The 72,089-nt window shown below is 46.7% G+C and overlaps 1 long non-coding RNA gene across 4 annotated transcripts; it reads right to left on the reverse strand.

The window, feature by feature from the left end:
* Positions 1-45,207: 45,207 nt before the first annotated feature.
* LOC123128405 (uncharacterized) lies at positions 45,208-51,554 on the reverse strand. 4 transcript variants are annotated; one of them, XR_006463109.1, is made up of 8 exons: positions 50,836-51,554; positions 50,639-50,738; positions 50,414-50,513; positions 48,829-50,222; positions 48,477-48,741; positions 48,314-48,395; positions 48,119-48,230; positions 45,208-48,021 (listed from the first exon to the last, which is right to left on the reverse strand). It is a non-coding gene; the product is annotated as an uncharacterized lncRNA (long non-coding RNA). The 4 variants fall into 4 exon arrangements; XR_006463108.1 differs by having other exon boundaries at positions 48,477-50,222; positions 51,227-51,554; XR_006463104.1 differs by having other exon boundaries at positions 48,477-50,222.
* Positions 51,555-72,089: the final 20,535 nt, after the last annotated feature.

Below are 72,089 nucleotides of genomic sequence, written 5' to 3' on the forward strand. Positions count from 1 at the left end.
TTTGATCACACTATCAAAACGTTTATTCCAACTCCGAGATGCTTGCACCAGTCCATAAATGGATCGCTGGAGCTTGCACACTTTGTTAGCACCTTTTGGATCAACAAAACCTTCTGGTTGCATCATATACAACTCTTCTTCCAGAAATCCATTCAAGAATGCAGTTTTGACATCCATTTGCCAAATTTCATAATCATGAAATGCAGCAATAGCTAACATGATTCGGACAGACTTAAGCATCGCTACGGGTGAGAAAGTCTCATCGTAGTCAACCCCTTGAACTTGTCGAAAACCTTTCGCAACAAGTCGAGCTTTATAGACAGTTACATTACCATCAGCGTCAATCTTCTTCTTAAAGATCCATTTATTCTCAATGGCTTGCCGATCATCGGGCAAGTCAACCAAAGTCCATACTTTGTTTTCATACATGGATCCCATCTCAGATTTCATGGCCTCTAGCCATTTTGCGGAATCTGGGCTAATCATCGCTTCATCATAGTTCGTAGGTTCATCATGGTCAAGTAACATGACTTCCAGAATAGGATTACCGTACCACTCTGGTGCGGATCTTACTCTGGTAGACCTACGAGGTTCAGTAGAAACTTGATCTGAAGTTTCATGATCAATATCATTAGCTTCCTCACTAGTTGGTGTAGTTGTCACAGGAATCGGTTCTTGTGATGAACTACTTTCCAACAAGGGAGTAGATACAGTTATCTCATCAAGTTCTACTTTCCTCCCACTCACTTCTTTCGAGAGAAACTCCTTCTCTAGAAAGGATCCGGTTTTAGCAACGAAAATCTTGCCCTCAGATCTGTGATAGAAGGTGTACCCAATAGTCTCTTTTGGGTATCCTATGAAGACACATTTCTCCGATTTGGGTTCGAGCATATCTGGTTGAAGTTTCTTCACATAAGCATCGCAGCCCAAAACTTTAAGAAACGACAACTTTGGTTTCTTGCCAAACCAAAGTTCATCAGGCGTCGTCTCAGCGGATTTTAATGGTGCCCTATTTAACGTGAATGCGGCCGTCTCTAAAGCATAACCCCAAAATGGTAGCGGTAAATCAGTAAGAGACATCATGGATCGCACCATATCTAGTAAAGTACGATTATGACGTTCGGACACACCATTTCGTTGTGGTGTTCTGGGTGGCGTGAGTTGCGAAAATATTCCGCATTGTTTCAAGTGTAGACTAAACTCATAACTCAAATATTCTCCTCCACGATCAGATCGTAGAAACTTTATTTTCTTGTTACGATGATTTTCCACTTCACTCTGAAATTCTTTGAACTTTTCAAATGTTTCGGACTTATGTTTCATTAAGTAGATATACCCATATCTGCTCAAATCATCTGTGAAGGTGAGAAAATAATGATACCCGCCGCAAGCCTCAACATTCATTGGACCACAAACATCAGTATGTATGATCGCCAACAAATCAGTTGCTTGCTCCATAGTTCCGGAGAACGATGTTTTAGTCATCTTGCCCATGAGGCACGGTTTGCAACTACCAAGTGATTCATAATCAAGTGATTCCAAAAGCCCATCAGTATGGAGTTTCTTCATGCGCTTTACACCGATATGACCTAAACGGCAGTGCCACAAATAAGTTGTACTATCGTTATCAATTCTGCATCTTTTGGTTTCAACACTATGAATATGTGTATCACTACTATCGAGATTCAATAAAAATAGACCACTCTTCAAGGGTGCATGACCATAAAAGATATTACTCATATAAATAGAACAACCATTATTCTCTGATTTAAATGAATAACCGTCTCGCATCAAACAAGATCCAGATATAATGTTCATGCTCAATGCTGGCACCAAATAACAATTATTTAGGTCTAAAACTAATCCCGATGGTAGATGTAGAGGTAGCGTGCCGACCGCGATCACATCAACTTTGGAACCATTTCCCACGCGCATCGTCACCTCGTCCTTAGCCAATCTCCGCTTAATTCCTAGTCCCTGTTTCGAGTTGCAAATATTAGCAACAGAACCAGTATCAAATACCCAGATGCTACTGCGAGCATTAGTAAGGTACACATCAATAACATGTATATCACATATACCTTTGTTCACTTTGCCATCCTTCTTATCCGCCAAATACTTGGGGCAGTTTCGCTTCCAGTGTCCAGTCTGCTTGCAGTAGAAACACTCAGTTTCAGGCTTAGGTCCAGGCTTGGGTTTCTTCTCTTGAGCAGCAACTTGCTTGTTGTTCTTTTTAAAGTTCCCCTTCTTCTTCCCTTTGCCCTTTTTCTTGAAACTGGTGGTCTTGTTAACCATCAACACTTGATGCTCCTTTTTGATTTCTACCTCCGCAGCCTTTAGCATTGCGAAGAGCTCGGGAATAGCCTTGTTCATCCCTTGCATATTATAGTTCATCACGAAGCTCTTGTAGCTTGGTGGCAGTGATTGGAGAATTCTGTCAATGACACTATCATCAGGAAGATTAACTCCCAGTTGAATCAAGTGATTATTATACCTAGACATTTTGAGTATGTGTTCACTGACAGAACTATTCTCCTCCATCTTGCAGCTATAGAACTTATTGGAGACTTCATATCTCTCAATCCAGGCATTTGCTTGAAATATTAACTTCAACTCCTGAAACATCTCATATGATCCATGACGTTCAAAACGTCGTTGAAGACCCGGTTCTATACCGTAAAGCATGGCACACTGAACTATCGAGTAGTCATCAGCTTTGCTCTGCCAGACGTTCTTAACGTCGTCAGTTGCATCAGTAGCAGGCCTGGCACCCAGCGGTGCTTCCAGGACGTAACTTTTTTGTGCAGCAATGAGGATAATCCTCAGGTTACGGACCCAGTCCGTGTAATTGCTACCATCATCTTTCAACTTTGCTTTCTCAAGGAACGCATTAAAATTTAACGGAACAACAGCACGAGCCATCTATCTACAAACAAACATAGACAAGCAAAATACTATTAGGTACTAAGTTCATGATAAATTTAAGTTCAATTAATCATATTACTTAAGAACTCCCATTTAGATAGACATCTCTCTAGTCATCTAAGTGATCACGTGATCCAAATCAACTAAACCATGTCCGATCATCACGTGAGATGGAGTAGTTTCAATGGTGAACATCACTATGTTGATCATATCTACTATATGATTCACGTTCGACCTTTCGGTCTCCGTGTTCCGAGGCCATATCTGTATATGCTAGGCTTGTCAAGTATGACCTAAGTATTCCGCGTGTGCAACTGTTTTGCACCCGTTGTATTTGAACGTAGAGCCTATCACACCCGATCATCACGTGGTGTCTCAGCACGAAGAACTTTCGCAACGGTGCATACTAAGTGAGAGATCATCTTAAAATGCTACCGTCAATCAAAGCAAGATAAGATGCATAAAGGATAAACATCACATGCAATCAATATAAGTGATATGATATGGCCATCATCATCTTGTGCCTGTGATCTCCATCTTCGAAGCACCGTCGTGATCACCATCATCACCAGCGCGACACCTTGATCTCCATCGTAGCATCGTTGTCGTTACGCCATCTATTGCTTCTACGACTATCGCTACCGCTTAGTGATAAAGTAAAGCAATTATAGGGCGTTTGCATTTCATACAATAAAGCGACAACCATATGGCTCCTGCCTGTTGCCGATAACTTCGGTTACAAAACATGATCATCTCATACAATAAAATATAGCATCACGTCTTGACCATATCACATCACAACATGCCCTGCAAAAACAAGTTAGACGTCCTCTACTTTGTTGTTGCAAATTTTACGTGGCTGCTACGGGCTTAGCAAGAACCGTTCTTACCTACGCATCAAAACCACAACGATAGTTTGTCAAGTTGGTGCTGTTTTAACCTTCGCAAGGACCGGGCGTAGCCACACTCGGTTCAACTAAAATGAGAGAGACAGACACCCGCCAGTCACCTTTAAGCAACGAGTGTCCGTAGCGGTGAAACCAGTCTCGCGTAAGCATACGCGTAATGTCGGTCCGGGCCGCTTCATCTCACAATGCCGGTGAACCAAAGTATGACATGCTGGTAAGCAGTATGACTTATATCGCCCACAACTCAGTTGTGTTCTACTCGTGCATATAACATCAACGCATAAAACCTAGGCTCGGATGCCACTGTTGGGGAACGTAGTAATTTCAAAAAAATTCCTACGTACACGCAAGATCATGGTGATGGCATAGCAACGAGAGGGGAGAGTGTTGTCGACGTACCCTCATAGACCGTAAGCGGAAGCGTTATGACAACACGGTTGGTGTAGTCGTACGTCTTCACGATCCGACCGATCCAAGCACCGAATGTACGGCACCTCCGAGTTCAGCACACGTTCAGCTCGATGACGATCCCCGGGCTCCGATCCAGCAAAGCTTTGGGGATGAGTTCCATCAGCACGACGGCGTGGTGATGATGATGATGCTCTACCGGGGCAGGGCTTCGCCTAAACTCCGCGACGATATGACCGAGGTCGAATATGGTGGAGGGGGGCACCGCACACGGCTAAGGAACGATCCGTAGATCAACTTGTGTGTCTATGGGGTGCCCCCTGCCCCCGTATATAAAGGAGGGAGGGGGGAGGCCGGCTGGCCCTTGTTGGGCGCGCCAGGAGGAGGAGTCCTCCTCCTAGTAGAAGTAGGACTCCTCCATTCCTACTCCTACTAGGAGGGGAAGGAAGGGGGAGAGGAGGGGAAGGAAAGAGGGGGGCGCCCCCCCCCCCCTCCTAGTCCAATTCGGACTAGAGCGAGAGGGGGCGCGCGGCCCTTCCTGGCCGCCCCTCTCTCTTCCCACCAAGGTTCATGTGGCCCATTAACTCTCCGGGGGGGTTCTGGTAACCCTCCGGCACTCTGGTTTTCTCTGAAATCACCCAGAACACTTCCGGTGTCCGAATATAGTCGTCCAATATATCAATCTTTATGTCTCGACCATTTCGAGACTCCTCGTCATGTCCGTGATCACATACGGGACTCCGAACAAACTTCGGTACATCAAAACTTATAAACTCATAATAAAACTGTCATCGTAATGTTAAGCGTGCAGACCCTACGGGTTTGAGAACTATGTAGACATGACCTAGATCCATTCTCGGTCAATAACCAATAGCGGGACCTGGATGCCCATACTGGTTCCTACATATTCTATGAAGATCTTTATCGGTCAAACCGCATAACAACATACGTTGTTCCCTCTGTCATCGGTATGTTACTTGCCCGAGATTTGATCGTCGGTATCCAATACCCAGTTCAATCTCGTTACCGGTTAGTCTCTTTACTCGTTCCGTAATGCATCATCCCGTAACCAACTCATTTGGTTACATTGCTTGCAAGGCTTATAATGATGTGCATTACCGAGAGGGCCCAGAGATACCTCTCCGACAATCGGAGTGACAAAACCTAATCTCGAAATACGCCAACTCAACATGTACCTTTGGAGACACCTGTAGTACTCCTTTATAATCACCCAGTTACGTTGTGACGTTTGGTAGTACCCACAGTGTTCCTCCGGTAAACGGGAGTTGCGTATTTCTCATAGTTACAGGAACATGTATGAGTCATGAAGAAAGCAATAGCAGCATACTAAACGATCATGTGCTAGGCTAACGAAATGGGTCATGTCAATCACATCATTCTTCTAATGATGTGATCCCATTAATCAAATGACAACACATGTCTATGGTTAGGAAACATAACCATCTTTGATTAATGAGCTAGTGAAGTAGAGGCATACTAATGACTATATGTTTGTCTATGTATTCACACATGTATCATGTTTCCGGTTAATACAATGCTAGCATGAATAATAAACATTTATCATGATATGAGGAAATTAATAATAACTTTATTATTGCCTCTAGGGCATATTTCCTTCAAGGGGTACCTCCTTTTTTTATTCTATAAACGACCACATGCAAATATCAAGGTGCTGGTTACGTAGAACAAATTTCCTGGAGTCCGTGCTCAGCCCTCCTCTATCTCTCTTCTTAGCCAGCCAGTGGACGCGCGGAGCCCATCGTGTGTTTACTCACGTGCGGTCCCACATATCAGTGAAAACGCAAGAGGACCCACTGAACCTGCACATCTTTCACCTCGATGTGCTGGTGATGAAAAACAAATCCAATAAAGATCTTTTTTTGTGGGAAGGACAGTAGGACAGGCTCCTACTATGTTTTCATATATAAAGAAGATACTTTACAGAGTTACATCATATGTGCAAGCAGCTCTACCCAAACCACACAAGGGTTTGTGGGTATGGCCAGAGGTGAGAGATAAGATTCAAGCCAAGTATGTATATGAAGAAACTACTAATGTGTCAAAGATCAGCTAAGAAGGAAGTTATGAGGGCAGAGTGAGCCCTCTTGGTTCTGTGTTGTAGTAGTCCAAAATCTTCCTTGAACCTCCGGAGCCAGGAGTTGATGGAAGGGTCCACCCTTCTAAAATGTTTGTTGTTTCTTTCCTTCCATAAGCTCCAAGCTGCCACGAGGAAAATGTCAAGGAACAAAGGGCCACTCCAGGAGTCCTTGGTGGTTTGCAATAGGTGTAGACAGCAGTCAAATCTCGGCCAGATGATCAACTCCAACAGGCTTGAATAAAAGGACACGTAAAAATCATGTGATCCACCGTTTCTTCATCTGGGCCCCCACAAAGGAGGCAACTGTGATCATCCCCGATGTCGTAGTGGCGTTGTTTCAGCATGTTACGTGTGTTGAGCCTGTCATGAAATAGGACCCAACCAAAGACCTTAATCCTCATGATACAGTGTGAACACCAAAGACTTTTGAAGATGGGATGGGCTTGTGCGTCTCTGAAGAAATACTGGTAGTAGTCTTTTGACATGAACTCCGTCTTGCCCCAAATATAGTGCCAAACATCATTAACGGAAGTGGTCGGGCTCAAGTGCATGGAGAGCATTTGGATATCTCGAACCTCGGATAAAGCCTGTGGTGACAGCAGTAGGTGAAAAGTCGCAGCCAGCGATGTGGTCTCCAAGAAACCCTTGATGGAAGTATCTTCATGCATGGTGAAAGAAAAAGCATGGGGGGTGCGTTTTGGAGTACATTTTGTCCCCATAGATCCTTCCAAAACACCGCAGATGTGCCAGATACCACCTGCACCTGTCAGATGCTGCGGAAGATTGGAGTGAGTTTCAAGATGTCTCGCCACCAGAAAGAGCCGACCGATGGCACAGCATGTGGTATCTTGTCGGTGTAGTAGGCGTCCCACACGAGTTGCACCCACGGAATATCCATCTTGTTGTAGAACTTATGGAGGAATTTCATTAACAAGGCTTCATTTTGCAGCTTGATGTTGATGACCCCGAGACCTCCATGCTTCTTGGGCTTACAAACCATCTCCCATGCGGCAAGAGAGTTGCATTTCTCACCTTGCTAATTTTTCTTGGCCCAAAGGCATCTCCTCCTGATCTTGTCGAGCATCTCAATCAGTGGCCACTTTTGGAGTTACTCAAGATTAGTATGATTCTATTTACAGTTTAACCCAAGATGCACATCACGTGTCTTCAACGACCACTCTATTTTCTTGCATGACACGACCTGGATGCTGGATGTCCCACGTGTCGGCAAAAGGAGGAAGAACCCGACCAAATCTTTGATTGTGCTCTTGGATTAGACTAGTTGTGCTAACTTAAAAAATTTATGGTGTACTCCCTCCGTTCCAAAATACTTGACTTCCATTTGTCCAAAAATGGATGTAGCTATATACTAAAACATGTCTAGATACATCTATATTCTGACAAATAGAAGGCATGTATTCTGGAACAGAGGGAGTAGAATGGATGCAAGTTTTGGTATTGGGAAGAAGAGTACATTGATATATTGATAGAGTGCAATTTAGTAGATGTTCTAGCACTTTTAGCTAGCATAGAGGCTAGAGAGGAGACTAGTGCACTTGTTGATACTCCTACTAGAATAGAGGCTAGATATGAGACTAGATGCGAGGAAGCAACGTCTACTTCTTTACACTCGAAGAAGAAAGAACCACACAAGATTGAGCCGCCGCGGATCAAACAATGAATTCATCGAGAAGGCACTAATCCAACTTACAGGAGCAGTTATGGAAGTTGGATATCTTCTAAAATGTATTCTTATGGTTCTTATTTTCTTTGGTCTTGCTTTTCTAGTCAAAATTATCATTGGAGTTGTGCGTTGGAGTTGGCCTTACAAGTGGGACCGCAGTTGAGGAAACCGGCTATTGGCAAACCGCCACCTTGCCCGCCGTGCGATGGCTGAAGTTAGAGAAATGACGAGGTTGAAGAGATTGCTCTAGCACGGACTCCAATAAATATGGTGTTAGATGGATGTCATACTGGTGGCGTGTGCCGTACTCCTGGACGTGAATGCTTATTCTGGCCCATGCCACCCTACTACTCCTACTACTTATATAGTACTAGTATCGAGGATTTGAGGTGCTGGTTACGTACAGCGAACACATTAAGATATGGCTACAGTAAAAACACCCGCCCGACGCGCGAAGCATGTGAAGCTAGTACAAATAGTGTACTAGTAGTACTATTGTTGATTGGCCTCATCCGATAACCTGTTGCAATGCACGTACAATTATGTATTCGGAAAATATTTTGTTGCCTCGTCGCACCACTCACTCAGAGAAGCGACTCGAAAGCCATTCATAAATTTAGTAAGTTTATCACAGACATACCATTTTATTACATACAACAGGTCATCAACCCACATCGACAACAAGGATACATTATAAATACTAAAGTTTTCATCACACAACAAATAACAAGCAATGAAATGAACTTCAACTCAACCAATACTCGGCATTGGAAACGCTTGCTTTGAACCACAAGTGATTCTCTAGGAAGGGCCATCCATTGTCGATCTCAAGACCAATGCAGGATTGATCATCCAGGCTGAAGCGGCCTACTACATCAGTACCAGGGTAGGGAACCGCCCAAATGTCCGAGGTATAGATACAGTTGCTTCTCATAAATGGTACTAGTAACATTGTGTCAACAGCAGTTGGATCGCCTTTCACCATCATCGGATAGTTTTGTCCAAGGAAGAGCAAGTTTTCTCCAAGACTATCAATTCTGTACCAGGGAGAAGGTGTTGGCGCTAGCACACTAGTATCCATCCCGAATACCATGAAACAGGTGTTGGAATAGGTCCAGAGAATGCGACCCTGGGAGACTACACCTGCTTCCTTAGTAGTAACATCATCAGTGGGTTGTATACACACAAGAAGAGGTGATCCATCAGAATTAGTTGCCAGGCGCCACTGAGGATATGGGCGCTGCTTGTCCTCATGCTCTTGATCATCACCATCATCATCTCCCCCTTGGTTATAAAATTTTTCAACTATAGGTGGTGGAATGTTCACAAGACCTTGGAAACACAAGAAGAGGTTAATTAGTAAAGGGAAACTTGCTAACCCGCATGCATGTGGATGAAACAATTATAATTACGGTGGAAGACAAACGTACCGATACGAGGATCCCATGCAAAAATAGTGCCATCAGTGGTGGAAGCAAACACAAGGCCCTCGTATTGAATTGCATCATAGTACTCATCCGTGTACAGAAACTGATTTTTGAGCAATATCCATCCAGTCGAACCCCGAAGGACGGCAACAAGCTTGTCGAAGATAGCAACAACTTCATAGTTCTTGTAATTCCAAGAGCGGTTGGGAACTCGACAAATTGCTATCTTCTGTAGAAGACAGTCATCATGATCGTATTTGAACGTGCGTACAATACCAATGTGCTCAACCTCTGGGCAGTCTGCTGAGATTTTTGGAAGTGGAACCCGGTGACGAGTGTACACATTCACAAGTTCCCACTCACAGTTGGACCCAATATAAACAACCCAATCTCCATTTGCGCCTGCCCAAGCCTTACCCTCAAGCGATGGCATCTTAACATCATATGTATCATTATCAGGCGGCATCAACTTGCACAAGGCGAGGCCTCCGTTGTCCCCGTGCCAGTCATCAGGGTCACGATAAAGAGGATAGGGTAGATCAAACCGCTCCTTGACCCTTGGGTTCCTTGTAATGATGTTATTAGTTGAGTCGAGAATGGTCTTGAACGAACCTGCCATGCTAGCCGAGGTGATGATGTTGCACCGATCAATGAGTTCCTCCACCACATCATCTTTTAGATCAGGGCAAGAATAACGGGGTCGTTTCCGGCTTTTCCCCTCCGTGGAGAAGACGATCGAACAATGGCAGAACGAAGGGTGAAGGAAAATGGAGGAGGGAGAGGAAGATCGTGCGACAGCAGTTCCAAATCGAGACGGAAAGGCATAGAGTCGATGGATGGTTGCTAGTTTGCCACGGTACACGAAGAGGCGCCCCGGCCTACACGTCCGTTCGGAAATACTAGTAGAAAAGGACTCACCGTCGTCTCACTGATATGTTGGAACGTGACCACATGTCAAAGAAACATGGTGTGTAATTTCTCATCCAAAATGCGATCTGGCCGCGTTGGCCCGAGGTGCCGCTTTAGTTTTTTTTAAAGTTGGCGCATTAGTTATCGACCTTTATTTTTTTTAACATACAATCTGAATGGATAGCTCCTGTGGTCATCACATGTGAGCGGATATAGTGATGGTTGATTCGCCCGAGCAACTTATTACTGTGGGAATATGGGAGTACTAGCGGATTCAAGGAATAGAAAAATGATGGTTGCTTCGTCTGAGCAACTTACTATGGCGAAGGTGGGGCTCTGTGATTTGACTGCTCACTAGTCATTACTACTGCGGCACAATGACCGGGGTGAATCTTTCCATGAAGTTGTGTTGTGCACTCAATATTGTTTCATGGCAGGTGGAGCCGGATGAAGGATGTCCAACATGTCGGCGAAACGAAGTTGAATTGTTTCTAGCATTGCTATCAATCCTTCAGGATTTGTTTATATGTACGCATAATTTTAATGAAATTGTACTGTGATGCTATGAAGGTTTCAACTTTGGTTCCCGCAGGAAAAAAAAGGTTTCAACTTAGGATTCATGTGTCTTGCCTCGAGATTATCTCGTTACAACATTCCATCAAATACAAATGAAACTACCATGGCTACCATGGCTAATGCATCTCAATGGTTCGCAGATCAGCACCAATATTCACATCACAACTGAAGACAAAGTTCTGAGAAGGTGTACAGATAAAGAAAAAATATAATTGATCGATGTTGTTCGTAGGCATGGCTCCATTTCCTTGGCACAGTGTTCATTGCTTGGCAGCTAGTTTCACCCAGCTCTGTAGCCAAAAAAGATGTGTATGGAGGACACCACAATCCGTTCATTTTGTGCAGCTCCACTAAAATCGAGCGGACCATCCCTGTTTGCAAAGATATCCAGTCAGTGTGATTACAATAATAGTGGAACTAGATGATGAAACATAACACACATAAATAGAAGCCGATCACCTCTACGATCTCTCTTTAGGACTAACTTCTTATTGGAGAGGATTAGGCATGGAGTTTGATGAGGAGGATAGCAAAACCAATCTCCCTTTCTACAGTCCCACATAAATGTAAAAATGTTGCCCGTGTGACATTTTGGCGGAACTGCATAAAACACTCTTAAGAAAAAAGTGATTTGTGCAGTTCACCAAAAGGTCGCGATAGCAACGAGGTGAAAATGGATAGCCCTATTTGCAAAAGGAGGTCGAAAGGAAATAATTACTGCCCAATAACACGAGTTGAAGGCACATACGCCGACAGAAAAGAAGCATATTCCATGTAATAAGGGAAAGATAGCACATGGTGGTTTATCAAAAATGGTTTGAGGACGAGAATGCAAGATGGAAAGTACGTCGGCCGAGATACGATTTAAGCAAACAACTAAAGAAGATCCACATAAAAGCAACATGGGAAGATGGGCAGTGGAGCAAGGCCGGAGGAAGCTGTACCTGAGGGTCGTCGGGATGTTACTAGGAGGGCGCCGGCGGCCGGGATCTTCCCATATGTGGCAGCGAGCAAGTGGTGAAGGCCCTACTACGCCGGAGCTTGGTCAGAGAGAACGGCGGGTACCGCAGATCGGGACGTGCTGCCTCAACACCGTCGAACATAGAGACGATGCACATCCTCCCTTTCCGCTGGCAGACAGTGTCGGGGAAGCTGATCCACGAACACCTATGGGGACCGGCGGACCGAGCCCCTTTCGGTTCGGCGGGGGGCGGAGATCGCACGAAGAGCGGATCGAGGCGAAGCACACGAGCAGTTTACCCAGCTTCGGAGCTCTCCGAAGAGATAATACTCCTACTGCTGCTTGTCTGATTGTATTGAGTTCTTGCTCGGGAGCGCTGAGTGCTACAGTAAGCACGAGCTGCTAACGAGACCGAGCGTGAGTGTGTTTCTGGCTTCCTCCCGAACCCCCTCTACGTTGCGCATGGGCCTCCTTTTATATGCTCAAGGGGTCACCGACTGGTGGCAACGTAGGCAAGGGTAAAAATGGAAAAGGAGTTGCGGTTGGTACAACTACTTGTACAGTGTATCCTACCTAACCTTGACGGCAGGGGACAAAGGCATTAAATGCCTGTCTGCGTCGCCCAAACAATGCAAAAAAGGACCGTCAGGGACGCCACCGCTCACCACGAAGGCAATCTTGTCAGCGTCGCATGCCACCGCGCACCGCTGGCTGCACCGCCTCTCGCCACGCGCGCCTGGAAAGGCCCCAGGGCGACACGTTGGTGCATGTGCTGGAGCGTGGGTACAGAGCGGTTGCTTGCTGCGGCAAGCGCCTTGCCGCGGTTGTTGTCTTGTCGCGTCCGGAAGCTTGTCGCTCACCGGGCCTTGCCGGGACGCATGGCGCGTCGCAGCAAGTTCCTTCAGATGCCTTGATCGGCTCTCCCGGCAAGCTCCTCTTGCCGGGGTCTTGTCTCCTTGGCTCGAATACTTTGTTCTTGGATGGCCCCAAAGGAACCACGGAGGACCTTGGCAGTCACCCGGCAGGCCTTGCCGCGGGGTGCTGCAACTGCCCGTGCACAAGTTCGGGGTACTAGGGTACCCCTACTCTAGTACACCGACAGGAGCCCCTGGGCCTGGGCCACACATGGTGCCGAGCGCTGTTGGGCCAGGCCCAAAACAGGGCACGGTCACACGCGGCCTGGGTTATGCCGTATCTTACTCCATATCCACCGCGCCCTCCCCAACGGCACGCGTCGAATGCGGCATCGTGGGAGAGATCGTGGGTGGTTTCTTTATTCGGAAGGACGAAACGTCCGCCCCCTTCCTCTTTATAAGTAGGGGAAACCGGGGCAGTTCGCCCATCTCGCCGGTTGCTACTTCAATCTCGGAAATCTCCGCTGCTCCCCCCCCCCTTCTCGAAGCTGAGAGAGAGCAGCGCTCCGCCCCTCATTGCCACCAGCACCACCAACGCCGTCGATCTCCCCCACCACCTCCGCCATGGCTCCGAAAGCCGACAAGGGGAAGGGCGTGAAATCGGTCGAGGCGCAGCGGCTCGCGGCGCTGCGAAAGGAGCGGGCCATCTTCCCCCCTCAGCTTGCCGCGAAGGAGCTGAGGGAGTACTATTACCTTTTCTGGTCGACGGAGACGCGAGCGCATCCGCGCACGAAGGTACTCCCGGCCGCCGCTTCGGAACTAGCTCCAAACGGGTACCCCTTCTTCACGCTGTTTTTCTACTGCGGGCTCTGCCCGCCCTTCTCTGAATTCTTCTATGACATCATGAACACCTACGGGTTCCGCCTCCTTGACTTCACCCCCAACACCGTTCTGACCATGGCAGTTTTCGCACATCTCTGCAAAAACTTTGTCGGCGTCCATCCAAACGTAGCCCTTTTCTGCCACTTCTTTATGCCCCGGGTTGAGAGAGGGGAACCTCTTGCCGGCGGGATCGCTTGGATCTCGAGAGTCGGCAAGAAGGAAGCTTATCTGGAGGGAGAGCTCCGCAGCAAGTGGGAGGAATGGAGAGCAGAGTGGTGCTGGATCGTCGAGGAGAACCCGCAGCCATTTACTGTCCTGCGCCAAGCCCCAATAGTGCGCGGCAACGATTGGAGCAACGTGGCCCCGGAAGACGACAGGCTGAAGATCGCTGTCACCCGGATTTTACGCCTCAGGCTTGCCAGGCTCACCGTAGGCGCCGTTGGCGCAGATTTTCTCCGCCGCCGCATCGCCCACCTGCAGGAGAGGAGGAGACCCGCCTGGGAGTTCCAGAACTCGGCGGATATCATGAGGCCGCGCCCGGGCCTCAACTTCAACTTCACCGTCCTGGAGCTGGATGCGATGCTCCTGGAGCTGTTCAAGCGCGACCCTCAACATCCATTCACGTTGCCGAGGGGTGTCGTTCCATTGTGCAACAACTCCTCGCTCGACCGCATCCGTGCAATGATGCCGATGTGCGACTCGCATGGAATTGCCCCAACCTGGCAAGAGCCTGCAGACGACGTCGTGCAGGAGTTCTTTGAAAGCCTGGTAGAAGTGCCGATCCGCCCCGATGAACAGAAGAGCCGACACCACTGATAATGAGATGCAGTGCATCGCTACCAGGCTGGAAGAGGTGGCAGCTGCCGTTGCCGCGGGTGAGTTCGGATTCACCATGGAGGAGGCAGAGGCAGCAGAGGCGGCAAGCCTTGCCGAGCGCGAGGAGTTTGCCGGCGAGGAAGAGCTTGCCGGGCCCGAAGATGAGCCGAGTGAGCCCGCCGAGGGAGAGCTCGTCGGGCCCGAACCTTCAGACAGCTTGCCATAAGCGGAGCCCCCAGCTCCACCAAGAAGGCGTCTCCGCAGGGCCGGGGACGTAGCGGGGCGGCAAACGAGTCAACAGCCGCCGTGCCGCATGACACGCTCTACCGCGGCAAGCACAGTTGCCGCGGGAGCGCCTCACGCCGTTGCGGCAACTGGGGCGGGGTCTTCCCGGTCCACCGCTACTACCCCTGCCAAGCGGGCAAGGGAACCTACTCCTCCGCCTCGTCGCACCGGAGGCGTGCCGGACTTCGATCTCTCCGCGCTCAGCTCCGACGAGGAAGAAGAAGAGTAAGATTCTTTGCTGTTTTTGTAACTCTTCGATTTTGTTGCTTTGTCTTGTATCTGACTTGCTTTTACTCTGAACCTATTCCTTTTTAGGACGCTGGCCCAAAGATCGGCGAAGAGAGCCAAGGCCCCGGTGATGGATGATCCCACCGCGACGGCAGAGGACATGTACGAGACCACCTTGTCGGACCCGGCAACCATTCCCCAAAGCAGCCCCCAGCGCAGCCCTTAGCGTAAGTATATGGTTTACTTCCTGCTGTCAGGCGCGCATAGGTGATCTTTCCTTGCTGATATCTGATTGCTGGTTTGTGCAGGAGCAGAGCAGCCTCACCAGGAGGGCCCGGAGGCCGCTCCCAAAATGCCATCTGCCTCTACTACACCGCCAAGGGAGGATTCCCCGGCAAGGAAGCGTTCTCCGGCAAGGGAGAATTGTCCGGCAACGGGTAGTTCTCCGGCAAGGGACAGCACTGGCAATCCTCTGATGGTTGAGACCTCGACCGCAGATCCTAGCACAGGTAATCCTCTTGCTTGAAAACTTCCCTTGGGTTCTTCTTCTTATTTTCTTTCTGGGTATTTGCTTGACTTTTCTCCTTTTCCCATTCGTCAGATCCATCTGCCACGGAGCCGATGGAAACTGAAGGAGAAGCCGGCGCTGATGATTCCGCCGACGAAGAGGCCACCAAAGCTGCCGGTGCAGAAGCTGGCGAGGGATCCGACGATCGCACTGACGGCCCCGAGGCTGCAGGAGCGCCAGGCGCTACGCCGACCGTCGATCCCTCTGCCGCTGCTGCAGCGCCAGGCTCCGAAGAGCCCCAGCCCGGCGCCTACTTGAAGGCCGGCGACGACATCTTCATCAAGATCCCCTGGGCGTCGAGCTCCAGGGTGCCGGTCGAAGGAGAAATCTTGGATGGAGAGGTGCTCGCCTCCGCTGGGTTGACGTTGGTCGACGCGCCAAGTAGCAGCAGCGACGAGCCTGAGGAGGAGCGGCTGCTGCGGAAGCTGCTGTCGCTCTACCGTGCCCGACAAGCCAAGCTGGCATCCCGAGAAGCACTCGTCGCGAAGGTGGGAGTGGATATCGAGAAGCGCGCGGAGGAGCTCCGGGGTCTCAGGAAGGAAGCTCTCCGGTCCCTGGCGGAGGATCGGGAGCAACTTCTCGAGGAGCGGAAAGCCTTCCTCCTCGAGAAGGCTGAAGTTGAAGAGAAGCAACGACTTGTCGCCGAAAATCTATTTGCGCAGGAAGGAGAGTTGGCGCAGCGCAAGGTCAACCTTGACAGCCACGAGGAGGAGCTTGCTGCGCGCGAGCAAGCAATTGGCGGGGCTCTCAAGGAAGCAAAGGATGCTGCCGCAGCTGCCGAGGCCGCCAAGAAGGAGCCGGAGACAAAGGTAGCGCAGTTGGAGGCTGATCTCAGGGCGAGCGGCGAGGAGCTTGCCGCGCTCAAGCGTGAGAGCGATAAGGACGCTGCCGCTCATGGTGAGCTGCAGGGCCTTCTCGCTGAGAGGAGCAAGGAGCTCAGCGCCGCCAAGGATTCCAATGCAGATCTCGAGTTGAAGCTGGCTACTTTGACTCAAACGCTGGACGGTGTCAGGGAGCGGGAGGTGGCCTTGTCGGAGAAGATCAAGGCCGACGAGGCGCTGCTGGCGAGTGCTACTGCCGCCCAGGATGCTTTTACGGAGACTATGGAACACTGGACCGAGGGTCTGGTGAATGTTGCTGCAGCCATCGACGGGGAGCTGGCGCAGCTGGGGATGGAGGATCTCGGGTACTCCTCCGATGACCACCTCCAACCCAGCGCCAAGCTCAGCTTGTTCTTCAAAGGCGTGGCGACGGCCCTCCAGCGACTCCGGGAGAAGATCCCAAAGCAGCTGGCCGGCGAGTCACGCAAGATCTGCGCGGGAGCTCTTCAGAAGGTGCTGGTGAAGGTGGCCTTCCTTAACCCAGGCCTCAACCTCACCAACGTCCTCAGGTCCCTGCCGCCGGATGCTGATCTGGAAGCGCTCCAGGCCCTAGTCGCACCCATTGTGGACAAGGTGAGCGGGATCAAGAGGGTTGAGGGCGATCGCGTAGATTAGGGCGCCCGTTTTCTCTTTTTCTTGTCGCTGCTGTTCATGTCATGAGAACAATCTGTTAGAGCTGCGACAAGCTAGCTTGTAATATAATTCTATTTTGGGTAGCTGTTGCTATGTTATTTCCTTTACTTGCTCCCTTCCTTTGTTTATTATTGCCCTACGGTTTTAGGGAACTTGTCGGCGCAGGCACCTTGGCCGCGAGCGCTGAGTGCGGGACATCAGTAGCCTGCTGGCGGTGCCGCTTCCGACAAGACACCTTGTCGCAACTAGTCGCAGCTCACTTAAGTTGTTGAGCGGACTCGAAACAAAGTAAGGGTGCAACTAGCTACGGGCTGGTTCCTCTGCGCACATGTTTTCCATACAAAGTACGGTCATTCGAGGAAGATAACTTAAAAATTTAAAACTGATTGCTCAAACTTTGGCAACTTAGCTTTTCTGTCGAACACCTATGGGGACCGGCGGACCGAGCCCCTTTCGGTTCGGCGGGGGGCAGAGATCACACGAAGAGCGGATCGAGGCGAAGCACACGAGCAGTTTACCCAGCTTCGGAGCTCTCCGAAGAGATAATACTCCTACTGCTGCTTGTCTGATTGTATTGAGTTCTTGCTCGGGAGCGCTGAGTGCTACAGTAAGCACGAGCTGCTAACGAGACCGAGCGTGAGTGTGTTTCTGGCTTCCTCCTGAACCCCCTCTACGTTGCACATGGGCCTCCTTTTATATGCTCAAGGGGTCACCGACAGGTGGCAACGTAGGCAAGGGTAAAAATGGAAAAGGACTTGTGGTTGGTACAACTACTTGTACAGTGTATCCTACCTAAACCTGACGGCAGGGGACAAAGGCATTAAATGCCCGTCTGCATCGCCCAAACAGTGCAGAAAAGGACCGTTAGGGACGCCACCGCTCGCCACGAAGGCAATCTTGTCAGCGTCGCATGCCACCGCGCACCGCTGGCTGCACAGCCTCTCGCCACGCGCGCCTGGAAAGGCCCCAGGGCGACACGTTGGTGGACGTGCTGGAGCGTGGGTATAGAGCGGTCGCTTGCCGCGGTCGTTGTCTTGTCGCGTCCAGAAGCTTGTCGCTCACCGGGCCTTGCCGGGACGCATGGCACGTCGCGGCAAGTTCCTTGAGATGCCTTGATCGGCTCTCCCGGCAAGCTCCTCTTGCCGGGGTCTTGTCTCCTTGGCTCGAATACTTTGTTCTTGGATGGCCCCAAAGGAACCATGGAGGACCTTGGCGGTCACCCGGCAAGCCTTGCCGCGGGGTGCTGCAACTGCCCGTGCACAAGTTCGGGGTACTAGGGTACCCCTACTCTAGTACACCGACAGACAGGATGCGGCCGGATCACTGACCAACGCTGAGAGAGAGAGGCCACGACCGCCTTGTGTGAGATGGTGTGACGAGAGACAAACCCATTTTTCCATTTTCCCCACGGCAATCGCTTTATATTATGTACGTGCCATTGAGGAATATATAACTTTATTTAATACTAACACGTCAAGTCGAACTTTGTTCCGTCTAGGCGTGGTACCCGACCCTCCTTCGAGTAAACAAACGCTACACGCATCAAATTATCACGTGGGCTGCCTTTTCGTACAGAAACAAACTCGACAGTGTACCCGCGCGGGTGTGGCCAGGAATGAGACGTGTGTATGTGCGTCCTGCGTGCACTTCTTCTTTAGGTGCAGCTACGTACATGGGTGGGTGTGAGAGAGTTGGTTTGTGCAAAACAAAGGGAATGTGTTGATGATATCTCAAACGGAAAAACGTAACATATGCAATGTGTGTGAAACGGAGTCATGGACGTGAGATATCGATAGAATTGAAAACAGGGATGAAGTGTGTGGCTGCACGATCGATAAAGAGTGCCATCGAATTTGTGTTTGCCCACGTCAAAGATACAGGGAAGCTAGCCTACTGGAATTTGAGAGGGCAGAGGTGCAGTTTTTCTCCGTGGCATGGATACCTACCTACAACATTCGACTATCGGTGTGGGGGGGGGAGGGGGCATAGATCGATCGACTAGTATATGTGTGCGGAAGGAGAGAGACCTGGCTATGTATTGAGGGAGATCGATCGACATCCATGGATATGTGTAGCAGAGGAATAAGGTTGGGGGAATGACAAAGGTAGAGCGTCAGAGGGTTGGTGGTGGAGTGGCATCTCACAAATGGTGGGAGAGGCCTGCTAGACAAACGGAGGGTACGTATGAGTGCAATATTAGTAAGAGAGGGCGGGGGATGTCTGTCTGTCTATGCACGTGCGTGTGAGAGACGGGTCGGGAGGTATGCAAGGATGATGAGGAGAGAAGATATGGTTGTGGTAAGCGTACGTAACTACATAGGAAGATCAACCGTCGTGTGTCCCAGAAAGGGAGAGACATAACTAGCGAGGTGTGTGTATCAGTGCTTGGGGAAAACGAATTATAGTCGACCTGGCTATATGTAGGGAGATCAGTTCATATACACGCATGCATGTGTTAGAAGCAAATAAGGTCCGGAGAGGCAGACAGGGGGAGGGGTGCGGCTAGGAGGTGGTGCGAGAGGCCTACCATGTCGAGGGGGAAGAGTGTGCGAGTATGTGATCAATGAAAAGAGGGGAGGGAGTGTGCACCTGCATGGAACCGTATTGGACATAGGGGGGCATGGACGGTGAGAAGAGAAGAGGGGAACTATATATGTGTTTGTTGTAGGCACACTTGGCTAGAGAGGTATATCGACCGGTGTGTGTCGGAAGAAGGAGTCGGGGGCCTACACACACCATGGGTGGACGACCTAAAGAGAAATAATGAACGGGCACGATGGAGGGGACGCTAAGGGTGGGTGAGAGGGGGCGGGCGTGTGCATGCATGATAGAAAGTTAGCGCTAGCTAGCTACAAATAGAAGAGGATCGTGAAGGTGTAAAACATGAACAAAGATCATAATTCATTATAAAAAAGTGGATACAGATACTTGAAGAAGATATCATAATGTAGAACATTGATTATAATTTGGGCTAATGTGTGGCTTTTGCAACTCAGGTCTAAATACTTGTCATAATGTAGGGGGCGGGGCACTACACTTTGTGTGATAAACATGGTGTACGTATGGAACATGGTTTAGATTATGAATATATAGTTAGTACATCAAATGTACTATTATTTGGAATCAACATCAAGTGTATTCAAAAAATAGAATTCGAGTTCATGTAGTACACATAGTTCATATCTATCTCTATAGTAATCATGTGGTGTGTTATTGAGGTAATACACGAATGATGGTTGAAGTTGGCAACAATCATGATTGTAGATTCTTATTGAAATAGAGAAACGAATTCAAATTTGGTTTGAATTGCAGTGGTAGTATAGACATTTGGAATGCACTAAAATGTTGGTATGAGTAGGTTACATGCATTATACAGCAAGCGAAAAAATTAATTGGACATAACATGGATTCATACTCCCTCCTTCCATCTATATAGGGCCTAATGAGTTTTTTAAGACCTCCTTTGACTATTGACAAGATTAAGAATACATGATATGCACAATGTGAAAATTATATCATTGAAAGAACCTTTCATAGACGAATTTAATGGTGTGCTTTGTGTAAGTTGCATGTCATATATTATTGCTCTAATATTTGGTCAAAGTTAGCATCAAAAAACGCATTAGGCCCTATATAGATGGAAGGAGGGAGTAGCTTTGAATAGCATTTGTATAGTAAAACGGGGCAAGACTCTCTCTTTGTGTGGTGTGAATAGTTTTATTTTTTTCCGTTTTCTTTTTGGTTGAGGGAAGTGCGAATTGATTTGGTACATATAAGTACAATATTTCTACACGTTAGGCTTGTCCCTAAAATTCAACCCGCGTCTTGTTCTATCCCGAAAATTCAGATATCGTGCTCCCAAAACTGGCGCCTTCACAACTCGCGCCTTGCTATCCCGAAATTACAACGCTTGCCAAAACTCCCTCCAGCTGCCAAATCCCGACACGCGAAATCCCCCTTCTAACCCTGAGCCGAAAGGGCCGCTAGTTCAAATTGGTGGGGGGTACTTTTGTAACACACCCTACATTTTGGACAAGCGTTTCCCTAAGTCATGGTTCACCCCCTCCCATCGCCCCCTTTTCGCCATTCGAAATCCCAGGCCGCCATAACCTCTCCGCTCCAGCCGCGAATCCCCACCCTCCTCCGTCCGCCACCTCACCGCTGCCTAGCCGGAGCCTCTTCCCCGACGAGGTCATCCACCGCAACAGCTCGACGTCCCTCGTCCACCTCCCCGGATGAGGATCCGTCATCCATCTTGTCGTCCTGCCGGTTCAGCTGCCCCATCCTCCACCTCCAAGGAGCTGCTTCGACGATCACCTTGTCTATCGCGGCTGCTCCATCCCCATAGTGACGCCTTAACCTGCTCCACCGAAACCGCAACATCCTCACCGATTCCTCGGATGAAGCCGAGGCCTACTCGGTGCCACCAAAGAGGTTGTACACTCACCGCATCACACCTTCTCCTTAAGTCGACCTCCCGGCACTGACGGTGCTCCATCCCGCACCCCCATGGAGTGGCTACCTTGAAGCCGGCGCCGCGGGCGACATCTCCATGGCGGCTCTTCCCTAGTGCGAGGCCCCTTCGGCGGCGGCGTCCATACCAGTCGGATCTGCTGCTGCTGCTCCGGCTCTCGCTCGTTCGCTCGGGTTGCTGCTGTTGCCCTGGCTCTCGCTCAATCACTCGCTCGCCCAGCTGCTGCTGCTCCGGCTCTCGCTCGCTCGCTCGCGCTGCTGCTGCTCTCCCCCTCGCTCGTGTTGCTACTCTGCTCCTATTTAGACACACTTCAGTCGACTGAATCGACTTTTGGGTCAGTCGATTTTCAGGGGTTGGGGGGCTCGCCGGAGTTAAGGAAGAACCACCCGCAGCGGGGACGGGGGCTCACCGGAGAGGTACCCCACTATCTATCTTAGGGTTCAGGGTGGGGGCGGGGGGCCTAGAGGGATGGTCGGGGCGGCAGTGGGAAGTTGTTTCGGGGTGGCGAGGCGGCGCTGGGGCCGGCGGTTCCGCCGGTGGTGGCTGGCGGCTCAGGGGGGTGCAGGTTGAAGATGAATTGCAGGCCCTCCCTAAACTACATGTCAAGTGCCTCTCTGCTACCATTGCGTTCAGTTTTGACAGTAACATTCAGATTCCATAGTAAATTTCAGTTTTGACAGTTAAGTTCAGAGTCAACAGTTTTTACCTCATCTGTTGTAGTCAGGTGGTTTTTGGTGATGTAAATTTTACATTTATTTTACATCATCTATTGGAGATGCTATTAGAATCCCACTTGAGATTGACGATGTCTGTCGTGTGTTGCTTCAGCCTTGACATCTTATGGCTCACCGGAGCTGCTCCAATGACAGAACGATCCATCACAACAGAGCAGTGCCCTGGACACCGTCTACAGATTCCACAGATCTTCCTCCACACCTCCAACAGCCACCTCTGCCTCAACTGCTTCAGCGACCAACCCAATGATGTTGAGGTCAACACGGCTACGGCAAAAGAGATTGTACACTTGTTTCATCACTTATTACTATACATTCACATCGATCCATTAAGGCTATTTTGGTTCAACTGAAAAACATAGCAATAGGGAATTTTCCAATGGCATTCTAATATTCAATTATAGATGCATTTTGTTGAAAGGAATGAAGCAAAACATGCACCTGGACCTACATTTTAAAATCCTATGCATGAAAACAGGACAAAGTGCATTAGTGGCAGAATAACATTCTAACTATACACGCTTTCATATGGTTTCACTTTATTTTGGCCATGTTTCTTTGCATTCCTTTGCTCTCCCAATTCCTGTATACCAAACACCCAAGTTGACAGAAATCCTGTGTTTACAAATGCTCTGTTTACCATGTGCATTCCTATCCTATTCCGGAGTTTTTCCTATCCCTGCGTTTTAAGAATCATGCAAGCCAAATGAGCCCTTACAGAATTACTTCAGTTACAGGTAGGTTGCAAAGGGAACTTTGTGTGGTTTGTCCTGCTCCTGCCGCGATGTCGTCCACCTCACCTGAGCTGCTCCATTGACAGAAGCATCCACCAAACCAGACATCACGACCGTCTTTCGCCGCCTCAGATCTCCTTCCCTACCGCCGGCACCCACCGCAATGGCATCACCATCATCGACTCAGCAGATGAACCTGAGGAGTACATGGGTCCACAAGAGAGGTCACACTTTTTTGTTTCTGCTTATGTTATGCATTGCTTAAAATTACCTGCTACTTTATCGTCCTGTTCCCCTCTTGGACTCCAAGTCAGGTCCAAATTAATGTTCAAACTTGAGTTCTAAATTAGTTGTGGGGCGCATATCGAGGTGGCAATGAATAGTATGTCTGTCTAATATCTGGTTCACCTAGGGTATGCCTATGTTGTTCATCTTGGGTGGGAAACAAATAGTAAAGCAATCATCATCTGTCTTTTTTATTAAATTCAAGCAATCATCAGCCTGCTATCATTATTTTTGGATCCACCCACTGGTTGTTACCATCACTCTAAATTTCTGCATGCTCTCCTTACATAATCTCACCATATTTTTTTCGTATGCATGTCAGATATTGTACACAGTCATGCTGAACATGTAGAGAAAAGGAGAAGAGTTTTGCGCGGCAATACAATGTCATGCAGACATCACTCCATGGTGGGTTCAATGGCAAACCCTCCCCACCCCTCTCCAGATTGTAATCCAGAGGAAGATATCTGTTCTAAGGTGGATTCAGACGCTGATGACCACTCCTATTTACCCCCCAAGGTGTTTGCTCTACCTTGGCATGATGATGTTAGTCATATCATGCATATGTTGCCTTGCAGTGCCTACTTTTGACATCATATATGTCATCTGCTTAGTTTAGATATGTTCTGTAATGCCACCTGTTTAGTTTCTATATCTTATATGGGAATTATGCAGTCTCATGTCTTTTAGCCAGCCATAATATATGTGAAATGTGCAATGCCATCCTGTTTAACCAGGCATCATATATTTGAATGATATCTTGGCCATCCTTTTCTTCATTACATTTCCATTTGTCGACAATGTTTGTACATTAAACTACTCTTCCTGCGAATCAGCCATTTGGGTGGGAGATGGAAAAATTTGGAGTGAAAACAACACCTTCAAAGTAGACAGTGCTACCTGTCAAAGCAGATCTCTTGTTGGGTCCCGATAGCTCCTCAGAGATGGATTCAGAGATAGATGACCAGTCCTATTCCCGCACCGAGGTGTATGCTCTAACTTGGCATGGTTATACTGCTCACATCATGCATATGGTGTCTTGCATTGCATAGTTTATACATCATATACACAATATTCAACACCATGTTGTTAGTTCAGACATCATATCGAATGCCCTCTATTTAGCATATAAATCACATATGTGAATTAAATGATGCGATCCTAATTACTTAGATAACATCTAGGTGAATTATGTCATGCGATCCTGTTTAGTTATTCATCATATCTTTGAATTATGTTATGCTATGCTATCCAGTTTAGATAGACATCATATATGTGAAATTATGTCATGCTATCCATTTTAGTTAAACAATATACATGTCAACTATTTCATGCCCTCTTTTTTCCACACTATCTATTGCATCTATCTCTCATACAATGTTTATACATTCAACTATGTTTCCTGTTTGTCAGCTATTTCAATTAGAGCGGGTGATGCCAGTATCTAGCGGACTAAAAACACGGTCTTCAAATAAAACAGTGCTACCTCTTGGTGGAGATAGCACCCCGGTTGTACATGCACAAGAACCAGCCCTACCACACATAACCCAAACTCTCACAGATTGTACCCCTACTACTATGGACAGAGAACCAGCTTCACCCAATCTAACCCCAACCCCAGCCGATAGTAACCCAGTTCCTATTGACACATCACCATCTCCACCACAGAACTCCCAAACAAGAGCAGTTAGTAAGGCAGCTCCAGTGCCCAACGGGCTAGTACTATCACGGCGAACCCCAGCTCCATCAGTTAGTACGCCTATTCCTGTGGAGGAAGCACAACCAGCTAGTCGTAGTTTAGCATCTATCGCATTTGATGTTGTTAAATCGTATGTGCGTATCTTCCCATCTTGGAAATATTATACTGAAGGTGAAGGAAAATGCAAGTTGAAGGTGTTTGTCCAGGAGTTATGTGTAAGTAATGTTATTCATGGAAATTACTTTGCTTTGTCCCATACATCCTACCTCCATGATGGTTATAATACAGCAAATTTTCCCATTTTTCTCTATAGAGAAGGACCGATTTGGAAACTCGGGATGAGGTAACCTATGCTAATACCTCTGCTATCTTTAAGAATGCTTGGTGGCAGTATCGGAATTACCTAAAGAAAACGTACTTCACCGGCAAAGAAACTCATCAAATTCCCTTACGTTCTCCTGAGACACATTTACTGGACGATGACTGGGAACGCCTTGTTTTGTACTGGTCCCAAACCAAGAATGTGGTAAGGTTTATGAGCTCATTTTCTATTTTTAAGTATTATATTCTTGTGTCTTACTATACTCTGTTCATGTAGAACAAGTGCCAAAACCTAAAGAACAATTTTTCTAATTTAAGATTCCATTGATATCATAGTTCAAAAAAGCGTTAGGCGTTAATTGTGCGTTTTGCCACCGCCTTGCGCTTTACTGACCAAAGTGCATGCTTATGTGCAGTTATGCACAGATTAAGCATAGTTATGTGCAATGCGTTTTGCCAACGCCTAGAGCCTAGGCGCGCTTAAGCGAAGCGCTCGCTTAGGCTCACCTTTTTTAACTATGATTGCTTTGCTCTTGTATCACTGTATTTACTCGTACAAACTTATTTTTAAATTGAAGGATCCAATCGATACTCCAATGGCACAAAAAGTATGTTCATGCATGTTTCTTTAACATGTTTTCTCTTATCAATAGCTCTGTTGATTTCAATTTCAATTGTGTATACAGTTGACTTTCATATCATGCACATTACTAGCATCACAACAGAGCCAATAGTGTTGTTGTACATGTAGACCCATTGTACCCATCTGAAATCTTGTTGTGCCGTGTAGTTTCCCACGCTTTGTATTCTTTCACTGTTGCTTTCTCTTGAACTGATATGATTTGAACCGTGTCTCTATTTTGATTTGGCAAGACAATGAAGTGACCATAGGACATAGATATATGTTTGTTTGATGCTTTTATTATGTACTAGTACTTGGCAATAGAAGACTTGGTAGTTTAATCCTGTCCACCTTACTAATGAACTGGTTCACCGAAATGAGTTTCATATACTATTACATGCTAAACTTTTTATGTGTCTGCTTGTTTCTTCTTTTAGAATGCTGACAGAATATTGGGGAAGAGTGCCTTATTAAGCAATGGTAAAGGAAGTAATGCAGATAAGGTTTAGGATAGTGACACATCCTTGTTGGTCTCCAACAAAGCTGATAAAACAGCTAAGGAATACTATCTTGAAGACAGCGAGACAACCCCAAAGTCCTGTCTTGGTTTAGTGTTCGAGTTACTGGCCACTACCGCTTGCACAAGCTATTCAAACTCACTGTCTGAATAAGTTTAGTTTCTTGAGTCTCAACTACAAGCTGAAAGACATTGATCAGTTGTGCTGCGACAAGAAGCGGAAGGACTGCGAAAGTCCCTGGAGCATTCAGATGCATACTTTCTGGTGCAATAGCAAGCGTTGGAGGATTTTAGCGCCAAACGGGACAAAGCTAATAAGCTTGCTAAGCTTATTGCCAGCATGGTGGACACCCAGGATAACGTTTCTTGATCTCTTCTGAAGTTGTTTCAGTTATGCTCTTGTTTTGCTGTCGCGTTTATTTGCACTGGTGGCTAATTTTGATGGCCAGTGTGTGTAATATGCTGCTTTGTTCCCTATATTTGCACTGGTGGCGAACTTTGATGCCCAGTGGATGTAATATGTGTAATAGCGGTAATAGGCTAGCGTTAATTGCTTGCTTACTTATTTCCTTATTGTCTTGTTTAGTTGTTTGCTTGTAGTCACTGCAGTTCTTTTTCTGTGTTTTTCTAGTGGCCACAATAGCCTATTTCTGGTAACTGGGCCAAAATAATCATGGCAACACACGGACTGTTGTAACCATGGTCCTCCTCCGGGCCATATGATCCATGGGCCTTCTTCGGGCCGTAGGATCCATTGGCCTTTTATACGGGCCGTAGGATCCATTGGCCTTCTATACGGGCCTTAGGATCCATGGGCCTTCTACGGGCCGTAGGATCCATGGCCCTTCTATGGGTCGTACGATCCATGGGCCTTCCACGGGCCGTACGATCCATGGGCCTCATACGGGCCATAGGATCCATGGGCCTTCTACGGGGCGTATCATCATTTCGCCAATCATGGGTCGTGCTATTCATGGACCATAACGGGCCGTTAATAGGCCGTATTTGATAACTCTATGAAAAAAGACCAATGGTTTTTTTTGACATGAAAAGGGCCCAACGTATTAATGGTCCACAAACGGGCCGACTGTAATGACGGGCTGAATTTGGCCCACAAGCAGAAAATGACAGTAACGGGTCGTACGTAACCGAATGCTGGAAATGAGCCCAAGAATCAATGGGCCCTGAGAAGGCCGAAAGATAACTTGGGCTGGAAACTGCCCAATGGAATTACGGGCCGTTAATGGGTATAAAGTGATACACTGTTCATTACGGACCAGTTTCACCACGGGTCGTTAATGGGCCAAGAGTTACAAAGGGCCTCATATGGGTCGAAAGAAGTCATGGGCCACACATGGGCCGGAAGTTTAAACGGGCTGGAATCATATTGGACGGCCCAGATGACGCTACTGGGCCTAACTCGGAGAGGTCGTAATGGGCCATTGGTTAGCGGGCTGTAAATGGGCTATATGCAAATAGGCCATTAATAGGCTTTCCGTGGGCCGACCTGCCACCTTTTTACCAAGTCAAACGGACCGGACATTTCACAGGAATGGGCCTGTGTTAGGCTGTGCCACGTGTCGCCGTATCATAGGCGCCTTCGGTCCAATGAGTGGATGACATCTGTCCCAACGGTGAGCCGACACGTGTTTCCTCAAGCCAATGATGATTTTACATGTGGAAAATCCCCATTGGTTGAGGCGGTTAACGGGTTATCGGATCCAAAACCAGACCCGATAGCTTAACAACGTTCCGTTACGGTGGATACCACGTGTTGGTCACCCTTGACGAAAGCACTTCTGTGATGCGCGATTTATCATCATGGAAGTGGACACTTGCGTGATGATAATTTTGGAAATGTCATGGAACACTTCTACGACAACACAGGTATGACTATCTTGATTCTGTCATAAAATCGTCATGGATGTACATGCATGACAAAAAACGCGACCTACTGTGACAAACACGTATCATCACGGAAGTGTATTTTTTTGTAGTGTCTCACTCAGTGTTGGGACTTTTCGGTTTCTGAGGCACGTGCCACATCAAAGTTTTGCATTGGCTGTTCAAACATCACACAACACCTCTTTGGGCCACATGCATATGCATACGGTGGTTATCCTAGGACACTCAAGTGTGACGCTTCCATCTGTGGGCCCGCGAGGTCGTCGTCCATGCATGCATCACTTTCACCTACATGGGGAGAGGTTAATTAATTTCACCATCAAGGAGAATTCATATTGGTTTGTATTACAATAGGAGCATATATATATATAGTATGCGTCGAAGAGGGGTAAGGGGACCAGCATATGTAGTACGCTTCATGAACCTCGCTCTGCGTGGGGACTTCACGGTTTTTGAGGCATGTGCCACATCTGAGTTGTGCATTTTGGGTATTCAAACATCACAACCACACACACCTCTCCATACATATGTTTGGCCACATGCAAAGCAATGGCGGTTGTCCTCTAGCACCCACTCACTCGGTTATCAGCGATATCGATGCTTTGCATCTGTGGGCCTGCTTTGTCCATCACTACTTTTCTCGACAATGGGAGAAGTTAATTTGACTTAGGAGGGGATTATTTTTTTGGTTTGTACTACGGTATATATATAGGTCATGCTTCGGGATGGCATGATATAGATTGAGCACACATGCATGAGTACGCATGAATCCCTCCCACCGAGTCGAAGTGGGCAGTACCACGTCACGTCATGAACCAATCTCGCTCTTTGTGGGGACTGTATGATTTTTTACGGACACGCCACATCAATGTGCATGACATTCAAACATGCACACATCATCTCCATACATACATATGCATGCAGTGGTTGTCTTCGAACGGTACACTCCTCACGTGGTTACCGGCGACAAGCCTATATATTCGTGGGCCCGCGTGGACGTCCATGATCACTTTGACCGACAACGAGATAGGTTACTATGGTGGATTCTTCCTTTGGTTTGTGTTATCGTAGTAGGTCATGGTGAGATACAGACCTAAGTTTGAGCGCATACTATGCATGCATGCATGAATCCTCGTCATCAGCTTGAAATGTGGTGTGACATACATGCATACATGCGTCGTCAACTAACCCTAGCTCCGCCGTGGGGATTTCTGGTTCCAAAGCATGGTGTCACAACAAAGTTGTTCCATTGTGTATACAAACATCAACACTCCATACATATGTTTGGATCACATGCAGGCAATGGTTGTCTTCGGGGACTTGCTACTTGCGTGATTATTGGCGAGCTAGCCCATTTCTGGGGTCGCATGGACGTCCATCACTTTGACCAACAACAAGAGAGAGGTTGTACGACCAATGTGGATTCTTCTTGGTCCATTTTATGATACATCTTGTTGAGACGCCCTCTCTCCGCCGACTGAAAGTGTGTGTGTGTGTGTGTGTGTGTGTGTGTGTGTGTGTGTGTGTGATTGGGAGGGGGGCTGATACTTGGCACTTTGCTAATGAACCTCCGTGGGGGCGGGCATGTGTTCATAGCTTAAGATTCCCCTCCTGGCGACACGAAGGGGGGGGCAAGCAATACCGTGCGCTTTGTGAGATAGGTGCCACATCGAAGTTGTGCATTTGGTATCCGAACATCAAACCACCCTTCATATATATATTTGGTCCACATGCAAGGGTGTTCATGTTCTGGCCCTTTCCCGTGTCATTTTTGCCAAATTTATGAACATTAGACTAGTCGGATGACGCAATAGACACGGTTCACTCACACTAACCATGTGCCACGCCGGTGCCCCTGTCACACACATCAGCACAGTACATTGGTCTCCACGAGGCTTCCCCTCTCAAAAATATCTACTCACATGCAGTTCTATTTGATAACACATAGTTGTTATGTTTCGACCATGTGTGATGTTTGTTGTTCCCGCTCCTGCCTACATCCCTCGAAAATATCTGCCCGGCTCGAGGGTTTATCTGTTTCATAGTACACAGTTGTTATTTCGGTACCGTGTGTGATGCACCATCATCCAAATTTTTAATAGCCCCGGCATTTTACTCTCGTGTAGTAAAATTGTCAGTAGCCGCATCATTTCCTCAAACACCCCCCCTCCACACACACACCCCCCAAAAACTCCTCGGGCGCGCGCGCACACACACACACACCCCATAACCCCCCTCACTCGAAACCCTAGCAAGGTCGTCGTCGCTGCCGCAAGGCCTCCATTGTCAACATCAACCGGTTTGCCCGTGCAGCTTACCCACCAATCTCCATACCCTAGCCGCCCTGAGTTTCTTAGGTGACGCCTGCGAAATGCCCCCTTTCCCACAGATCCCCATCCCCCAGTCCATATCGTCGCAGCCTAAGCCCGGATACGCTTCCCGTGGAGCTCGAGGAGCGACTGGCCCAAAATAGCTATATCATGGCCTCTACGCCCGATGTCACCGAGGAAGCTGATGACCATTACTGATCACAGGCTCTCAATCAACAGGCTAGAGAATGCGGGTATGTCGCAGACGCTGGCTACGACATCGAGGTCATTGACAGCGACGACCTGATGCGGGCTATGTCACAGGTTAAGTGGTCCACCCCCAACCCCTCGGGTTCAACCATCGTCGATCTCATCCATGGCTCCGCCACTGATCTCCTCTAGCTCGTTGTCAAGAATTTGCCATCCTACATCACCATCGAGCCCCTTTTGTCATTTCTGAAGGACACATTTTGCAATGCTAGCTTGGGATTGACAGCTTCGAAGTCAGACCTTATCGACGGTGACCACGAGGAGGGCACCCTCTCCGGCTCATCCAAGGGGAAAGAGCTCATCTGCGACATCAGGGAGGGCACCCTACAACTGTGCTCTTCTAAGGGGAAGGAGCCCATCTGTGGTAACATGGAGCGCAACCAGTGTCGGTGTCAAAACCGGCGGATCTCGGGTAGGGGGTCCCGAACTATGCGTCTAAGGCTAATGGTAACAGGAGGCAAGGGACACAATGTTTACCCAGGTTCGGGCCCTCTCGATGGAGGTAATACCCTACTTCCTGCTTGGTTGATCTTGATGATATGAGTATTACAAGAGTTGATCTACCACGAGATGTAGAGGCTAAACCCTAGAAGCTAGCCTGTGATTATGATTGTCGTTGTCCTACGGAATAAACCCTCCGGTTTATATAGACACCGGAGGGGGCTAGGGTTACACAGGGTCGGTTACAGAGAAGGAAATCTACATATCCGAATTGCCAAGCTTGCCTTCCACGCAAAGGAGAGTCCCACCTGGACACGAGACGAAGTCTTCAATCTTGTATCTTCATAGTCCAACAGTCCGGCACAAGTACATAGTTTGGCTGTCCGAGGACCCCCTAATCCAGGACTCCCTCAGTAGCCCCTGAACCAGGCTTCAATGACGATGAGTCCGACATGCAAATTGTCTTCGACATTGCAAGGCGGGTTCTTCTCCAAGTCCGTGAGTATCTGTTGTAATGAGCAGTGTCTGGCTTCCCATTAGTGTTGCACTCCTCGGCTTCTGTACCGTAATAGTGGCAGTCTCCACGTGTTGAGCGAATGCGAGAAGTCGGGGCATTTTTATATTTGCCACCCTGACCATGTAAGTAAATCGTCTATTAAAGAGACGGGGATACTCAGATCCAAATCACACCATCTTACCCCAAACGAGGATCCATCAGAGCGCGCCCGAAAGAGCCATCCCATCATGGCCGGCCGGCGTAGATCCTCCTCTCGCTCCCACAGTGCTAAGCTAGGTGATTGGGTGAAGTGTTATGTATCCCACGGCCAGTTGGTGGAGTTGCATATGGAGGGATTTCTCCCGCCTGCATATCTTGTCCCCGTCCGAGCCGGACTAGCCACTTACGATGGCGGGGAGCAAGCAGAGAGTTTCCCCAACCCATCCAGGGGGGAGCGAGTATGCCTCGTCCCTTACTTGCTGAGGGGCCTCGGATTTCCAATCCATCCGTTCCTCCGCGGGATCCTGGAGTACTACGGCCTCCAGCTGCAAAACTTCACTCCTGCTTCCATACTGCACATCGCAGGTTATGTCGCCCTTTGCGAGCTATTTATGGGCTGCGAAGCTCATTTCGAGCTATGGAAGAGGCTATTCTGCCTCGTCCCTCGCAATCAGGAGGGATCAATATATCAAGTGGGCAGAGCAAAATATGGCGCATCGCCGGGACCGGATACCCGTCCGACACTCTGAAGAAGACATCCAAAGACTAGCCTTCGAAGTGGTTTTATATAGATGACGTCCCCGTTCCGGACCCTATTCAAATGGGTCTTCCTGAGTTTGCCAATGCCCCACTGATGAAACGCTGCAGCTCGCATCCCCGGAGCCCCCAGGAGTAAGATATCAAAGAGGTCCTTTATCTGATGGGCAGGATAAAAACACTGGCCAAATCTGGATTGACAATAATCGAGGTTATGTCAATATGCATAATGCGGGGGATGCAGCCACTCTAGTACTTGGGGAATCCCATGTGGCACTTCAATGGAGAAGACGACACCACCCGCTCCGATCGTCAAGGTCCGGACTCCGCCACCGCTCTGGTGAAAATATTGTCCGATTTGTATAAAGGAGAAGAAGAGGAGTTCACCCGCATTAAGCCACGGGATGGATTTTCCATGTACAACCCCCCAAGTTGGGTGAGCTGCTATCCTTTGCTCAACTCTATTCATTCCCGCATTCTATCATCACAAATGTTTACCTTGCTAATTCATAGCAGGAACTGTGAAAAGCTGTGAGGGAGGTCCACAGCCCGTCTCCACAGCCAGAGGACCCTAACCGGGCCCTCGACCCCGGACTTGAAGAAGATCCAGACATATTTGTGGAGCTCGTCGACAGGATGTTTTACCAGTTAAGCTGTGACGGTGCCTTGGTGGTCATCATAGCTGATTATCCTGGCCTACTCCCTGCATCACATGTAAGTAAAACTGGAGTCCTAACTTCCGAGAAGGATCCCTTCTTTGCGCCTTACCCACCGCACATGTATTGCGTTTTACAGGGAACGCCACCGGGGTGACGCGCGGAACCCGCGGTGACTCGCCAACAAGGGGCACCGAGGCCGGGTAGGCTTAAAAGGAAGGCGGTCAGGACCGATACGCCGTCGGAGAGGTATGATTAAAAACATGCTCCGTGATTATCGTCTTTAAAATATAACAATGTCCATGGTCCCCTGGCAGAAAAAGCGCTCGCCGGACTGTGTCTAGAGAGCCTGCCGACCATGCCTCCACCAGCCAGACTCTAGAGCCGGACTCAGGGGCGGAGGCTAATGCGGGGACAACGTCGGACGGTCCTCCTACAAAGGATGCAGATAGAATATCCGCTACAAATTCCGAAGTGGAGAGCACCATGAATCACATGCGTCGACGGGCCGTACTCTGCGACCGTAATTTCTCCGAAGAGGCGTTCAATGCCTTCAACTCAGGAGACGCGTACATCCGAGCTGCTCAAGGTGGTCTTGCTAGAGCCACGGACCAGTATTTAAAGGATATACGGGTAAGAAAATCTAATAACTATGTATATCAGTAGCCCCTAAGACTTGAAACAGTTGGCACAAGTGATTTAAGGATCATTGTATGCATAGGTTCTTACAGAGAAGAACACCCATTTGTCCCAAGAGCTGGAGGAGTGCAAAGCCCAGCTAAAGGCTGCAGTTGCCAGAATGGAGGAATCTAAGAAGGCCTCATCTGGTAATACTTATCTCAAAAAGAATGTAATTACGTGTACCAGTTAGTATTTGACATGCTTGTGAATCTAACAATAGATTCTGCAGATAATCCCGAAGGGAATCCGGGGATCGTACAAGAGGATGAGCAACAAGCTAAATGACAGCTAGAGGCTGGCAGTGTGTGCTTACACGGGTTAGGTGGGAGAAAAATGATCTCCAAGATGCCAATACCCGACTGGGCGTTGAATTAAAAGATGTTCGGGCCCAGCTTGCTGACTCCGTGAAGGAGAATAAGAGGCTTCGACGCGGCATTTATAGCAAGTGCTCGAACGAACCTTTATACAGTTCGGCGAAGAAACGCGCTATCAGAGTTATGTCTGTAGGTATGCTGACAGGTCGTTCCGAAGAGGAGATGCCCGTATCTGCAGGCGATCTTCTGCAAGTGCTCTCGCAACTGCATGAACAAGTTCGGCAGGTGATGCATGGTATTGCCCAGGCTTTGTGGCCATCCTCCTCCCTGCAAGGAGGCATGTGGGAGCTTGTAGAGATGCTCAAGGGAGCGCGGCGGCGCTTCCGATTATGGAAGATATCGGCCTGTCGACAAGGTGCGAGGGAAGCCTGGGCCATGGTGAAGACACGATACACCAAGGTTGACCCGAATCACATGGCCGAGGTTGGACCTATAGGGTCAGATGGGAAAGAGATCCCCGTTAGTCTGGTATATGACCAGGTAGGATTAGCCGCAAAGTATTCCCAACAAGACTGTAGGCTAGACAGCCTGTTGGATGGTATAGATGAAGAATTTAGTCAGTCTAAGTGACTGTGTACTTCAAATAACATATTTTATCCCTAGCCGGATTGTTAATCATTTGTCATGGTGGACCTTTTTGCTTCAGCCTCCGGACTTGACAGTCTGGAGTGTATCCGAATACCCGCTCAGTTATGTAAACCAGGGTACGCGTGGAAACCAGGCGTAGGGGTCATAAGTGCTTGAATAGACAAGTACCCAAATAGTTATATTATATTACATGGATAGTAAGAAACATCTTCCAGGGAGAATAGTTCTATTAAGGGTTCCTTTCCCTGGGTACGCATGCACTAATGTGCATGTCTGAACTGCAAACAGAGACGCAGGATATGAAACATCTGCGGGTTTATATTGTAAATAGGTAAGAAACATCTTTTGTTCACCGACCGAATATTCCCTTAAGAACGCTAGCTTTCGGCTTCACCCAGTCTGAGGTACACGTCCGGCTGACCCGGCAGTAACAATCACAGAGGTGCTCCCCTTATGCCCTAGACGAACTAACGGGAACGTAGGGCATAAACACAGGAGCCAGGCAACCCAGGTTGGCCAAAACTTAAGTCATATCGATGCATATAATGGCGAAAAAAGGTACATATGGAAAAGTGACACATATGTAGTGGGCGTAAAGCCCGGGAGGTAATTATATTAAGCTTCTGTATAAGAAGCCCCTAGGTATAATGAGCGTGCATAGCACGCCAAGATTGTGTAGTCAAGACACACTTGAAGCCTTTAAGGCCATGAAAAAAGGAAGAAAGAAAAAGAGAAAGAGGATGTAACTTAAAAAAGAAAGGCGGAGCTAAGGAGACGAACACAGAGTTCGGCACTAGGCGTAGAATCTTCGGAGTCTGGCCGCGTTCCATGGGTTTGGCTCGAGTCGATTATCAGATGCATCACGCAGACGGTACGCTCCTCCGGTGAGAACTTTATCAATAATGAAGGGACCCTCCCACTTGGGCTTGAGCTTGTCCTTTTTCTTCTCCGGCAGGCGTAGAACGAGTTTGCCAACATTATAAGTTTTGGCCCATACTTCTCTGCTTTGATACCTTCGAGCCTGTTGCTAATAGAATGCGGAACGGGCTTTTGCAACGTCGCGCTCCTCCTCCAGGGAATCTAAATTGTCCTGCCGATCAAGCTCAGCTTCTCTCTCTTCGTACATGCGCACTCGAGGTGAGTCATTAATGATATCGCAGGGCAATACCGCCTCTGTGCCATACACCATAAACAATGGTGTGTATCCGGTAGTGCGATTCAGCGTGGTTGTCACGACCGATTTTCCAATAAAATATTTATTGAGAAACCAATCTTTTGAGTCCAGTATGAGAGAAATCCTCCTCACTGGTAGACAATTTCTTGATACAATAAGCCAGTAGCATAAAATATATTACAGGGTCGAACTGCGGTTGCTCAACCAAATTATTACAAGCACGCCAATAATTATACATAATGGCGGACATGACACAGTGGTGTGGAGACATACTACTGACTCGAGGATAGGGCGGTGGTGGAAAAACACAGCGGGGAGAGAAATACAAGACTCTAAGTCTATCATCTCATCGAGCGTCGAGGTGAGGCTCGATGAATTTATTTGGTAGCGGAAGCGGATATAAAACAGTGACCAAATCCAGGGTCGCACGAGACTGACTGGGACTCCTCTAAGTGTCGGACTCGCTATCAAACTCTTCATCCATGAGATCGCCTTCGTCAGCATCTGGCCAAATCAACAAGCCAGTGAGTACTGTGAAAGTACTCGCAAGACAGTTCGGACGTAAGATATAACAAATGCATGCATGGATGCGTCACGAATAAATTCATCAATGTACATTAAAAAAATTGCATAACAAGGTAAGTAAAATGGAAACGGCGGTAGTCCGCCTGAAACCCCAACAAAGCATAAATAAATATCGATCGGGTGTCTGAAGCAACGCCTCGAAAGGTGAACAAATAAAATTAGGGAAATGATGCCACAGTCGGGCGTCGTAGCGACACCACATAAAGGGCTTTAAAAGAAATGGCACAGTCGGACGTCGGGGCGACATCACAGAAAGGGCTTTAAAAGAAATGCCACAGTCGGACGTCGGGGCGACATCACAGAAAGGGATTTAAAAGAAATGCCACAGTCGGACGTCGGGGCGACATCACAGAAAGGGCTTTAAAAGAAATGCCACAGTCGGACGTCGGGGCGACATCACAGAAAGGGCTTTTAAAAGAAATGCCACAGTCGGACGTCGGGGCGACATCACAGAAAGGGCTTTAAAAGAAATGCCACAGTCGGACGTCGGGGCGACATCACAGAAAGGGCTTTAAAAGAAATGCCACAGTCGGACGTCGGGGCGACATCACAGAAAGGGCTTTGATTCACAAGTAAATAATACTCATAATAAACATTTAATTCATGAGAATAAATGGGTTAGTCCACCCACAGGAATAATCATTTAACCGGAATTAGTACTCATGCGAATCGCCGGAGTCTCTGTCATCAAAACTGTCATTGTTAGGACAAGATAATACGAATTTGGACATGGAATAGATGATTTGGAGGGATATATGACTCTGCAGAGTTTGTACAAAATTATTCCCACAGCCAACGGATTTCTGTAGTCACGAAGGACCAGTTCCGTTTACGGTATTTCGGAAGAAAACATAGCTAACCAGTACACACCCATCCTACCTCTTGATGCTAGGAATCACCCTAGACATCGTCCAAGAAAAACTTTTGAGACGGGGAGATCACAATCTCGAATAGCATGGGATCAAATTTATATACGCGCGCTCTAAGGGGTGCCCCCCTCTCGGTCCCAACCGGAAACACCCATGCCCCCTGACCGGATGACTGGCTTTAATCCAGGGCCATGGAACCATCATCACGGCCTCTCCTTTTGGTGTGTACCAGAAAAGCAGTTTGCAACTTACTAAACCATATTCCTTGCAGAAAACATTTGGTAGTACAGGGAAGGAAATGAGAGGAACTGGACCGGTACGGTTTGACACTGAAGTCACATAGTCCGGCATAAGACTGGCATGCTACAACACTGCCATCTCACCCATCCTCATGCCATCACATGGCCATTCATACTCACATCCATCCACTTATGGATCATCGAACTCACTTACCTCATTATCGCATAAGATAACGTTCATCGATATGCTTCTCAACATGCCATGAAACTAACTAAATGCAAAACATGCCAAGACACTCATCATATCAAAAGTTCAAACATGCTTGCCTCGTTCAGAGTAGTTGGAGCCTAGCTCGGTGAAGTTCGCGGCTCCGTCACCTCCTTCGGTATCTACGGTATAAAGAAAATATATGTGCTATCGTAAATACCAAGGAGTGCACAGCAAGTATACCAACTATTTTTCAAATAAATATGATAAAAAACTAGACAAAATTTTAAAGAGAACAGAAAAGAATCAATCAAAAATACTTTTCTGCTTAAAAGTTATAAGGGTTTTTGTCCAGGGACTAATCTGTAATGAAACAGAAGATTTCCAGGGGCTAGCTTATAAAAACAGAAAACGCTTCGGCAGAAACTATGCCAGCCCAAAGGGAAAACGTACTTTGCCCGAAGGTGCTTCCAGAAAACGTTTCAATAGAGAGAGCAGAGAGGCTGACGGTGGGGGTCCCACGCGTCAGGTTTGAATTTCAAAAAGGGGGGAGCGAAGCTCGTCGGCGCCCGAGAGCCGCGGTGGTCGCCGGCGGCGATCCATGGCGAGGCAGGGGGATCGGAGGGTACCTCCGTGCTCAGGGCGCCATTCCGCGTTGGTTGGTGGTGGTGGTGGTCGCCGGCGAGTACCACGTTGACGGCGAGCTTTGCTCCGGCGGACGGCGGCTCGGGTTGTCGAGGAACTCGTCGGAGAGAGCTGCAGAGATCAAATTGACGAGGGGGTTAGGCTCCTGGTATCTAGAGAGGGTAACGGACGGGGTTTGGGCGCCGGAGGTGGCCTCACCGGAGTGAATCGAGGTGGCGGCCGAGGCGGATCGGGGCGGCCGGAGTTGAGGGGGAAGACCTCCTCGGAGTCCCCCTAGTGGCCTGGCGTGGCGTTGGTGAGGAGTGGGGATGAGGCGTGCACGAGGGTGAGCTCGGGGGCCCTTTTTATAGGCAGCCCGAGGCGGTTGCCGTGAACGGGGATCTCCGGCGAGTGATTACGGCGGAGCCGGGGATGTGCAGGGGGATTAGGGGCTTGGGCTTCGTCGTTGAGGTCCACCGGTCCCATTTAGGCACTAAACGGGCTGGGACTTGGTGCTGAGGGTGAGCTCGATGGAACGGGGGTGGCGCAGCACGTCGGCGGCAGGGAGCACGTTCCGTGCTTGCCGGGCCACGGCGACGGTGCCACGGGCGTGCGCTGGCACGGCAGGGACACGCGGAGAGCCAAGAGGCCTTGGGCGGCGCCGGGTGGCGTGGCGAGAGGGCTCGGGCCCCTTGTTGGCCGCCACGGGAGGTGCAGCCACCGCAGAAGCTCCCAACGCCGGCGAGGCTCGCTGCTACCGATGCCAGGAAGGCTCCACGCACGCGTGTGAAGCTCCGGACAGGAGGGAGAGGCTGCGAGGAACGTGCCAAGTGTGAATTTTTCTGAATTTTGAACAGCAGCAGTGCATGCAAGGTGTTCGACAGAATGAAATTGGCATCTGGGGATTTTTCCTTGAGCTGAAACTTGGTGGAGTGGCTTCTCATTGCTCAAGTAGGCTGCCTGAATTTTGGTGGAATTTTTGGGGAAGTGTAGATATGAATTTCATCAAATTTGACAAAGCTGGTCCAAACTTGCAGAGACTAAATTTTGAAAATTTTGAAAAGATGAGGAGTGGATCAAGATGGTTCTGGGTTGTGGGTACAAAGGACTACCCAGGAGAGTTGGTTTGAGGTCAAAACTCAAATGAAAAAGAGTACTTGCTTTGAAAATCCCTCAGGCTCCAAATAATTTTTCAGATTTATTTTGAGAGGAAAAATAATTAGAATAAAATCCAAAACTTGTTTGGATTAGTTGGGACAGAGGACTTAGGTTGATCACAAGGTGTAGGGGAGGTTTTGGAGGGGTTTTACCACATGGGAACAATGCAAAGTCAAGGGTGGTTCCAAGGTATGAAAATCCCCAAATTTTCATAGAGCTTCACTTTAAAAGAAAACAAATTAAACTCCCAAAAATAAATTTGAGAGAGAACCAACAGAGAAGAAGTTTCAAAAGATCAAACACTAAAGTTTGAAAAGATAAAGTCCTTGCCAAAGCAAAGAAAGTTTTTAAGTGGAAGGTTTTTCTGAAAAAGAAAATTTTTAAAATGGCCTCTCCTCAAAAACCACAAAGTTTTTGATAAAAACCATATAAAAAAATTTTGGAGTGTCACAACACCTACCCCCTTAGGAAAAATCTCGTCCCCGAGATTTCAGCTGATCCTTAAATAAGTGTGGATGCTCTGTCCGAAGAAAATCCTCGCTTTCCCAAGTTGCTTCACTGTCGGTGTGATTGCTCCACTGGACTTTGAAAAACTTGATGGTCTTCTGTCGGGTCCTCCTTTCAGATTCCTCGAATATTCTTACGGGGCATTCTCGATAAGTGAGGTCTGGCTGCACATCAATGTTTTCATGGGATACTTGTTTCTCTGGGTTGCTTACGTACTTCCTTAATTGAGAGACGTGGAACACGTCGTGAATGTCGGACAAGTCTTCGGGTAAGTCTAGCTGGTAGGCTATAGTGCCTCTTCGTGCCACTATGCAGAATGGTCCAATGAATCTTGGTGCTAACTTTCCTTTAATCTTAAACCGTTGCAATCCTCTCATCGGGGACACTCTCAGGTATACGAACTCACCTGGTTCGAAGCTGACCCTATGATGTTTCTGATCCTAATAACTCTTCTGTCGACTTTGAGCGGTCTTAAGTTGGTCTCTGATTAGCTTGACCTTTTCCTCGGCTTCTCTGAGCAGGTCTGGCCCGAAGATGCGGCTGTCCCCGGTCTCTGACCAATTTAACGGGGTACGACATCTTCGTCCGTACAAAGCCTCAAATGGTGCCATTTGTAGGCTGGCCTGGTAGCTATTGTTATACGCGAACTCGGTGTATGGCAGGCTTTCTTCCCAACTGGTTCCATATGTGAGGACACATGCCCTCAGCATGTCTTCTAAAACCTGGTTTACGCGTTCTGTTTGTCCATCAGTCTGTGGATCGTATGCGGTACTGAAGGCTAGTTGGGTTCCCAGAGCCTGTTGTAAATGCTCCCAAAATCTTGAGACGAACTGAGTGGCTCTGTCGGATATTATAGTCTTCGGGACACCGTGCAGACAAACTATGCGGGAAAGATAAATCCTGGCAAGCCTCTGAGTGGTGTAGGTTGTCTTCACTGGAATAAAGTGTGCCACTTTGGTTAACCTGTCAGTGATGACCCATATGGAATCATTCCCGTGTCGTGACCGAGGTAGTCCGACAATAAAATCCATCCCTATTTCATCCCGTTTCCACTCAGGTATTTTGTTAGGTTGCAGTAGTCCGGCTGGTCTCTGATGTTCTGCTTTTATGCGTTGACATGAGTCGCAACATGCAATGAAGGCGGCTATGTCCCTCTTCATACCGTGCCACCAAAATATTTCCTGAATATCCTTATACATTTTGGTTCCTCCAGGGTGGATCGAATATGGAGTGGTGTGCGCTTCAGCTAAAATTTGCTGTTTAAGGTCTTCTATGTTTGGCACGCATAGCCTTTCTCCGTACCATAATATTCCTTCATTGTCTATGACGAATTCCGAGGCCTTGCCCATACTCAACTTTCTTTTAATTCCTTCAATGCTGGGGTGACCGAGCTGAGCTTCTTTAATTTTCTCCACAAGGTTGGGTTGTATTTCCAATTTGATATGGTGCCTTCTGCTACCATTATCAAGTTGAGCTTGGCAAATTCTTGATGGAATTCGGGCCTCAAGCTGTGCAGATAGTTTCCGTCGGAGCTGGGGTTCCGACTCAGGGCATCGGCCACTACATTTGCTTTCCCTGGATGGTAATGGATACCAACATCATAATCCTTTACCAATTCCAACCAGCGTCGTTGCCATAAATTTAGTTCTGGCTGCGTGAAAATATATTTGAGACTTTTGTGATCCGTATATATTTCACATCGATTCCCAAGTAAGAAATGCCTCCATTCCTTGAGTGCATGAATAACTGCTGCCATTTCTAAGTCATGAGTGGGATAATTTTCCTCATGCTTGCGAAGTTGCCTTGAAGCGTAGGCGACAACCTTGCCTTCTTGCATCAACACGCATCCCAGACCCTTTCTGGACGCGTCACAATATACTTCAAAATTCTTGTGTATGTCGGGTACAATTAATACCGATGCTGTTGTTAACTTCCGCTTTAGCTCTTGGAAACTTTTCTCGCAGGCTTCTGTCCACTCAAACTTCTTATCTTTCTTGAGCAACTGTGTCATAGGCTTGGCTATGGTGGAAAATCATTCAATAAATCTGCGGTAATATCCTGCCATTCCCAAGAAACTCCGTATGTCCGTTACGCTGGCTGGTGATTTCTAGTCAAGTACGGCCTTGACTTTCTCTGGGTCCACTGCGATACCGTCTTGAGTCAGCACGTGGCCTAGAAAACCTACTTGTCTTAGCCAAAATTCGCACTTGCTGAACTTGGCATACAATTGGTGTTTTCATAGCTCTCCTAGCACAATCCTGAGATGTTCTGTGTGCTCTTCTGGTGTCTTGGAGTATACCAGAATATCGTCGATGAATACCACGACGAACTTGTCCATAAACTTCATAAATACTTTGTTCATGAGGTGAACAAAATATGCTGGGGCGTTAGTTAATCCAAATGGCATCACTGTGAACTCGTACAGTCCATATCTGGAGGTGAAGGCTGTTTTGGGGATATCTTCCGTTCGTACCTTCAGTTGATGGTATCCTGACCTTAAGTCAATTTTTGAGAATACCTTGGCCTGAGCAAGTTGATCAAACAAATCGCTTATCCTTGGCATCGGGTATTTGTTTTTGACTGTGACCATGTTAAGTGCTCGATAGTCAATACACAATCTCAGCGTTCCATCCTTCTTATTGGCAAATAAAATTGGTGATCCCCAAGGTGAGGACCTGGCTCGAATGTATCCTTTTTCCAGTAATTCCTTTATTTGCTTCTTCAACTCGATCAACTCGGATGGTGCCATTCTGTATGGTTTCTTGTATATGGGGGTGGTTCCTGGTGCTAGCTCAATGCGGAATTCTATTTCTCGGTCTGGTGGCATGCCTGGCAGCTCTTCAGGGAATACATCCGGAAATTCACACACTACTGGAACCTTGTTTAGCTCAGAAACGTCCACCTTATTTAATCTCGGTTGACGGGGTATTCTTCCTTCCTTGGCTGATACTCTTATTGTCTTCCCTTGGTGGTGTGTGAGAATCACGGTCCTGTTGAAATAGTCGATAAAACCTTTATTGGTGGTTAGCCAATCCATCCCTAGGATGACATCCAGTCCTTTATTTTCCAATACAATGATATTTGCGTGAAACTCCAATCCTTCGAGCTCAATGACCACATTCTGACAGTAATTCTGAGTAACTTGCTGAATCCTAGGGGACTTGATGGTTATGGATTTCTCCAAAGGAAGTATCGAAAAATTATTTTGCAAAGAAAAACTTTTCGAAATGAAAGAGTGAGAGGCTCCAGAATCAAACAAAACCATTGCAGGTATTGTGTTGACAGGAAACGTACCGAGTACGATATCCGGAGCATTTTGTGCCTCCTCTTTGGTTACATGGTTCAGGTGACCCTTCCTGTGGTTATTGTTGGGATTGAAATTATTTCGCTTGGGCGCTGAATTATTGCCGCCGTTGTTTGGCTTTGGGGTTGAACTCCTTGGCTTGGGGCACTGTTTGGCATAGTGCCCTTCTTCTCCACAAGCGTAACAAGTAACGCCGGGGCAATAGGTGAATTCCTTGTCCCTTGCATGAAAATTCTTGATTGGGCGTGAGACATTGGATGAGAATTTGTGTGTCCCACCCTTTTGAAAATCTGTCTTGCTTCGGTGATTGCGAGCGTGATTAGTCTGGTCCCTTTTTCGCTTGCGGATATCTTCCAGACTGCGTCTCTCATTTTCCAGAGTAATGGCCTTGTCCACCAGTGTTTTAAAATCAGGAAAAGTGTGCACGACCAGTTGGCATTTAAGCGCGGGCGCCAGACCGTCAAGGAATTTCTCCATCTTCTTGATTTCAGTCATACGCTCCTCATTGGCGTAGCGGGATAATAGGGTAAATTGACTGTTGTAATCTGACACTGTCATGTTCCTTTGTTTGAGGTCATCGAATTCTCTCTTCTTGATTTTCATAATACTCTTAGGAATATGTGCACCACGGAAACCTTCCTTGAAATCATCCCAGGTTATGTCATTTTCGTTGGGATGCATGTGCAGAAAATTCTCCCACCACGATGCGGCTGCTCCTGTGAGATAGTGTGGAGCATATAGTACTTTCTCGAGATCTGAACACTTTGCAATAATTAATTTCCTCTCCATATCTCGAAGCCAGTCCTCGGCTTCAAGAGGCTTGTCAGTGTGAGAAAATGTTTGAGGACATGTCTTCTGTAGCTCAGATAACTTGGAATGCTGCTGATACTGTCCATGATGATTCCCCATGTTGATGACTTGGTTCATCATCTCACGATGTTGTTGCTGACTCTGCTCATAAAGGCGGCACATTTGTGAAAGTGCCGATTCACTGCCCTGTTGGCTTGACTGTCCCTGAGTGAACTCGTTGTTGGGTTGTGTATCATAATTTTCCTCTGGTGGAGTTGGCATGGAGCGTGTCCAAGGACGAGACATTTTTCACTCTTGGGATATATTTTGTAAAACTCATAAGAAAAGCGGAAAGAGTCGCAAAACAAAACCATAAATGCATAAAGCTGGCAAATAGAAATAAATAACTCAGCTTACTTAAGAAAAACAAATCGACTTGCGCACGGAGAAGGACTGCTCATTACATATCTTACACGCGGGCGGTAATTATACAATACATCACTCAGGATATGCGTACATAATCCTGACATGTTATTTAGGCTAGTGCACTTCTCAAGATCCTACATGATGCGCAAACAGGCTACTTCTCACAACCTATGTACACTAGTACAATGCCCGTGCGTTGCTACGGGCCTTTGAGGCCTCCTTTGGTTTGGAGAAATTTTATAGGAATTCTATATGATAGGATTTTTATAGAAAAAATATATTTAAAGTCCTTTGGTTTGTAGGAATAGAATCATATTCCTATGGACAAAATCTTCCTATCCTTCACATTTCATATGAAAATAATATTAACCTAGACTCAATGGAAAAATCCAATGATATGAATGAAAGGACATCTCTTTTCATATTACTATTCATATGATTTGAGATACATGACATCTCATTTACTATAATTTTTATATTCCTATTATTATTCCAACCCTATGAACCAAAAGGGGCCTTAGCCTTTTTTTTCTGCTTGCATATCCAATATTGTTGTATAAAGCTCAGAAAATTTTCAGCCCCTTCCAACGACATTGCCTCAGGACCCTTGTCTATGGATTCTTTTTGAACATCGACATAATCCCTCTCCATCTCTTTGATATATACTCTGCAAAATTAAACATACATAGAAATAAACCTTTTGTATTATTATGTGCAACATATGTACAAGGAAGAACAATTATTTCTATGCATCTCTCATTGTGTAAAACTTGATGAGATTTGAGTCCCGTCCATCATAGTATGTCATAGTATGTCCGTGACTTTGTGGACGGACATTTTCAAAGCATCATCCGAAGCCATCCGTTTTATCTCAGACCTACAGAAGTCAACATATAAACATATATGCATGCATGTTGAATGCTGCTAGCTAAGTGCTCGTGCTTTGGCAAGGCATAACCGAAAACATATGCGCTCGTAATTCAGAAAATATATGTCAAACACAAGCCTGTAATATCTATTCATATAGCTACAAATATCAATTCTCTCTCCCGCTTATTTCCTTGAGAGTCCACATGCCTCCTTAACCAACCACTCTTGAAAAAGACAAAGCAGCATGTAGCATTGTCGTCTCTTCAAAGGTATGTCATCTCACCATACCATTGCTTGACATCTTTTCTAGATTTTAGCAAAACTATGAAAATGTCCTCACATACTCCAACAGATGATGGCGTATTATATATCTGATTGGAAAATGAGAAGGTTACCACTACCTCAGAGAGATGACGGAGAATTGAATTTCTTATTTACAGTTAATGAAAGATGCATATTTCGCTATGGCAACTTTATCTCCCCATTTCTTCAACCTCAACAAAGATGTTGGCTTTTTGTCTAGAAGAAATATAAAGGTCTCAGTAATAAAAATTCTCCCAAATAATTGTGGTATTCTCACTTGTTTCTACCAAGTAATAACACCCGTGTATAAATTCTAATAAGATAATTGTGTGCTGCTATGGAGTAGAAAATGACTTGAAACTATGGTAGTTAAACAAACATTCTCTCAAGACCTCGATGCCACACTGAGATACCATTTCTCTCTACCAGATGCCTCCCCTCCTCTCAACCTAGCGCATGACTTTGACTTCCCAACAAACTTGCGTTTGGAAATGGTGGTGAAGTTGTGACTCCGAGTTACTCATCTCTGGCCATGCTATATAATTTGATCCTTCCTTGAGTGATTTTTTCTCATGAAAAGAAAAGAGAAATGGCATGAACATAGAATTTCATTACTTTCTAATAACTTCAAATAGACATAATTATCTCCATGACCATTTACACTAAGAGTTTTCAGGAGCAGCAAAGGTACACCATAGCACAAAACTATTTACATACAAATAATTTCAAGGAGACATGATTATCTACATGAGCGTTTACCCCAAATGGTATTGTAGATTGATCAAGATACATCATAGCATAGATTTGTTTTAGTGCAATGATAACATATTCACCATCATGCAAAATTTATCCACTCATGTACCATTGAAATTTTGGCAGTTCATACTGTACTTACCAAGAGCAGGTTGACATAAGAAGACATCCATGGTGGGGAAAACATCCTGCGGTTTACCTAGGTGACCGTGCAATTTTTATTCATCGCAAATCTTCAGTAACCTATTAAATCATATTTACCTAGCTGACTCTTGTATGCGCAATTTATTTTTTTGGCAAATCATATTTATTAGAAGCTTACTAATAATCTACATCAGTAAACTATGCACTATTTAGCTGACTAAAGGATTACCTCAGTCCTCAGTATACAACAATCTCATTCTACACATCAGTATGTATTGTTCAAGTGTTCACAATAACACTGAATTTATATATTGCAAAAAGTTCAGCAGTGATATGCACATCTTAGAGAAAATTTTAAAATAATGTCAAGATAAATTATTGGACCCAAGTACATGGGAGTACAGAACTCAGAACATGTAAGATTGTAACTTATCCCAGTCCCAAGTAAGAGGGTCAGGATACCATATATCCGACAATGCTTTCCTCCAATGTGTTGAGCTTCCTTGCACACAGCTCAGACCTGCACAACAAATATTTGTAAGATGGTGATAATGCAACCTGGCTACCTGAGACTCAAGTAATTTTTTGTATGCACCGAGGATAATAAACAATGAAAAACATTACACTGTTCTCTAAAATTGGTTAGGACCAGAAAAGGAAGTCAAGGCCAACTACACTATCATCTCGCAAGTATTGGCAACATCTTGCTTGCTCTTGGTCATTTCACCAAAGGATAGAAAATACTCCCTCCATCTCAAAATAAGTGACTCAATTTTGTACTAACTTTGTACTAAAGCTAGTACAAGTTGAGTCACTTATTTTGAGACGGAGGGATTAGTAATCAATTTGCAGACTAATAATTCTCACATAATAGTAAAGTAAGATTGGTTCTTTTCATCTCCAGCTCTGCGACAAGCACTGTAACAATAAGCATATTTATGCAACGATAAAAATCAGCAAGCAGTTTCGTCTTGCCGCCCTTCTCGTCAGGGTGGGTGAGGGGGCTTGTAATGTGTCCTAGCCTCCGCCGAGCCAGCTGCATCATCCTACCGAGGAGCCGCCGCGCCTGGCAGAGAAAGGCCCCCCAACGCCATGGAAGGGGACACTTCAGTTCTCTTTATTTCCAGTTTATAGTACTGGTCCTGCAAGTCAAATCAGATCAATCTATTTTATCAAGAAACCAAATATTGTTACTCGGAGAAAGACATTAGTGTAGCTTTGATAGCAATGACAACATACCATGATTCCACCAGGGTCAACGGCTGATAATTATGTGATTGTTGTATTTGTTGCCTAGCGATGACCCTGTGAGCCGGTGCTTATCTCAATTTGATGGGATCTTGCAGTAGATCTGAGATATTGTGAAATTTGTCAACACAGATGCTGGATTATTGAAAATTAGTTGCACAGATGGATCATTTGTGCTGTGTGTACCTTCCTAGAATAGCTGCCGCTTCAGAAATAGTTGGATTTATGTACCATCAAGTTGCCAGACAGGACTTGAAGGCCAAGTTTCCTGTACAAAAAATTTAACAGGTAATTTTAATTTCTTATCTAAATTGTGCAGGATGGATATAAGAAGACGATAAGTACATACATTAAATTCATGTACTGGCATGCCAACAAATAGAACTATAACGGGTTCTTGAGCAGACCACCGTTGTAGCTTTGTCTGCATCAAGGGCATCTGCTAATTTTCCCCAAAACGTCACAACGGCAGGCATTCTGGAAAGATATATCATTGTTTCAGTGAAGAGATAAGAACACAGAATGAAAAATGATAAAAGTTGGCGCAATGTGATTTTCTCATATCTGGTCAACCGATCCGCCGCTCGGCGCAAATATTCTTGTGATGCTGGTAACTAATCCAACATTCACAAGTTCAGTAAATTGTAAGTTGTAAGAAGTGGAAAATTATACAATAAAAACAATTCTTAAGAGTTGCTGACCTGACAACAAAACAATTTGTTTAATGCGGCTTTGATACTGTGTACATTGTAGGTCGTATATCCATACTTGGGAAAGTTTGGTGGCTGAGGCACAATTGGTTCCACGGTAGTTTTTGGGCAAACACTACTCTCCATGAAAAAAGCCACATCTTGGTAAGCCATTGGAGCTTGGCAAATAAAAGAGGCATTCAGCAGAACAGACTGATTCAAACACAAAATCAGCATATCTACATTGTAGTTATTCTATCATTCCAAGTAACAAAGTAGCTTCCTTGATAAATGCATGAAAACTAAAAAAGGGACTGGTGATAGTCATCTTGGTTTAAATTAAATTAGAAATAGCTGCATGAAAGTATCTTTTGGTTGGCTCAGACAGGGAAAATATTAATAGTCCAAAAAATTGTAAGAAAGATGCGGTTACCTTTAACTGGTCCAAGACAACTGACATAAAGAAGGGCCATCATGATGCAGGCTCGGTAATCTATTGCCTCAATCCGTTGTAAGGGTAAATTAATTTGTAAGAGATAGTACCATTATTAGTTTTAGTGGTCTTATTATTACGTTGCTAGATATCTGAAATGGCAAAAATTGGGTTCGCTACTCAGCACTCACTCGTTCATGCAATTGTGGCTGAATTTAATATGTCAGTGATTCCAATTCTTTTACATAATGGTTCAGAAACTTGTTAAATCTCCCAAAAAAGACCAAAGAACAATGAAGAAAAAATGGGCTGCAGTCATTAGAAAGTCACAACAATATTGTAAAAATAGTTGATCCAGCGGGGGCATCAAGCCTTACCTCTGTTTGGAGCTCGTCAAGCAGGTCGCTTTGTTTCAAGCCTTTCCAATAAAGCCAGGTGATTTTTCAGCAAAAAGAATGGCATGTGATCCCATGATACAGTTATTTTTTAATTTATTTTTTTTGCGAAAACCATGATACAGTTATTAGATATATCTAGTGTCGATCGGTCCTACTGTGGCCTTAAGAGAATAAGTAGACATGCGGCCAGAAACATATATATAGGTAGATATCATAAGGTCCAGGTTCTGTCCAGAACAATCGTCTCTAGCAAGTCACCAAATCAAAATATATCCATTTGTACAATTGTACTGAGTTTGAACATGCTTAAATACATAGAAATTAGAAAGTAAATAGCAGATTATATTGTCTGAAACTGATCTTCCTGGAGAGGATTATGTTAGCAGCAACTGGTTAGTTCTAACAAAATATGATTCGTCTATTTACTTAAATAGTGGTTCACTTATTCACCTTCAATGTTTTGGAGTGATGGTGTTGATTCCCTTTCTGCCCTGCTTGTAATCTAATCAGAGCTTGAATTTTCCAATTTGTTGATGCTTGAAGGGCAACCATCTGCTACGTTCAACACGGACACCCTGCCATTACATATAAGTTAATTGACAGATTCTTGCTAATGGTCAACGACTAACAATCAAACTATGAAATGCATCGTGGTTAATTCTCACTAAAACTAATAATTCATATATTTCAGTGAATTTTACGTTAATCAAATAATCGAACTAATTAATTACCAGCATATGGCTGAAGAGGCAGTTGGTTGTGGTACCTTGGACCTCTGGACCCGAGGCATGCGAGGTTGCAGTTGCCCTCCGGCCGCTAATCATCGGGTACGGACTCAAGCACGCCCTAATGGCCGCCTCCGCCTCCTGGAATGTAACAGCATCAAACAGGGCATAGCATCAACTAACGGGACTGAATTAAGCAAGAAAATTAACTACTGAAGATCAGTCGATGACGAGGGGAAGAGAGATTTGTTTGGGTGGGTACTCACGAATCCGCCGCCATTGGATCTGCCAGTGCCCTTGTCTGTGATGATGACGACCTCGAGGATCTCGCCGCGCTCGAAGTGACGATGACCTCGTGGTTGCCCACTATGAACATGTGCAAAACGAACAACTGAATCACAAAAAGAACATGGAGCAACATCATCGCAAAAAATCTCGCACGGCTGAATCCCGATTCGCTCACCTGTTTTTGGCGTGCAAAATAAACGCAAAAGTAAACAGAGGTGAAAATAATCCCCGCACACGGAGCAACTGGATGTCGCCTCGGGAGCCCTTGTAACAGTGTGATGTGGTCCATGTTTCCACCGGAGCCACCTCAAATCGACCCCAACCGCAAGGGGCCTGAGGTTGCCGCTGGGACTTCACGCCATCCGGGAGGTCGATGTCGTGCGGTCGCCATTGGATCAGACTGGGAAGAGGAGTGGAGAGGGCCGGATCCAGCAGCAAGGACCGGATCAGCACCATGGAGGCTGCAGCCACCTCTCATGGACGCCATAGAGCGAATCCCCGTCGTGGAGGCAGAGCTGTGCGGGGCTGGCAGTGAGGAGTGGCGAGGAGAGGAGTGGTCAACGGACCTGAGGCAGTGCGTGACGGCGGCGACCTGGAGGCGCCGGTGTGGCACAACAACGACCTGGAGGCGGCGGCTCCTCTCGTTCCTCAGCGGAGGCGGCTCATCTCCGATCTCGGATCTTGGTGGCTGCCTGTCTCGGGGCTGGGGCGGTCTTGAGAGATCTTAGGAAACAGATCGAGGGAGGCTCGTTGGCCAGGGCGGCGGCGAAGGGACGAAGGGCGACGGCGGCGAAGGGACGAAGGGAGGCGGCGGGCGAAGGAGGGAAAGAGTCGGGCGACTGTTTCTCGCCCGAGGGCACGAAACCTCGCTCGAGGGCGCAGAGTGGGGCGATTTTTTTTCACTGGTTAATTTTCGCCGGCTTGCTTTCGCTGGTTTATTTTCGATGGGTCAAGTGGATGCGACGGGAGATTGGGCGTGTGGGGGTGGGTGGGGTACTCGGCTAGAGGGTTTTTTTTTGGTTTTTCGCGGTTGGGAGGGAGGTGGGAAGTAGTACCAAAGAAGTACCAAAATAGGCCGGGTTAGGTGGGACGAAAATAAAACCCGAAACGCGACCTACCAACTGAGACATTAGGAGTAGAGATATCTTACAAAGCGATACAATACACGGCAGCTAAGCGTACTCAGGCAGAGATGTTGACGACCTCCTTTGCCCTACCGAGGGCGAGGCGTAGCGAGGTTGGGGACTCGACTTCCTCCTCGCTAATGGGCTCCAGACGTGTAGTGCTGAGCAGAGTGGACGGAGCGGTTGCCAGGGGCGGAGCAACACGTACAGGAGCGGGCGCGAAGGGTGGTGCAGTGCGCGCTGAAGTGGGTGCAATGACTTGGTTGAATTCTTCGGTAGAAGGCAGGCGACGAGTAGGCGTATAAGATGCTGAGGACGAGACCAAAGTCAGTGGTGGAGCGATGGGTAGGAGCTCCCTCCTGTTGGCAGCACAGCCATGGACTGAGTCCATGCGGGTAGCTACGAAGTCGTCCACCAGGTTGTCGAAGGCTGCCTCCAGGGCCCGGAGATACTCAATGAGCATCTCAAAAGCCTCATCTCGTTCTCCTCTGGGGCAGGAGTATGCGTAGTGACAGGTGTAAGGCACATGGCACGTAAGATAACGGTAACGACGAGTCTTCATCATGGGAAGGACATCCCTGAGACGAGCTATCGCCTCGCGGGCTGCCATCTGCATAGCATGCCTCTCCGTAGGCATGGCTCTTCCCACGAACCGGAAGCGGCGTAACTCACCACGCCCTCCCTTGAACTGTACCACGGCCTGGTGCATGGTCAGACTGTCGTTGACTCGGTGCTGGCAGAGTGTGAAGATTGGGCGCACGGATGGCCCCATCGCGACCTGAACGATGAAAGAAAGAAGCTTGACGAACCCATCGGGCACATTGGCGAAGGTCTGAGACTCGCAGCTGTTGTCGGCCATCTACAAAAGTAGGCAAAAATTCTGCAGGGTCAGATCATAAATTTATGCTGACTGACAGAAAATGACTACAATTGCAAAAATATAAATTTGCTCTATCATGCTAATAACTAATTAGCGATCGCACCTAGTGGCTTCCTACAGTCAGCCTGGCTCTGGTACCAAGCTTGTCACGACCGGTTTTCCAATAAAAATATTTATTGAGAAACCAATCTTTTGAGTCCAGTATGAGAGAAATCCTCCTCACTGGTAGACAATTTCTTGATACAATAAGCCAGTAGCATAAAATATATTACAGGGTCGAACTGCGGTTGCTCAACCAAATTATTACAAGCACGCCAATAATTATACATAATGGCGGACATGACACAGTGGTGTGGAGACATACTACTGACTCGAGGATAGGGCGGTGGTGGAAAAACACAGCGGGGAGAGAAATACAAGACTCTAAGTCTATCATCTCATCGAGCGTCGAGGTGAGGCTCGATGAATTTATTTGGTAGCGGAAGCGGATATAAAACAGTGACCAAATCCAGGGTCGCACGAGACTGACTGGGACTCCTCTAAGTGTCGGACTCGCTATCAAACTCTTCATCCATGAGATCGCCTTCGTCAGCATCTGGCCAAATCAACAAGCCAGTGAGTACTTTGAAAGTACTCGCAAGACAGTTCGGACGTAAGATATAACAAATGCATGCATGGATGCGTCATGAATAAATTCACCAATGTACATTCAAAAATTATCATAACAAGGTAAGTAAAAGGGAAACGGCGGTAGTCCGCCTGAAATCCCAACAAAGCATAAATAATTACCGATCGGGTGTCTGAAGCGACGCCTCGAAAGGTGAACAAATAAATTAAGGGAAAAGATGCCACAGTCGGGCGTCGTAGCGACACCACATAAAGGGCTTAAAAGAAATACCACAGTCGGACGTCGGGGCGACATCACAGAAAGGGCTTTAAAAGAAATGCCACAGTCGGACGTCGGGGCGACATCACAGAAAGGGCTTTAAAAGAAATGCCACAGTCGGACGTCGGGGCGACATCACAGAAAGGGCTTTAAAAGAAATGCCACAGTCGGACGTCGGGGCGACATCACAGAAAGGGCTTTAAAAGAAATGCCACAGTCGGACGTCGGGGCGACATCACAGAAAGGGCTTTAAAAGAAATGCCACAGTCGGACGTCGGGGCGACATCACAGAAAGGGCTTTGATTCACAAGTAAATAATACTCATAATAAACATTTAATTCATGAGAATAAATGGGTTAGTCCATCCACAGGAATATTCATTTAACCGGAATTAGCACTCATGCGAATCACCGGAGTCTCTGTCATCAAAACTGTCATTGTTAGACAAGATAATACGAATTTGGACATGGAATAGATGATTTGGAGGGATATACGACTCTGCAGAGTTTGTACAAAATTTTTCCCACAGCCAACGGATTTCCGTAGTCACGAAGGACTAGTTCCGTTTACGGTATTTCGGAAGAAAACACAGCTAACCAGTACACACCCATCCTACCTCTCGATGCTAGGAATTACCCTAGACATCGTCCAAGAAAAACTTTTGAGACGGGGAGATCACAATCTCGAATAGCATGGGATCAAATTTATATACGCGCGCTCTAAGGGGTGCCCCCCTCTCGGTCCCAACCGGAAACACCCATGCCACCTGACCGGATGACTGGCTTTAATCCAGGGCCATGGAACCATCATCACGGCCTCTCCTTTTGGTGTGTACCAGAAAAGCGGTTTGCAACTTACTAAACCATATTCCTTGCGGAAAACATGTGGTAGTACAGGGAAGGAAATGAGAGGAACTGGACCGGTACGGTTTGACACTGAAGTCACATAGTCCGGCATAAGACTGGCATGCTACAACACTGCCATCTCACCCATCCTCATGCCAACACATGGCCATTCATACTCACATCCATCCACTTATGGATCATCGAACTCACTTACCTCATTATCGCATAAAATAACGTTCATCGATATGCTTCTCAACATGCCATGAAACTAACTAAATGCAAAACATGCCAAGACACTCATCATATCAAAAGTTCAAACATGCTTGCCTGGTTCAGAGTAGTCGGAGCCTAGCTCGGTGAAGTTCGCGGCTCCGTCACCTCCTTCGGTATCTACGGTATAAAGAAAATATATGTGCTATCGTAAATACCAAGGAGTGCACAGCAAGTATACCAAATATTTTTCAAATAAATATGATAAAAAACTAGACAAAATTTTAAAGAGAACAGAAAACGAATCAATCAAAAATACTTTTCTGCTTAAAAGTTATAAGGGTTTTTGTCCAGGGACTAATCTGTAATGAAACAGAAGATTTCCAGGGGCTAGCTTATAAAAACAGAAAACGCTTCGGCAGAAACTACGCCAGCCCAAAGGGAAAACGTACTTTGCCCGAAGGCGCTTCCAGAAAACGTTTCAACAGAGAGAGCAGAGAGGCTGACGGTGGGGGTCCCACGCATCAGGTTTGAATTTCAAAAAGGGGGGAGCGAAGCTCGTCGGCGCCCGAGAGCCGCGGTGGTCGCCGGCGGCGATCCACGGCGAGGCAGGGGGATCGGAGGGTACCTCCATGCTCAGGGCGCCATTCCGCGTTGGTTGGTGGTGGTGGTGGTCGCCGGCGAGTACCACGTCGACGGCGAGCTTTGCTCCGGCGGACGGCGGCTCGGGTGGTCGAGGAACTCGTCGGAGAGAGCTGCAGAGATCAAATTGACGAGGGGGTTAGGCTCCTGGTAGCTAGAGAGGGTAACGGACGGGGTTTGGGCGCCGGAGGTGGCCTCACCGGAGCGAATCGAGGTGGCGGCCGAGGCAGATCGGGGCGGCCGGAGTTGAGGGGGAAGACCTCCTCGGGGTCCGCCTAGTGGCCTGGCGTGGCGTTGGTGAGGAGTGGGGATGAGGCGTGCACGAGGGTGAGCTCGGGGGCCCTTTTTATAGGCAGCCCGAGGCGGTTGCCGTGAACGGGGATCTCCGGCGAGTGATTACGGCGGAGCCGGGGATGTGCAGGGGGATTAGGGGCTTGGGCTTCGTCGTTGAGGTCCACCGGTCCCATTTAGGCGCTAAACGGGCTGGGACTTGGTGCTGAGGGTGAGCTCGACGGAACGGGGGTGGCGCGGCACGTCGGCGGCAGGGAGCACGTTCCGTGCTTGCCGGGCCACGGCGACGGTGCCACGGGCGTGCGCTGGCACGGCAGGGACACGCGGAGAGCCAAGGGGCCTTGGGCGGCGCCGGGTGGCGTGGCGAGAGGGCTCGGGCCCTTGTTGGCCGCCACGGGAGGTGCAGCCACCGCAGAAGCTCCCAACGCCGGCGAGGCTCGCTGCTACCGACGCCAGGAAGGCTCCACGCACGCGTGTGAAGCTCCGGACAGGAGGGAGAGGCTGCGAGGAACGTGCCAAGTGCACTGTCTACGCGTGAGGGGAACTGACGAACGCAAACGACACTGAGACTGAATTTTTCTGAATTTTGAACAGCAGCAGTGCATGCAAGGTGTTCGACAGAATGAAATTGGCATCTAGGGATTTTCCTTGAGCTGAAACTTGGTGGAGTGGCTTCTCATTGCTCAAGTAGGCTGCCTGAATTTTGGTGGAATTTTTGGGGAAGTGTAGATATGAGTTTCATCAAATTTGGCAAATCTGGTCCAAACTTGCAGAGACTAAATTTTGAAAATTTTGAAAAGAGGAGGAGTGGATCAAGATGGTTCTGGGTTGTGGGTACAAAGGACTACCCAGGAGAGTTGGTTTGAGGTCAAAACTCAAATGAAAAAGAGTACTTGCTTTGAAAATCCCTCAGGCTCCAAATAATTTTTCAGATTTGTTTTGAGAGGAAAAATAATTAGAATAAAATCCAAAACTTGTTTGGATTAGTTGGGACAGAGGACTTAGGTTGATCACAAGGTGTAGGGGAGGTTTTGGAGGGGTTTTACCACATGGGAACAATGCAAAGTCAAGGGTGGTTCCAAGGTATGAAAATCCCCAAATTTTCATAGAGCTTCACTTTAAAAGAAAACAAATTAAACTCCCAAAAATAAATTTGAGAGAGAACCAACAGAGAAGAAGTTTGAAAAGATCAAACACTAAAGTTTGAAAAGATAAAGTCCTTGCCAAAGCAAAGAAAGTTTTTAAGTGGAAGGTTTTTCTGAAAAAGAAAATTTTTCAAATAGCCTCTCCTCAAAAACCACAAAGTTTTTGATAAAAACAAAATAAAAAAAATTTGGAGTGTCACAGTGGTCCAGAGCCCCCATAGTACGGAGTCGAGCTCCTTGACCCAGTGCGTATCTAATTCCTTCAAGGATCGCACTAGTCTGGGTTTGATGCCGCTCATAATAAGACCATTTGCTTGTTCGACTTGACCATTTGTTTGGGGGTGATAGACGGAGGCATAATCAAGCTTAATGCCCATGTTTCCGCGCCAAGTTTTCACCTTGTCGGCTGTGAAGTTGGAGCCATTATCGGTGATGATGTTGTGGGGGACACCATAGCGGTCTACGGCCCCTGATATGAAGTCTATCACTGGTCCGGATTCGGCCGTTTTAACTAGTTTGGCTTCTATCCATTTGGTCAATTTATCCACCATGACCAACAAGTATTTTTTCTTATGGCTTCCTCCTTTAAGGGGTCCGACCATATCGAGCCCCCAGACCACAAAGGGCCAAGTTATGGGGATTCTTTGGAGAGCGGTAGGTAGCATATGGCTTTGATTTGCAAGAAGCTGGCAACCGACGCAATGTTGGACGAGGTCATGTGCGTCTGCTCGGGCTGTCGGCCAGTAGAAACTTGTATGAAGGCCTTGCTTACAAGGGCCTGAGCTACGGTGTGGTGGCCGCCGAGTCCAGCATGAATTTCGGCCAAGAGCTGACACCCTTCCTCTTCGGAGATGCACCTTTGGAGCACTCCGGTCGTGCTTTTCTTATAAATCTCTCCCTCGTGGACCTTGTAGGCTTTAGAGCACCGCATAATGCAACGTGCCCCGTTTTGGTCCTCGGGGAGTTCTTGCCTATTTAGGTAGGCTAAGAAGGGTTCTGTCCATGGGGCGATGACAGCCATGATCACGTGGGCCGAAGGTGTTATTTCGGTGGCGGAGCCCCCGATTATGTCAGTGTGTTCAGGATCTGGGGTTGTGGTCATATACGGACTAGTATTGCCAGTCTCCCCTTGCCACACCACGGACGGCTTGAAAAGCCTTTCGAAGAAGACATTAGGTGGGACGGGGTCGCGTTTAGCATCGATGCGGGCGAGGATATCCATCGCTTGATTGTTTTCTCGGACCACATGATGGAATTCGAGCCTCTTGATCCGAGCCGACATTTTGAGGACGGCATTGCGGTAAGCCGCCATTTTCGGGTCCTTGGCATCAAAGTCTCCATTTATTTGAGATATTGCGAGGTTCGAATCCCCCCACACCTCTAAGCATTGAATGCCTATGGAGACCGCCATCCGAAGACCATGCAACAGAGCCTCGTATTCGGCTGCATTGTTGGAGTCTGTGTATAGTATTTGTAGTACGTATTGGACTGTATCTCCGGTGGGGGATGTCAAGACAACGCCCGCTCCTAGACCAGTCGGCATCTTAGAGCCGTCAAAGTGCATGATCCAATTGGAGGATGCGCCGTACTCTTTAGGGAGTTCGGCTTCTGTCCATTCGGCGACGAAGTCGGCCAGTACTTGTGACTTAATGGCTTGCCGTGGTTTGTATATGATATCGAACAGGAGGAGCTCGATAGCCCACTTAGCAATCCGGCTCGTGGCATCGCGGTTATTTATTATACCGTTGAGTGGTACTTTGGAGGCCACCGTTATTGAACACTCTTGAAAGTAGTGTCGTAGTTTCCGGGATGCCATGAAGACCGCGTCTGCTATCTTTTGATAATGTGGGTATCGTGACTTGCATGGAGTGAGGACAGGGGATACGTAGTATACCGGCTTTTGAAGCGGGAACTTATCTCCGTCCTCCTCTCGTTCGAGGACGAGCACTGCGCCTACAACTTGGTGTGTTGCAGCTATACATAGCAACATGGGTTCGCTGATGTTTGGTGCGGCCAGGATTGGATTTCTAGCCAAGAGGACCTTTATTTCTTCCAGTCCGGTCATAGTCGCCTCCATCCACTCGAAGTGTTCGGTGCATCGAAGAAGGCGATTGAGAGGTAGTGCATTCTCTCCCAATCGGGAGATAAAGCGGCTTAAGGCAGCCACGCATCCAGTTAACTTCTGGATTTGCGTAAGGTCTGTTGGGGTAGCCAACTGTGACAGAGCTCGGATTTTAGCCGGATTTGCTTCAATTCCTCTATTGGAAACGATGAAGCCCAGGAGCTTTCCGGCAGGGATGCCGAAAATGCACTTTTCCGGGTTGAGCTTGATGTCATATGTTCAGAGATTGTCGAACGTAAGCCTCGGGTCGTCTATTAAAGAGTCGACGTGTCTAGTTTTGATGACCATGTCGTCGACGTATGCCTCAACTGTTTTGCCGATTTGTGTTTCCAGGCATGTCTGAATCATGCGTTGATAGGTTGCACTGGCATTTTTGAGCCTGAAAGGCAAGGTGTTAAAGAAGAAAGGGCCGTATGGAGTGATGAATGCCGTTGCGGCTTGATCGGACTCCGCCATCTTGATTTGATGGTATCCGGAGTATGCGTCGAGGAAGCACAATGAGTCGTGTCCTGCGGTAGCATCGATGATTTGATCGATAAGAGGGAGGGGGAAGGGATTCTTGGGGCAAGCCTTATTGAGTTCCTTGAAATCGACACATAGGCGCCAGGATTTGTCCTTCTTTGGTACCATCACCAGGTTTGCTAGCCAGTCCAGATGTTTTATTTCTCTGATGAATCTGGCCTCAAGTAACTTGGCTAGCTCCTCTCCCATGGCTTGTCGCTTAGGTTCTGAAAAATGCCGAAGAGTCTTCTTGACCGGCTTGTATCCCTTCAGTATGTTTAGGCTATGCTCAGCCAGCCTGCGTGGGATACCTGGCATGTCTGAAGGATGCCAGGCGAAGATGTCCCAATTCTCGTGTAAGAACTCTCGTAGTGCAGCGTCTATTATGGGGTTCAGCCATGCCCCGATGGATGCTGTTTTTGTACAGTCCGTTGGGTGGACTTGGAATTTGACTATTTCATCCACTTGTTTGAAAGAGGTGGACTTGGATTGTTTGTCTAGTATCACGTCGTCCCTGTCCACTGTGGAGCGCAGCGCGGTTAGTTCTTCGGCCGCGAGGGCTTCGGATAATGCCTCAATGGCCAGGGCGGCGGTTTTGTTTTTGGCGCGGAGTGCGACGTTTGGATCACTGGCTAGAGTGATGATTCCATTGGACCCGGGAATCTTGAGCTTCATGTACCCGTAATGGGGTATAGCTTGGAAGCTCGTGAATGCCTCCCGCCCTAAAAGGGCGTGGTATCCTCTGCTGAACGGTGCCACTTGGAATGTGATTTCTTCGGACCTATATTTCTCCGGTGTGCCGAATACCACATCTAGTGTGATTTTTCCCGCGCATCATGCCTCCCGACTAGGGATAATTCCCTTGAATGTCATGCTGCTTTGCTCAATGCGTCTCTTGTCTATTTCCATTTTGTTGAGAGTTTCCTCGTAGATGAGGTTTAATCCACTGCCGCTATCCATGAGCACTTTAGTAAACCGGAAGCCGTCCACAATTGGACTAAGGACCGAAGCGGACGGTGCTCGGACTGTTCGTAATTGAGGTTCATCACTGGTATTGAAGGTTATGGCTGTGTCGTTCCATGGATTTATTGCTGCAACGTGGCAGACTTCGGCGAGGCTGCGGAGTGCTCGCTTGCGCCTGTTATTTGAGGTGAAAGTCTCAAAGACTGTTAATATTGTATTGTTATTTTCTGCGGGATGATGCTCTGCTTGATGAGGAGATCCTCACCGCTCTTCTCCACCTGCCAGAGTATCCAACATGCTCTAAGGTTGTGTGTTGGTATGGTATCCAGTGTGGTATGAATTTTGCATGGCCCATTGAGCCATCCCTCCAATATGGTTCCACGCCTTGTAGTGGCTTTGGTTTCTTTGTAACTGGATCGGGTGACTTGCGACAGTGCACCCTTTTAGTTCGGACGAGGGCTTTAGGGAGAGCCGGAGGATCCCAGAATTTTGTTTGGGTTTTCCAGGCGCTTTCCATCACATAGTACTTCTGTACCATGGCCGCCAAGTCAGCGAAGTGTGCTATGTCACGGCGACTTATGGCATTGAGGATTTCATTGTCCGTTTAATTTTTGCAAAAGAATGAGATTGTGTATTCCTCGCGACAATCCTTGACCTTGTTCAATACAAGGAGGAATCTGGCCCAAAAGTGATGTATTGTCTCTTGGGAGTCTTGTCTAATGTGGGAAAGATCACTTGTATCTGGGTGGGTGGGTAGATTTAAGTCCAAACCCTGACCAGATCTGAGACCTAGGGGCAGAGGAGCTTCCGAGCTTGGCAGTTTGGGCTCCGAGATGTTTCCCAACTCTGGCCCGCTGTCTGATTCTAGGTTTGGAGCTTGGGCCATGTCCTCCCATAGATGGGTATCCGGCTTGGAGAGCTCAGGAATCCGGACATAGTTCGTCCTCAAAATAGAAGAAGAATCGCTGCATTGCTCCTCCACCACTGCTATCTGATGGGTGACCGGCGGAGAGTTAATCTCTCTATGGTCGGGTTTAAGCCCGATCCGATCATAGTCCATAGCGACTCCCAAGGCAGCGATGCGATCCAAGAGCTCGTTCAGGGAGGAGGGCTCCATTGGATCCATCTGCTCGGTGAATTCCGAGCTGACGTGGAGGCTGTTTTTGATGACCCGAGAAGTCATCGTCGGCGTGGCGGCCGAACGGGTGGTCATGACGAAGCCGCCTAGTCGGAGAGTTTGGCCTAAAGCCAGGGCTCCCCCAGAGGTGATGTTGTCCTTGATAACAAGGCGAGCCATCAAGCCTTACCGTGATGACATAGTGGAACTCAAAATGAAAGCACCAATGTCGGTGTCAAAACCGGCGGATCTCGGGTAGGGGGTCCCGAACTGTGCGTCTAAGGCTAATGGTAACAGGAGGCAGGGGACATAATGTTTACCCAGGTTCGCGCCCTCTCGATGGAGGTAATACCCTACTTCCTGCTTGATTGATCTTGATGATATGTGTATTACAAGAGTTGATCTACCACGAGATCGGAGAGGCTAAACCCTAGAAGCTAGCCTATGATTATGATTGTCGTTGTCCTACGGACTAAACCCTCTGGTTTATATAGACACCGGAGGGGTCTAGGGTTACACAGGGTTGGTTACAGAGAAGGAAATCTACATATCTGAATTGCCAAGCTTGCCTTCCACGCAAAGGAGAGTCCCACCTGGACACGGGACAAAGTCTTCAATCTTGTATCTTCATAGTCTAACAGTCCGGCACAAGTACATAGTCCGGCTGTCCAAGGACCCCCTAATCCAGGTCTCCCTCACCCAGGGTTCGTGCTCTTCCCACGGGAACAAGTCCATCTGTGACAAGTGAGGAAACCCATGATTTGTTTTGCCGTGCCTCTTCACAGGGGAAACCCATGATTTGTTTTGTCGAGTCCCTTTTGTAGTGTCGTGAGAATATGTCCAGTTTTAATTGCTATATTTGGTTGTTTGTAGTATGCCTTGTTTATTTCAGTTGTTCACAATGTGATTCTCTATATGTGCAACTATTTACTGTGCAGTACATTTCCATCAATACCTGTTTTAAACATACCGATCGGAATGCATATATTTGCTTGTTGTTAAGCCTGTTATAGCTAGCATATGGCTCTTTTATAGTTTTTTGGTTGTTCTGTTGTTTGTAGTTAGCATATGTCTAGTTTCAAATGCTACCTTTGGTTGTTCATAGTATGCCTTGTTTATTATAGTTATTCAGAACGTGATGTTCTATATGCGCAAGTATGAAATATGTAGTTCAATTTCATCAATGCTAGTTTCAACAATACCACAATGAATGACTACATTTGGTTGTTGTTAAGCATGTTGTAGTTAACATGCCTTTCCATTTTTATTTAACAATAACCAGTATACTTAGACCAGCACAATACCAGTTTGAATGACTATATTTGCTTGTTGTTAAATGTTAGGCCTATTGCAGTTAACACACCTTTCGACTTCTTGTTTTTCTTAACTAGCGTGCTTAAACCTGCACACTTAAGCTATCATTTGGAAATAATTGGAGAGAAAAATAATAAAACCAAATTGATCCTTTCTTCAAATTTGAATTAAATTCAAATATGATTTTTGTGAAACCTCCAACTCTCTCTGTGGGTCCTTGAGTTGCTTAAGATTTCTAGGATCGCAACCAAAATGCAAGAATAAATATGATATGCATATGATGATCTATTTATAACATCCAAATTGAAAATTGGGATGTTACAAACCTACCCCCCTAATGATGAATCTCGCCTTCGAGATTCAGATTGGTCAGCAAAAAGGTTTGGGTGGTCTCTACGAAGGTCTTCTTCTCGCTCCCAGGTGGCTTCCCCCTCGGTATGGTGGCTCCACTGAACTTTGCAAAGCTTGATAACCTTGCCGCGAGTAACTCGACTGGAAAACTCGAGAATCTTGACTGGCTTCTCTTCATAAGTTAAATCACTGTCTAACTGAATCGCTTCCAGTGGCACTGTATCTCTTAGAGGAATATCGGCCATCTCTACGTGGCACTTCTTCAACTGGGAAACGTGAAACACATCGTGAACTCCTGACAATCCTTCTGGCAATTCCAACTTGTAGGCAACTTCTCCCATATGTTCCAAAACTCTGTATGGTCCCACAAAATGTGGTTCTAACTTTCCCTTAACTCCAAAACGCTTAACTCCTCAAAGCGGGGACATCCGAAGATATACTCTGTCTCTGACTTCGTAAACTGTCTCTTTGCATTTAGAATCCGCATAACTCTTCTGCCTAGACTGGGCTACCTTGAGTCTGTCATGAATCAACTTAACCTTCTCTTCAGAGTCTTTGATTAAATCCAGTACGAACAACTGTCTATCTCCAACTTCATCCCACGATAGCGGTGTCCTGCACCTCCTTCCGTACAAAGCTTCGAAATGGGCAATCTTCAAACTGGCTTGATAACTGTTGTTATAAGAGAACTCTGCATACGGCAAATTGTCACCCCAACTAGATCCATAATCTAGCGCACAAGCTCTCAACATGTCCTCCAGAATCTGATTGACTCTATCGGTCTGTCCATCTGTCTCTGGATGAAAGGTTATACTAAAATCTAGCCTGGTACCCAAAGTTTCACGCAACTGATTCCAAAACTTTGAAGTAAACTGGGTTCCTCTATCTGATACAATGGTCCTCGGAACTCCATGCTGACATACGATCCTGGTCCTGTATATCTTCGCTAACTTAGCACTCGTATAGGTGGTCTTCACCGGGATGAAATGAGCTATCTTCGTCAAACAATCGACTACAACCCAGATAGAGTCATTGCCTGAACGAGTCCTAGGCAATCCAGTGATAAAATTCATGCCAAGTTTATCCCACTTCCATTCGGCCATCACAAGGGTTGGACTAGAGTCGTGTCTGCCTTCTGCATGGAGGAGGGCACTGATACGTCTCCAACGTATCTATAATTTTTGATGTATTCATACCATGTTTATAATCTTTTTACATGATTTTGGTATGATTTGGTTAGAACTAACCTAGACTGATGCCATTTCTAGCAGAACTACCGTGGTGGTGTTTTTGTGCAGAAATAAAAGTTCTCGGAATGCGCTGAAAATCAACAGAGATTTTTTCTGGAAAAATATAAAAAATACTGGAACGAAGAGTTACCGGAGGGGAGTCTCATGGGCCCCATGAGGGTGGAGGGCGCCCCCCTAGGGCGCGCCCCCTGCCTCATGGACTCCTGGTGGGGCCCCCTGACTTGTTCTTGACGCATACCTCTCTTATAAATACAGAAACCCCCGAAAAGAAACCTAGATCGGGAGTTCCGTTGCCGCAAGCCTCTGCAGCCACCAAAAACTAATCGGGACCCTATTCCGGCACCCTACCGAAGGGGGGAATCATCACCGGTGGCCATGTTCATCATCCCGGCGCTCTCCATGATGAGGTGGGAGTAATTCCCCCTCGGGGCTGAGGGTATGTACTAGTAGCTATGTGTTTGATCTCTCTCTCTCTCTCGTGTTCTTAATTTGGCACAATCTTGATGTATCGCGAGCTTTGCTATTATAGTTGGATCTTATGATGTTTCTCCCCCTCAACCTTCTTGTAATGGATTGAGTTTTCCCTTTGAAGTTATCTTATTGGATTGAGTATTTAAGGATTTGAGAACACTTGATGTATGTCTTGTGTGGGATACCCATGGTGACAATGGGGTACTCTATTGATCCACTTGAAGTATGTTTTGGTGATCAACTTGCGGGTTCCATGACCTTGGGAATCTATGTAAAGGGGTTGGCACACGTTTTCATCTCGACTCTCCTGTAGAAACTTGGGGCACTCTTTGAAGTTCTTTGTGCTGGTTTGAATAGATGAATTTGAGATTGTGTGATGCATATCGTATAATCAAACCTGTGGATACTTGTGGTGACATTGGAGTATCAAGGTGACATTAGAGTTTTGGTTGATTTGTGTCTTAAGGTGTTATTTTACTATGAACTCTAGGGTTGTTTGTGACACTTATAGGAATAGCCCAATGGATTGATCGGAAATAAGGTGGTTCCATACCCTACAATAATCTCTTCGTTTGTTCTCCGCTAGTAGTGACTTTGGAGTGACTCTTTGTTGCATATTGAGGGATTGTTATATGATCTAATTATATTATCATTGTTGAGAGAACTTGCACTAGTGAAAGTATGAACCCTAGGCCTTGTTTTGAAGCATTGCAATACCGTTTACGCTCACTTTTACCACTTGCTACCTTGCTGTTTTTATATTTTCAAATTACAAAACCCTATATCTACCATTCATATTGCACTTGTATCACCATCTCTTCGCCGAACTAGTGCACCTATACAATTTACCATTGTATTGGGTGTGTTGGGGACACAAGAGACTCTTTGTTATTTGGTTGTAGGGTTGTTTGAGAGAGACCATCTTCATCCTACGCCTCCCACTGATTGATAAACCTTAGGTCATCCACTTGAGGGAAATTTGCTACTGTCCTACAAACCTCTGCACTTGGAGGCCCAACAACGTCTACAAGAAGAAGGTTGCGTAGTAGACATCAAGATCTTTTGTGGCGCCGTTGCCGGGGAGGTGAGTGCTTGAAGGTATATCTTTAGATCTTGCAATCGAATCTTTTAGTTTCTTGTTTTATCACTAGTTTAGTCTATAAAAGAAAACTACAGAAAAATGAAATTGAGGTTGCCTCATATGCTTCATCTTTTTAATGTCTTTCGTGAAAATAAGGATTCCGATAATTGTGCTCAATTGCTAGAGGAAGAATACAATAGAATTTTTGGCATAAAATATGTGAATGAGGAGCATGATTGCAATGTTGTTAGTATGAATTCCTTGAATATCCATGATGCTAATGATATGCAAAGCCACAAGCTTGGGGATGCTATGTTTGATGAAGATGATATTTTTTGTCCCCCAGGTTTTGATGAGAAAATTTATTATGATGATAGCATGCCTCCTATTTATGATGATTATATTGATGAAAGTGGGTTTGGAAGAGTGTCAACTTTAAGTAATGATCCCACTATTTTGAAAGGTGTTGAATCTTATTGTGATAATTATGAAAGTGGATTTGGAGAGGTCATGACTTTATTTAGTGATGAATCCACTATTTAGGAAGTGGTTCCAATTGATTATGAGAACAAAGTTACTATCTATGATGATTATTGTCATGACATGTATGCTATAAAGAATAATGATAACCATGAACCTTGTCATCTTGATTTTAATTTTCAATTGGATAATGTCTCACATGATAGTTATTTTGTTGAGTTTGCTCCCACTACTATTCATGAGAAGAAATTTGCTTATGTGGAGAGTAATAAAAATTCTATGCTTATGTATCATGAAAATAATGCTTTATGTACTAGTTATATTGTTGAATTCATTCATGATGCTACTAAAAGTTATTATGAGGGAGGAGTATATGCTTGTAGGAATTGCAATAATATCAAGTTTCCTCTCTATGTGCTTAAAATCTTGAAGCTATGCTTGTTTTGCTTTCCTATGCTAGTTGATTCTTGTTCCCATAAGTTGTTTGCTCACAAAATCCCTATTCATAGGAAGCGGGTTAGACTGAAATGTGCTAGTCATATGCTTCATGATGCTCCCATTATGTTTCAATTCTTATATTTCATATGAGCATCATTGAAATCATCTTGCCTAGCTAAATAGGCATTAAAGAAAAGCGCTTGTTGGGAGACAACCCAATATTTACCTGTAGCGACCGAACCTCAAACGGTCAAGTCTCTGTGCATCAGTGTCATCCCTGGATCGGTAATGCTGACATGCACAGTACTCAAGGAATTATAACAGAGTTTCAATCACACACTTATTACATCGAGTCCTCATAAAGAGTATGATTACATCATAATTAATTAGAGTAATGTGATGAGATCACATCAATAGATTCAAGTACTAGATACTCAAGATGTCCATAACCTGGGACATGGCTAACCATGATTACTTTATACACTCTGTAGAGGTTTGCGCACTTTTCCCCACAAGACTCGACCGCATCCATGATCGGATGATCGAGACGTAGCCTTTCTGAAGCATTTACTCTCTACTCCGGGTAGACAGTACCACCTATATCCCTCTACATCTGCTAGTCTACCTCTTAAAGAGCTCACGCAACTTACTCAACCATGCCAGAGCCCATAATGGCTTCTGGCTGCACACGGAAGTTTCTAGCATGAATAATCTTATGATCCCTTTGAGCCTGGGTGGCATTCCATAGGATAATCACAGACAACACTGGGTACTCCAGGTGCCTCAACCAATCCACCCAGATTTATATTATAGTTGCCACATTAATGTTATCCATGATTAAAATAACTCTCAAACTTCCATGTGTGAATCACGATCCAATCCCTGTCTACGAGCATCGCTAAGCAATAATAAGCATAACGTATATTCCTGGGGTGATCAAAAGGTATTAGATTCCTACATCAAGCACTACAACCAAAACCACATGTTCCCAATCCTACCAATGCAAATATTTGTGGGGCAGAACTAATGCATAGTAAAAACTGGGTATAAAAGAGTATGATCAAAGTGTAACTTGCCTTGGTGATGATTTGCAAACTCTAGAGATTCTTAGTAACAAGCTTCACACTCCGGGTAATCTAGCATAGACAAACAATAGCATACATAAGCAATCACTCAAACGAAACACGAGAAAAACCGAGAAAAGATCCAAATCAAACACGAAACAAACAAACTTCTTAAACTAACAAGAGTCAAAACCTAACAGGAATATTAACATGTGAAATAGATCTTAACAGTATGTACATGTGATTAGCTACGATTCGCAAAAAGATTCAACTCAAACGGAGCAACGAAACTCAAAATACGAACGAAACAAGATCGTTTACTAATCTGGACTAAAGTCAAATTTTACAGTACCAAAATCATGTTCAAGTTGGTTAACTGGAAAGAGGGCTTCGAAACGAAGATTTTGGCGCTGGTTTCATCTAATTTGGATGAACGAGTAAAACGATATACTAGTTTAATGATCAGGGGCTGAATCGTGATAAAAATAATCACGGATAAGTCCCTGGCCGGAAAATAAAATAAAAAGAAAAGACTAATGAACGAACGTTCGTTGTCTGAACCTAACTGGAAAAAAGCGTTCGTTAAAACAAACGAACGGACGAACGTCCGCTAATTAAACTAAACCAACGAAAAACCGGTCCATGAAAAAATAAACCGCGAAACTAAAAAAACCGGGGTTAACCGGAGAAAAACCGACCGGTCAACGTCAGGGTCAACGGCGGCGGCGGTCGACGGCGCGGGGTAGGCGGCGCGCGACAGTGGGCAGCAGCGGCGGCGACGGCGGCGGCAGGCGAGGGCGGCGGCGGCAGAAGCGACGGCGGCAGCTTCGGCAGCGGCGGCAGGAGGCGAAGGCGGCTCGGCTTGGGGTCCCTTGGGAGGGAGCCCTGGCTGCTTTTAAAGGGGGGAGGAGGCTTGGAGGAGGGGGCATGGCGGCAGCGGCGGTGTCCGGCTCGGACAGGGAGTCCGGCGGCGGCACACGCACCCGCGTGGGGAAGGCGGCGGCAGCCCGGCTCGGCTGGGCCTCGGCCCAGTTGCGTGGAAACTTTTTTTTAAATAATTCCTCCCGAAGAAGAAAATCCTAATAAAATATTAAAAACTTCTAAAAATGCCAAAAACAATTTTCACCATTTAAATAGAATATTTAAAACAAAGTGAACATTTTTCTGGCGTAAAATGCAATTTTCAAAAATGCACCTTTTTCCAATTCAAATAAAATAGCAAATAAAATACCAGAAAAATTCATAATTTGATTTTAGAATTCTTTCTCAAATATTTCTGTTAATTTGAAGAAGTCATATTATCTTCTCTCATTTATTTTTAATATTGGAAATAATTGGAGAGAAAAATAATAAAACCAAATTGATCCTGTCTTCAAATTTGAATTAAATTCAAATATGATTTTTGTGAAACCTCCAACTCTCTCTGTGGGTCCTTGAGTTGCTTAAGATTTCTAGGATCGCAACCAAAATGCAAGAATAAATATGATATGCATATGATGATCTATTTATAACATCCAAATTGAAAATTGGGATGTTACAAACCTACCCCCCTTATGATGAATCTCGCCTTCGAGATTCAGATTGGTCAGCAAAAAGGTTTGGGTGGTCTCTACGAAGGTCTTCTTCTCGCTCCCAGGTGGCTTCCCCCTCGGTATGGTGGCTCCACTGAACTTTGCAAAGCTTGATAACCTTGCTGCGAGTAACTCGACTGGAAAACTCGAGAATCTTGACTGGCTTCTCTTCATAAGTCAAATCACTGTCTAACTGAATCGCTTCCAGTGGCACTGTATCTCTTAGAGGAATATCGGCCATCTCTGCGTGGCACTTCTTCAACTGGGAAACGTGAAACACATCGTGAACTCCTGACAATCCTTCTGGCAATTCCAACTTGTAGGCAACTTCTCCCATATGTTCCAAAACTCTGTATGGTCCCACAAAATGTGGTTCTAGCTTTCCCTTAACTCCAAAACGCTTAACTCCTCAAAGCGGGGACATCCGAAGATATACTCTGTCTCTGACTTCGTAAACTGTCTCTTTGCATTTAGAATCTGCATAACTCTTCTGCCTAGACTGGGCTACCTTGAGTCTGTCATGAATCAACTTAACCTTCTCTTCAGAGTCTTTGCTTAAATCCAGTACGAACAACTGTCTATCTCCAACTTCATCCCACGATAGCGGTGTCCTGCACCTCCTTCCGTACAAAGCTTCAAAATGGGCAATCTTCAAACTGGCTTGATAACTGTTGTTATAAGAGAACTCTGCATACGGCAAATTGTCACCCCAACTAGATCCATAATCTAGCGCACAAGCTCTCAACATGTCCTCCAGAATCTGATTGACTCTCTCGGTCTGTCCATCTGTCTCTGGATGAAAGGTTATACTAAAATCTAGCCTGGTACCCAAAGTTTCATGCAACTGATTCCAAAACTTTGAAGTAAACTGGGTTCCTCTATCTGATACAATGGTCCTCGGAACTCCATGCTGACATACGATCCTGGTCCTGTATATCTTCGCTAACTTAGCACTCGTATAGGTGGTCTTCACCGGGATGAAATGAGCTACCTTCGTCAAACAATCGACTACAACCCAGATAGAGTCATTGCCTGAACGAGTCCTAGGCAATCCAGTGATAAAATTCATGCCAAGTTTATCCCACTTCCATTCGGGTATCGGTAATGGATGTAGCAATCCAGCTGGCTTCTGATGCTCTGCCTTAACTCTTTTACATACATCACATACTACTACATACTCGGCAATATCCTTCTTCATTCTTGTCCACCAGAAACTTTCCTTCAAACCCAGATACATCTTAGTGTTTCCTGGGTGAATTGAATACGGCGAATCCTGGGCCTCTTGCAGAATCAACTTCCTGATATCAGGGTCATTAGGCACATAAATGCGATCCTCAAACAATAAGGTGTCGTGCTCATCCTCACGAAATCCTTTAGCCTTTCCTTTGCTCATCCTTTCCTTCCGGGGTGGTGAGAAATATCGACTTACTAGCACAATCAATGTTCCCTCCATACTTCGATAACCAATCCATGCCTAATATTATATCCAATACTTGCGACTCCAAAATTATTAGGTCAGAGGGAAACACATGGCTACCAATGCGTAAGGGTAACCGATCACACCATCGGCTGGCCATATACTCTGCTCCTGGCGAGCTTACTAACATGGGTGACCTAAGGGCTTGGGTTGGCAGGTTATACTTATCCATAAATCCCCTTGATATGTATGAATGTGATGCACTAGTATCAAAAAGAACAAGTGCGTAAATGCATTAACCAAAAACTTACCGACAACTGTGTTAGGTTGATCCTCAATCTCTTCCACGCTGATGTGGTTCACCTGACCTTTGGTGAAGGGGTTGGGCTTCTTGGCAGAACCTCCATTGCCATTTCCATTCTTCGCTTCAGGACATTCAGTAGCATAATGTCTAGTCTTCTGGCACTTGAAACAGGTAATGTGGCTCAGATCCCTCTTGGCTGGTGTTGAAGAGTTGGAACGGTTATGGCTGCTGCTTCCTCCATTCACATTGCCATTCTTGGGGCCACTATGGTTGTGCGAACTTGCTCCGTTGTGCATGTGTCCTCCATGGTTATGGCCTCCATGGTTGTGGGTATGTCCTCCCGAGTACGGGGCATAGCAGGGCTTCTACTGAGCTCCTGAAGTGTACCTCCCCTGTCCATACTTCCTCTTATGATTTTCAATCTGTTGCTGCTTGCCTTCAATCATAAGAGCCCTGTCTACCAACTCCTGGTAGTTGTTGAATGTTGCTACCATCAATTGCATGCTCAGCTCATCATTCAGTCCTTCTAGGAACTTCTCCTGCTTAGTGGCATCTATAGCTACGTCATCAGGGGCATAACATGCTAACTTAGTAAACTCATCCACATACTGGCCCACTATACGTCCTCCTTGGCGCAAGTTGCGAAACTCGCGCTTCTTCAAGCTCATAGCTCCTGCTGAAACATGGGCAGTGCAGAAAGCCTGCTGAAACTAATCCCATGTAACAGTGTCAATGGGGTAAGTGGCTGTGAAATTCTCCCACCATGATGTTGCGGGTCCATCAAGCTGATGTGCGGCAAAATGCACTCTCTCTGCATCTGTGCATCCTGCAGTGGTCAACTCTCTTCCAATCTTGCAGAGCCAATCATCTGCAACAATCGTCTTAGTGCTACTAGAGAACACTGGTGGATTGAAACTTAGGAAACGGCCTAGGTGATCAACAGGGGGGTGGTGGTGGTGGGT

Source organism: Triticum aestivum, chromosome 1B (assembly GCF_018294505.1).
Source record: "Triticum aestivum cultivar Chinese Spring chromosome 1B, IWGSC CS RefSeq v2.1, whole genome shotgun sequence".
In the NCBI taxonomy this organism is placed as follows: domain Eukaryota; kingdom Viridiplantae; phylum Streptophyta; class Magnoliopsida; order Poales; family Poaceae; genus Triticum; species Triticum aestivum.